Raw genomic sequence first — 72,089 nt, 5'->3', positions numbered from 1 at the left:
TTGGTAAAAGTGAAAGAGGAGCAGAAGGTTGAGTTTGCAAGTTATTATTTGAAGAATGAGGCCACCTATTGGTGGGAGATGGTGAAGACATTGGAAGGTACAAATGCTATTACTTGGGAGAGGTTTAAGGAATTGTTTCTAGAAAAGTATTTTCCTTAGTTTGTCCACGATCAGATGGAGCTAAAGTTTTTAGAGTTGAAGCAAGGAACTATGTCGGTGGCAGATTATGAAAGTAAGTTTGAAGAATTGTCAAGGTATGTGCCGTCGTATGTGGATACTGACAGGAAGAAAGCTAAGAGATTCCAGCAAGGCTTGAAGCCATGGATCAGAGGGAAGGTAGCTATTTTTGAATTGGAAACCTATGCAGGACTGGTACAGAAGGCCATGATCGCGGAGACAGAGAGTGAGATGTCACAGAAGGAGAAGGAAAGTAAGAAAAGGAAAGTTGAGGGAAGTGAGGGTCAGTTACAACCAGGGAAGTTTCCAAATTTTAAGAAGGGCAAGTTTCAGCCAGGGAGAAATTTTAATTTCAGGAGACAGAATGCAGGCGATGGAGGCCAAGGCAACCGTCCATTTAATGTGAATCAGCCAAATCAGTTGAGACTAACTTTTCCAGATTGTCAAGTTTGTGGAAAGAAGCAAGGAGGAGTTTGTAATAAGTTGAATGTGGTATGTTTCAAATGTAACCAGAAAGGGCACTATTCGAGGGAGTGCCGAAATCAGCCAGCAAGAGAGCCAACAAATAATGATCAGTCTATCCGGAATCCAGCAGTGAAGGTTCCAGCCATTGGATTTACGTGCTTCAAATGTGGAAAGCCAGGACATATGGCTAGGGATTGCAAGACACCAGCCCCAGTCAGTAATACATTGAGGATTATGGGATCTACCCCAACAGTGAATGAGACTCCAAGGGCTAGAGTTTTTGACATGTCTGTGAAGGATGCTATCCAGGATACGGATGTCATGGCAGGTACGCTTAATGTGAATTCTTTATGTGCCAAAGTGTTAATAGATTCGGGAGCAACTCGATCATTTGTTTCACAGGATTTTGTTAGTAAGTTAAATTGTCCAGTTGAGTATTTAATGAAATAATGAGTGTGGAATTAGCAAATCAAGAACGTATATCTGTTAATCAAGTTTGTGGGGATTGTGAGATTGAGATCTCTGGTAGTAAATTTTGTGTAGATTTGATACCATTTAAGTTAGGAGAATTTGACGATATATTAGGGATGGATTGGTTATCTAAGCATGATGCCCATATAGATTATCGAAATAAGAAGGTAATGGTGAAGACGCCAGATGAAAGGATAGTAACGTTCAAGGGACAGAAGCAAGTAAAGAAGTTCTTAACAATGATTCAAGCTAAGAAGTTATTACGGAAACGATGCGAGCATTTCGTAGCATATGTGATCGACATAAGTCAGGAACCAGCAAAACTTGAAGATATTCCAGTAGTAAATGAATTTCCAGACGTGTTTCCCGACGAATTACCAGGACTTCCTCCAGATAGAGAAATTGAATTTACGATCGACTTAGCACCTGGAACAGAACCAGTATCCAAGGTCCCGTATATAATGGCGCCCATTGAGATGAAAGAGTTAGCAAAGCAATTGCAACAGCTGTTAGAGAAAGGAGTAATCAGACCCAGTGTGTCCCCGTGGGGAGCACCGGTATTATTTGTCAAGAAGAAAGATGGAAGCATGAGACTGTGCATTGACTATAGGGAGCTCAATAAGCTTACAATTAAGAACAAGTATCCGTTACCTAGAATCGACGATTTGTTTGACCAATTGAAGGGAGCCAAGTATTTCTCCAAAATTGATTTAAGATCGGGATATCATCAACTGAAGATCAAGCCAGAAGATATACCAAAGACAGCTTTCCGAACAAGGTACGGACATTATGAATTTTTAGTAATGTCTTTTGGATTGACCAATGCCCCGACAGCATTTATGAACCTGATGAACATAATTTTCAAGGAATATTTGGACAAGTTCGTTATTGTATTTATAGATGATATTTTGATCTATTCAAAGACGGAAGAGGATCATGCGGAACATTTAAGAACAGCTTTAGAGATTTTAAGGAAAAAGAAGTTATATGCTAAATTCTCGAAGTGTGAGTTTTGGCTACAGGAAGTTCAGTTCTTAGGATACATAGTTAGTAATGAAGGGATCAAAGTGGACCTGGCAAATATCGAGGCAATTACGAATTGGGAGAGACTGAGAACACCCACCGAGGTAAGAAGTTTCTTAGGATTGGCAGGATATTATCGTCGATTCATTCAGAATTTCTCAAGGATTGCAACACCATTAACAAAGCTTACACAAAAGAACAAAAAGTTTATATGGAACGATAAGTGCGAGGGAAGTTTTCAGGAGTTGAATCAAAGATTAATCACGACACCTGTTTTGTCACTTCCAGACGATCAAGGGAATTTCGTAATTTATAGCGATGCTTCTCATAAAGGATTAGGATGTGTTCTTATGCAACATGACCAGGTGATTACGTATGTATCAAGGCAATTGAAACCACACGAACAAAAGTATCCTACTCATGATTTGGAGCTATCAGCTATAGTGTTTGCTTTGAAGATTTGGAGACATTACCTGTATGGAGAGAAGTGTGAGATTTATACGGATCACAAAAGTTTGAAGTATATATTCACCCAGAAGGAACTTAATATGAGGCAAAGGAGATGGTTAGAATTGATCAAAGATTATGATTGCTCGATTAATTATCATCCCGGTAAGTGAACGTTGTAGTGGACGTGTTAAGTCGGAAGGAAAGGTTAAATGAGTTATCAGTACCTGAAGAGATATATAAGGAATTTCAGAGATTGGAATTGGAGATTAGAGTTTGCAAGCCTCAAGAAGCGAAAGTGTACAGTATGACTTTCCAGCCGGAGTTGCTGTAGAAAATAAAGAAAGGTCAGGAAGATGTAATGGATCAAGATATAAATCATTTGGTAGGTGAAGAGTTATGCACGCAAAAGGATGATCAAGGTATTCTAACATTTTCATCTAGAATTTGGATTCCACCAGTGATGGAGCTAAAAATGAAATTTTACAAGAGGCACATAGTTCAAGATATTCCATCCATCCAGGGAGTACCGAAATGTACAGAGATTTAAAGAAGAATTACTGGTGGCCAGACATGAAGGGGGAAATTGCTGAATGGGTTAGCAAATGTTATACCTGTCAGAGAGTTAAAGTAGAGCATCAGAGACCAAGTGGATTGTTACAGCCATTGGAGATTCCAGAGTGGAAGTGGGAACATATTGCCATGGATTTTATAGTTGGATTACCAAGGACAAGGGCTAATCATGATGCCATTTGGGTTATAGTGGATAGACTTACCAAGTCAGCTCATTTTCTGCCTATAAATGAAAGATTTTCGCTCGACAAGTTAGTCCATATGTACTTGAAGGAAATCGTAGTTCGTCATGGAGTTCTTGTGTCTATCGTATCTGATCGAGATCCAAGATTTAATTCAAGATTTTGGAGGAGTTTTCAAGAATGTTTGGGAACAAGACTGAATATGAGTACGGCCTATCACCCTCAGATGGACGGCCAAAGTGAAAGAACGATCTAGACAATCGAGGACATGTTACGCGTTTGTGCTATTGATTTCAAAGGAAATTGGGACGAGCATTTACCCCTGGTAGAGTTTGCTTATAACAACAGTTATCACGCCAGTATTGGTATGCCACCCTATGAAGCCCTTTATGGACGCAAATGCAGATCTCCAGTATATTGGGATGAAGTAGGATAACGCAAGATACTTGGACCTGAACTAGTACAGCAGACAAAGGAAATTGTTGAAATTATCCAGAAGAGATTGATAGCCGCACAAGATCATCAGAGGAAATATGCAGACCAGTCAAGGAAATACATGGAATTTGAAGAAGGAAGCTTGGTATTACTGAAAGTATCACCATGGAAAAGACTAACGAGGTTTGGAAAGAAAGGGAAGCTAAGCCCAAGATATGTCGGACCTTTTGAGATCCTAAAGCACATTGGCAAAGTAGCTTACGAATTGGCATTACCACCGTACATGGAGCACATTCAAAATGTTTTTCACATATCAATGCTTAAGAAGTACAATCCAGACTCCAGGCATGTAATAGAATATGAGCCAATAGAGCTTCAGGCGGATTTGTTATATGTAGAAAATCCGATAGAGATTCTAGAGGAGAGAGAAAAAGTGTTAGGTCACACACACTGTAGAGGGGGTGAATACAGTGTAAAGTACAATCAAATAGAACTTTAATATCTCAAGTAACAGAAAACAAACTTTATTGAAACAATAAACTCTGTTACAGTATGGAACTGTTACCTCTCAGTGATGAACAAATATCACGAGAGCTGCTAGGGTTACAATGAATAATCTTCTCGAATATGATAACACTTATAGTGTAAACCCTATGTCTGTGTTTATATACTACATAGTTACAAGATAATCGCTAATTGATATGGAATATAATTCTGCTTCCTAAAATATATCAATCAGATATCTTTTCTTCCAAGTATTCTATTCTTCATAGAATTCCTTCTTCATGCATATCTCTTCTTATGTTTATCTCGATCTTCTTTCCTTTAAACAGCTACTGTCCTTATCTGAATGTACTCCAGCACTTAAGTTCTGATATCCATCTTCTGATGATTATCTCCTGATAATATAAGTACTGATATCCTTAAGTCCTGACTTCCAGTAAGTACTGATTTATCCTGTTTAAGTAAGATCTGAAAACTAAACATAAATCATATTAGTCATGACATTATTAAATATATCTAATAGAAAGTATTAAGAAATAATGTGGTAAAGTTAGTAAGAGTTTTATGGAGAAACCCAAAGGTTGAAGAGTCAACCTGGGAGTTAGAAAGTGATATGAGAGAAAAGTACCCTCATTCATTTTCTTAAGAGATTCTGAGGACAGAATCCTTTTAAGGAGGGAAGGATGTAATATCCGGGATATATCGTGTAATTATTTTTCTATTAAATAATTATTATATGTGTTCAGTATCTATTCTGTGAATTAATTGTTAAATGTTATCTGTATTTGGATATTCAAAAATAATATTAATTGAGTATTTTAATTTTTATATATCCAAAATAAAATATAGATAATTGTCATATCTTACTAATTATTTTTATGTTGATTTATGAATTTATAAGAATCATATGAAATTTATAAAATCTTTTTCCGGGTATTTAAAATCTATTTTATAAAAACGGGAACCAACCGACGTCACCCGTTGTTACGTTTTTGGAACCCGAAACTCTTCCGAGAACTCCTTCCTAACCTAATTATAATATTCCGAGCATTTTCCATGTTTCGACTTTTTCGATCCGGCGTACGGTTTATCATGCGCGGGTCCCGGCGCAACATTTTTGATACAATATTCGTTTCGGTAAATCAATAAAACTCGTATTTTCGATAAACGGGAGCTTTTTATTAAACTATCACAATTATCACTTCGTAATACGTGTAACCAGGCGCTGAGACCAAGACCGCAGTACAAATTGTACTGATTTGGATAATTATCCCGAAAACCGATACCGTTTGGATCAGTTTTTATAAATAAACGTACCGTTTTATATCCGGAATAATCCAACGGGATACTAATTTTCCGTAAATATAAATAGCCTTTACCCGTATCTTATTTCGTATCAAAATTATTTACTGACAGATAATTATATAATTTTCAGAGAAAAACCCTAATTTCTTAAACTGTTCTAAGAATCAAACAAGCTTTTGGAGGTGTTATTGAATTCGGTTTAGAAAGCTCGAGTAACCAATCTGAAGGTCTTGAAGAGCTCTACCAGATTCTGTAATCCATACACCTGCAGAAATCAAGGTTTTTTTTCTATAATTTTATTTATTTTCGAATTATTTTGATTAAAAATATGAATTTTTGTTCGGATGATTGTTTGTATGATTTAATGATTGCATGTTATAGAGCTTGTTTTCCTGATGATTTTGATATATTATACGTCTGATTTTGTAATAACCCCAATTTTTGAAACCCTTATGAATAGTGTTTTGCTGATTATGCTGAATAAGAAAACTTTTCATGCCACACTATGTAGGGGTTCTTTTATTGATCTTCTGGGATATTATTAGTACTCTATGTGGTATATAAGTGTATGTAAAGATCGTCAGAATCCAAATCCGAACACTTTGATTTTTCCCGAAAATCCACCAGATACCGAAGGAATTTAGTATAAGATAACAGTATAAAAAGGAATTAAATTCAAGGATTTTAAGAGGGGATCATAAAAGGAATATAATGCATTGAGAAAGGTTAAGGGAACCCAAGTAATAAGATCCCGGGTATGATCCCTCAAACGATGAACGAAAACGAAAGTTAAGCGAACCTTATAACAGATCAGCGGTCATTAGCCAAGTAATTAGAAGCTAATCAAAGAGGTTAGTGGGGATGATTTCATCAAACCAATAAGAAGAGGACAAAGGTGGGAGGGTGACATCACCTGGTGACATAAGCATGACCAAAGCAAAGTGTGTTGTTGGTTGATTTAGAACCACACAAAAGTACCATGGTAAAAGGTAACAAAACAAAACAAATCAAAAGCAACCAACCAATCCAAAACATTTCATTTTCACCAAAACACAAAGTTCATTTCATTTCTTCATCAAAGCTCTCGGCTTTTCTTCTTTTTCAAAGAGGAAAAATTCAAAATCCTAGTTCCAAGCATTGTTAAATCATGAGGTAATTATCCAAGGTTCCTTATACATAGATATAGCTATCCCATGAATCTAAGCTTCAATTTCCTTCACAATCTCTTCCTAAAAATCATGGAAGAAGAGGGTGAATAGTGATTTTCAAGAATTTAAATTTTTGTTTAGATTAAGCTTGGATAAGGACTTTCAAGGGTGATTCCAAGCTAATTAGTTACTCCCACTCACAAGGAAGGTATAATCTCTTAACCTAGCTTTTTTATTGAATGTTAAGAGCATAAAATAAGTATTATAGTTCATGAGAGGCTTGATTGTTGTGTATGTAGAGATTAGTTGGTTTTGTGGTGTTTTTGGAGTTGTAAATCTTGATAATTAGTTAAAGAACTTAAGTAAGCTTTTAGTTCATGATTGTGAAGTAGTATAAGTTGATAATATTGAGTTGTTGGGGCTGTTATGGTGCGGTATGGATGGAGTTTGGTTGTGATGTTGATTGTGGGTTGATTTGGGGTGGTATAAATTTGGGTAATCGCGTAAACATAGCCGTTGTAATGCCCGATTTACCGTAGACTGTTTTTGTTCTTAACATCAGAGCCCTTACTCACTTTAAGGTTTTGACCATTGCCATGTTTAGATAGTTCATGTTACGAGCTTCGTTTTGATATGTGGTACGCTTGAATCCGATGTACGGTTTAGTAGAAACGACCGTTTTAAGTAACAGCGTTTCACGACCGAACCATTACCCCTCGCCTTACTTTGAAACCTTGGTTAAGGACCTTAAATGACTAATTGGGGTATGAAACATTTATTTAAAGTGGATTAGGCAGTTGGTAAGGTACTCGCGAAAGAATCGCCTTAAAACCCTTAATGGTTAATTTATTAAAAATGGTGGAGCCGAGGGTACTCGAGCGACTTAAGTGAATCGTTAAGCGCGAAAGCGAACGTTAGGACTCTAAATGGTTAAAGTCTAGTTTCTTAAGCGACCGGGGTTTAATTCCGACTTATGTTGTTGTTCATAGGTTATCGGACCCAATCTAAGCTTAAGTCTATCCGGGAGCACTCAGGCAAGTTTTCTGCCCGTTATACTGTTGTTGTGATGTATACATTTGTATATGCATTATCTTGTGGTAGATGCATGATGGTTAATTAGCAAATTCTTGCGATATATTGTAGCATGTGATATGTTATATATGTATGCCTGTTTCGTATTCTTGATACATATATCTGTTGATTCAGTTGATAATACATTTGCTAAAGATAAGCGGTATTTGCGTATAGGGGACCCAAAGGTGAACACTTTTCTAAAACCGGGAGTCGATGTTCCCGAGTATAATATATATATTTATATATATATATATGAATAGTTTTCAAGACTATTATTCGAATAAGGTTTATTCGATAACTTTATTTTATTAATGAATATTATTTTGAATATTCATTCGAGGGCTTATGACCCCGTTTATTTTATTATTGAATATTATTTTGAATATTCATTCGAGGGCTTATGACTCCGTTGATTTTATTATTTGAATATTATTTTGAATATTCACTCGAGGGCTTATGACCCCGTTTATTTTATTAATGAATATTATTTTCAATATTCATTCGAGGACTTATGACTCCAATTATTTACTAATTATTATTCTTTATTTTATTAAGGAATAATGTGTCGATAATCAAACTCACTTTTGATTATTCAAATAAAGATAGTACTTTCGTATAAGTATATCTTTGGTTATTTAATATTCATTGCAAGTATAAGTTTTAAAACTTCTACTTTAATTATTTTTATATAGATTATTCTTTATGGGAATATTATTTAAATAATAATATTCAGATATTTCCTAATATATTGGGACTGATTTATTTTATTAAATCAGCATCACTCCAAACATTCTTAAAAATGTTTTGCGAGTCTCCAAAAGGATTTTAAAAGTTAGAGCGGATCCCAAAACTCATTTTTATATTTAAGATCTTCCTTTCAAAGGGGATTTAAATATCCGCTCAAAACCTGAGGGATTCGGCTCTGTGGTATGTTTTATATTCGCAACAAGGTTGCTATTGTGATAAAAGAGTTTTTGATTACTTACCCAACACTCGGGAAGTAAAATTCTTGGAACAAGTTAATCCATTAACAGGCATCGCCTGGGAAATATCGGTGAGTTTTCCTTTCCAACTAGATACGACTTCTTGGTGGAGCCGTATCAACAAGTTTCTACTTGGGGAAAGGGGGGACGAGCTTTACGTTTCAGAGTCATGGATTTCATCTGAACTAGGAGTGGCGTAAGTGGTCGAGTAGCGCCGGCCCAGCCTTATTATATTGGCCCAAATGGCCCGGAAGTTCCGCTAAGACGGTCCATTCCTTAGGAGTCCAGTGTTTGGTTGACAAGTAAATCCGACAGGTTCTCCTCTACATGTAGAAAATGGTGGGGTTGCACTACTACGACTGATCATCGTAAGTGGTCTTCCTGGCACGGCAAACTCCCGTAATGAGTTCATCATCCAATTGGATATGTCTGCAACATTACCCAGAGCACTTCGATAGAAAGGCTACGGTTGGGCGATTGTTGAGTGTTGGCAGGGTCAAGTTTTCAAAATGATGTTTGCATCAAATGAAGTATCTCATAACTTCATTTTATTTTGATGATATTTTAAAGATTGATTCTATAAAAGTTTTGTCTTGTAGCTTAATCTATGGGATGAACTATTTATACATTGAACGGTAGTAGTTCAAGTAGTATTCGGAAAAGATATAAGTATATTGGAGTATCTTGTAACTTCATCTTTTAAACTTATATCTAGTTAATGATTGTCTTATGAATGACAAAGGTTTCAGAAAAATGTTGAGACAAGGTTAGATATATGAGATCACCTTGCAACGATATTTTTATACAGTTATACACTGGAACTCTGTGTGTATTATGCATGGAAGAGGACTTCCAAGATTTTGAAAAGTATATATGTATATATACTGAATATTTTGCGACTTCATCGCATTAAGATATCAAACTTGGTTCATTTCTTTTGACCAAGACTTTCATGAGTACTATGAGAATGCTCATATATTGTTAATCATTATACATATTATTTTGGTGGGCTTGTTGCTCACCCTTGCCTTCTTCTTTCATCACACAACAATTGATAGAAAAGATGAACAAGACCAAGCTTCCAATTCACAAGCGGTTAGAAAACGTTCCGCAGTTTTCTGGAAGCGTTGATGCCGCCGTAGCTGAGGTAGGAGCTACCAATAGGCTAGGTTTTCAACTATTGATGAACCAGACTTATGTATAATGACAAAGAAATGTAAATTTATTCAGAACCTTCTTGAGGTGTAATGGCTTATTATGTGGAATAAAATGACTTGTGTTTTTTTTTGGTATTCATCTCAGAGACTATAACGTGTGGCGTGTGTGTGTATTGTGGGGTCATAGTATGGAGTAGTTGATTGTTTATTTAGATTGGGTGTTATTAAGGGAAATGGAACTCGTGACAACCCGAATCCCCGACCCCGGATTTGGGGGTGTTACAGATTTGGAGTCCAATAACGTGTTCAAATTTGAGTTTGATTTTCGAATTTTAAAATTAGGGTTTATTACCCGTATGAATGTTCTTAATTGAAATTTGAGGGTTTCTTATTCTGGAATAGATTGATGTTGTGATATAGTGGGTTGTGTTCCCTGTGAAATTTGCAATCCAGTCGCATAAGTTTCATGAATCAACGAGGTCTATAGAGAAGGGAGTTGTGTTTTGAATATTTCCGAAGTTCGCCGGAAACTGGCAAACTTCACGGCCAAATTCTGGCCAACTCAGGGACTGTTAGGTTGATTTGTTGGCATGGGTGTGTTCCTGGTGAAGTGTAGTTGTGATCTGGAGGTGGTGGTGGCCTGAGCACCCCTGGATCGTGTTCTCCGGCGAGACAAAGTATTTTCCGGCGACCCCCTGTAAAAATTGCAGTTTGGTCCCTGGACTTTTGGGGACGATACAGTTAGGTCCCTGAAGTTTCCAGACTTTGTAAATTTAGGATTCCTGTTTTAAAAATGTTTAAAAATCATATTTCCTATTTATTTTTATTAGAAAAATTCGTTTTCAATTTCTAAAAATTCTAAAAACTATTATTTTAATTCCGAAAATTATATTTAATTCAAAAATAAATCTAAATTATTTAGTTAATTAATTTCAGTTAATTTTTAATTGATTAATTGGTCAATTAATTCGAAAATTAATTGATTAATTGATTTAATTAATTATTAATTGATTTTAATTAATTATTTAATTAGATTTAATTATTTAAAAATGATTTAAAAATTTCGAAAAATAGTTTCGAGCTTTAAAATATTATTCTAAATTATTTCCAAGGCTCGATAATTATTATAAAATTGTTTCAAAGCCAGAATTGGCTAACCGAACCATGTTTATTAACCTGAAATTGATCCAACGACCCGTTTTAATTCCGAAAAATGTTTTAAAAATCATTTTAAATACCAGAAGGCCTATTTATGACCCGAAACTTCTTTATAAATGATATGTCATTGATTATGTGACGTATTATGTGTTATATGTGATTTGTTGGTTGACTGTCGGTCTCTATATTCGATGTGTACTTGTTTATTGCATAACTTCAATCCGTTAATCGGATTTGGGTGAAACGAAGGGTAGATAGAAGTATGTGTTGAATAGAATCGTATGAGTTGATTATTGATAGATGCTTATGATATGTGAGCAGAAGAGGCAAAACGTAGGAAAGGGAAACAGGTAGTTGAGGAGTAAGGCGGTTGAGATTGGAAGCGAGTACAGTGTAGTAAGCTAACACCAGGCAAGTGTTCTGAACTTTCTCGAGATATTGTAGTGATTGATAGTCCTGTTCTAAATTGCAAGTGCTTTGAAGCACTAAAACACAAACCCTGATTCCAGTTTTGATCTTGAGCTGTAAACCTTATTCTTTCTAAGCCATTGATTATTGCATACCCGAATATGAACCTCAAGCACACGATACTACTCTACAAATACATACAAACTAAATACCAAACACTGAATCGAATTACCTACACACTCAAACCATTGTATCCTATGCTTTGAAAGGCAAAATCCTTGAAACCTTGAAACACTGATTCCTTTATTATCCAATTCTTTCATTACACTACAGCTAAGCTTTGAAAATGCCATATTGATCCTCATGAACACTGAAACCATTTCATTATGAAACATTCAATGTTGTTAATGATCCTGTTTATTGTTTATTATTGCTTATTCTGTTATTATGTTAGAATTGGATTGTTTTTATAAAATTGTGGACCAGATTCGTGGTCAGACCATATAATGGTCAAGTTAGGCCAATGTGTGTCTTGGATCCAGTAGTTAGAGCAATGCTGTGTGCTTTGCTCGGGGTTAGTGCGTGACTGATCAGCACCCTAACCTTGGTTTTTAAAATGAAAGTATAATGTCCAATTCTAAATCATAATTCATTGTTCACTTGATATCGTAACCATTTTCACCTGATGATCATTATTCTCAGTTTTGTCATTGTGACTTGCTGAGCTAGTTAGCTCATTTGTGCAATGTTGTTTATATTCTTTCCAGTTAAAAAGGAACAAGTTGGTAGCGAGGATCCCCAGTCCAGCGCAAGAGCTAGGGGTTCAGGTTGATTGAGTTAAGCTAGCAGGCTTCTTTTGGAATAATATAAGTTTGTAAAAGTTTGTAATAATGTTTAATACTCAGTTCTGAGTTTGGATAGTTGGGATTTGAACGGTTTTTAATATAAGTGTGTGTTCGGCTTGTGTGCATACTTTAACCTGTTGCGGTCCGTGGTAGTTGGTAAGTAGGGTCACTGCATATTATTATTATCTTTATTATTGTTATAAGCAGGTTATAAATAAGGTGTGTGTGTGGACCCCAAACTTCTGACCCGGGTTTGGAGGGCGCCACAATGCATATCTCTTCTTATGTTTATCTTGATCTTCTTTCCTTTCAATCAGCCGCCTTCTTTATCTGAACATCTCCTTAAGTCTTGATATTATCTCCTGATAAATATCTTCTGATAACTTAAGTTCTGACAACTTAAGTTCTGATATCTTAAGTCCTGACTTCAGTATAAGTACTGATTTCCAGTTAAGTACTGATTTGTCATGTTAAGTAAGATCTAAAAACTAAACACAAATCATATTAGTCATGACATCAGAAATATATCTAACAATCTCGTCCAACTTATAAATTAGCATAATATACAAGTTTAACAGATATTTGATGATGTCAAAATCATTAAGTACAAATGCATGAGAATTTGACTAGATAACTACAACTTACAGTCCTTACAGCTTTACCATCCTTAAAGTCTGATATCAGCTTCAGTTTGTATACACTTCAGAATTTAAGCAGTTGTAGATCTTTGACTTGGCTTCAATTTCTGATCTCTTTGATATCAGGAGTTGTTATGAGATAGTTCTTCAACAGACATCACTCAGCATATTGAAGTTCATTGACCATCCTCCTTTTAGCATTTTTTAGTTCAACTGTATCTTTACCAGTTTGAAAGATAGCAGCCCTGAGATCATTTATTTTAGCTTTCCTTATATCCTGATCTAGTCTGATGATATAGGCTTTATCAGACTCTAGATTGAATTCAAGTCCCTTAATACCAGAAAATGTAGTGATTATTTTAGCAGTATTAGGCTTTATTTCAACAATTTCTCCACTATGAGATCTGTACTTAGGACAGTATGGGTTGTCAGACTTTACAGAGTAAAGCTTCTTCTGTCTTTGAATATTTGATTTTAAACACCCTGCAACACCATATGTTGATCTGTTTTTCACTTGAAGTAGAAATAAAACATGTTCCAGTTCTTCAAAATACTTCAATGAAATTGCATTCTTCCTGATCTGGAATACCCTCCCATCTGTCATAAAGTATAACATGATATCTTCTTTCAAAACAGAGTGGTAAACCATTTGTACAAATTCAAGTTGATTCAATCTCTCAGGAGTTGCTCCTACACCTGGTTCACTTAAGGAAGTTGGATAATTGGTAGTGTTGTGTATTCTCTTCTCTTTAGAACTACCCAATCCTGATTTGTCTCTTGCTTCCTTTCCTGTAACAACTCTTGCTTTAAAACCACTTGATGTAGTCCTCAAAGGTTGAGTCTGTTGAGCTTTGGTGAATCCTGGTAGTAGAATCTTTGAAGGTTTAACATGAGCAATGTCAGAGGTTTCCTTTTCCTTATCTTCTGATATCAAGCCAACTTGAGCTATGTCAGAGGTTGCTTGCTTCACTGTCATATCAGAACTTACTACATCTTGACTCTGAACAACTTGAGCCATGTCAGAGGTTGGTTGAGAAATCTTCTTTTTCATCAGAGTAAGACTAGAATCTTCTTCATCAATTATTTCTTCATCCATGATTGGCACATATATCTTTACAGGTTTCATTAATTTTTTCTTTGCCCTTGGATCTTGGAGCTACCTCCACTTGTGATTTGGCTTTGGTTGCCTCAAAATTTGTCATCTCCCTAATCACAATACCCTTAGGTTTTGGAAGTTTCTTTTCAATAACGGAAGCTTTAGACTTGGAGTTGACATTTTCTGCTTTAAGTCTAGCTTCTTCTTCCTTTAGACTTTCAAAGTCCATTCCTGGATTTTCTTTGAGAAATAATCTCTTTGAAATTTCTTCATCAAGCTCCAGATGTCCAGTAGAACTTATCCTTTTACCAGTATCAGAACTTATTCTTCTCCCAGCATCAGAACTTGTTCTTTGTGTACAAATTTCAGTTGTCCTTGATGAAGAACCTTTACCTTGATCATGACCTCTACCCTTATTAGAGTTTCCCTGGTCATCATTTACATCATCCTTACCCTTCAGTGGTTGAGTAGATTTGCATTTGGACTTAATCACTTTCTCCCCCTTTTTGGCATCAACAGGTAAACGAAAAGAGACAAGCAATTCCACTAAGGATTGGATCTTATTGAGTTGAGTTTGCTGAGAAGCTTGATTCTTTAGAATTTCAGAAATTTGATCTTGTTGCTTCTCCTGAGTCTTTTCAATATACCCAATTCGGTTAAAGGCTGGGTTGAAAAATCTGTTCTTTTCCAATTTTATATTCACATCTTGCTGGATCAGAGATTCTTGAATTTTGTTCACCTTGTCATGAGTTATTGAGTGTTGACCATGAAGGTGCCTTGTACTCAATGCAGTAACTCTAAGTTGTGCCTTGAAATCATCATTTATCAGCATTTCATCAGCTTTGGAAAGGTGCTCAGCAAGAATTTTTTCAGTAGGAACAAAACTAACTGTGTTCCATTCCTTAGTCCACTCCTTTCCTCTAGGAGTTTCACTCCAAGGTACTGGGGCATCCTCTCTAACAAACTTCTTGATCAAATCAACTTTGTTAACTGTTTGTTGAGATGCATATCCTGAAGGACCAGCTACATCAACATCTAGATTAGTAGCAACTTCACCAGTAATTTCAGCATTGTCAGCATCAGAACTTATAGAGTCTGCAGTATCAGCATCCTCTGATAAAATAACAGTATGTGAGGCTACAGAGGCTTCAACATCATCCTCTAAATTCTGATCTGCAACTAAGTTCTGATCAACATCCAAATTTTGATGCCCACCTAAAATCTGATCTTCATCATCTAGATTTAGAACTGGTGTTGATGGAATATCTGTATTGAAATTAGCATCCAAAAGTGGTGTTATTGCTGGAGTGAGTTGAGTTGGTGGAGCTTCCAAATACAGAACCTCAGGCACAACCAAGTTATGTATGTCTATTTCAGCACTTGTACCTGGGTCTTTAGCATGTAGTGGATCAATTATAGGAGACACAGGAGGTGTAGACACTTGCTCTGGAATATCCTCTTGCTCTTGAATATAAGACTTTGAAGCTTGAGTAAAGTCTGATTCAGCTGTGGGAAGTAATTCAATGACTATAGGTTCTGTTGGGATCAGAGATTCCTGACCCCCTTCCTTAGCTGCTGTTTCCAAAATTTCTTCAGAGTGTAATGATACACTTACAGCCCTCCTGGCTCTTTGCTTTTTAAGTCTCTTTGTAGAATTGGAGACTTTTGGAGCTTCATCATCAGAATTTAGCTTTCTAAGCCTTTTGAGGGGCCTAGAACTCCCAGTTTCAGTATCTTTCTGAGAAGAGATCTTCTCAGCTTCTTCAACAATAGGTTCTGATATTGGAACCTGTTCCTCATTATCTAGACTCATCTCTCAGAACAATTCTCCTTCTATTCTGTTGAGACTGAGGTACTATCTTAGTCCTCTTGGGTTTTAAAGATGAAGGCTTTACTGGTTGTGCTGAAGGTTGAGGTTGAGATGACTGTGTTGGTTTATAATATGTCCTGATGGAGGGTTGAGTTGTTTGAGGTTGAGAAGTTTGAGGTGTTTGTGTAGTTGTGGTATGTTCTGATGGCTGTTGTGTTGGTTGTGATGAGTTGGTGGGTTTAACATCAGGATAGACAGATGTACAAGTTTGTGGATCAGTATTTACCAAGATCTGTTTTACTAACTGAGAAATCTGTAAAGGTCTCAGCACTGGTTTCTTATTGTCAGCATTTAATAAATCATTAAAAGCCCTTTTTGCAAGCTTAAAGGGTAGAATTAAATCACTGGCAAGTGGGGTCTCATCAGCACAACAAAAAGTATATATAAGCTGACAGAATCTAGCAAAGTATACTACATTGCTATCCTCTGTCATCCTATCCCCTATGAAACATAGCACAGCACTTGCAAAATCAAAATGAGTTTGATGGAAAAGGGCATACCCGATTTGCGGACTCATGATGGGAATAGCATCAAAGTTGGAGCATTTATTGGCAAATGCCTTTGTGATACAATTAAAGAAAAAGCTCCATTCCTTTCTGATATTTGATCTTTTCAGTTGACCCAGCTTTCCCAAACTTTTCTCATAGACCAGACTGGCCATAAGCTGCTGTAAGACAAGATCCTCCACTGTTGAGAATGTGCAACCTTAGGTAAGTGGAGAGCTTTACGAACTGCTCCAGGAGTAACCACATGCTCGACATCTCCTGATGTGAAAACAATGCTTGAATTACCAGTAGCACCACCATCATCAAAAAACCCAGTTCGCCAAAATGTCAGCACTTATTTGCTTGAAATAGTTTGAGGTTGGGTCAAAGCATACCCAATCTCACTATTGGCTAACAAATCTTGCACAAAGTGCAGATCTGATGGAGCTTCAGCCTTATTCAAGATTGCAGCATAGTTATTTGGTACAAACTTGGCTCCATCAACAACTAAATCCTTGGGCGCCATCTGAAATAAGTGAGAAATTTGTTTGCCTGAAAGGTGTTTGAGAAAATGTCTGTAAAGAAAACCGTCAGAAAATGTGAGAGAGAATAAGAAAAGAGAGAGAGTGAGTAGAATAAAAATGAAAATAAAAGATTTGAAAATCTTTTATCTCTTTTACTTAGACACCCCACGTGACAGGAGTTAATGAGAAGTGGAACAGACCTTTACACCTGTCAGCCATGCAGCAGTTAAGGCAAAAGTTAATGGGTACGGTAAATAAGTAATGATTACATTGCACATTCAATTTTTTTTTAAAAAAACTGTTCCCACTAAACAAATGATTATTACTGCTTTATCTCACATAAACCAATATTCTGTAAAAATATTATTGTTCAAGTAATGACCAAAAATAAATCAAGTAAATAAATACTGCCACGTCAGCATCAGAACTTGATTATTATCAGAATTTAAAAGTCATCATAATATGGCTCCTTAACTCAAAAAGTGAATGTGTATTTCTGTAATTCTTCACACAAATACTGATATGATTTCATCAGAACTTAATCATCAGAACTTTCATCAGAACTTATCCTCAGAATTTATGCAACTGACACATAAACTATTCATCTAAAACAACATTTATCACCACAGTAATTTTCATCATTCATATGGAGTGTAAGTGTGTGCAATAAGCTAAATATCAGACAAAGAGTAAAGTCTAATTCACTTCAGTAATCTTAGAAATAAGGCATAACTAAGAACTTTGCTTAAAATCTGTCATTAGTCTGAAGCCTACTATAGAATGAGTTCATGCATGAGTCCACCTGTAACACCCCCAGATCCGGGGTCGGGGATCCGGGTCGTCACGGTCTTTCTTTCCACAATATCACTTAACTTAATTAATAATAAATAACCTCATGTTGTGACCCCACACTAACACACACCACAACCCGTTATAGTCTCAGAGATGAAATTGAAATAAGTACAAGTCCTTGAATCCACAATTTAAAAGTTATTACAACCCAAAATGATTACTTGATAAGTTTACAGTTAATTGCCATTATCTGCCACAAGTTATAATTATACAATATTTGGTTCCCAAAAGTAGAATGCCTGATCTACCAATAGATCTACCTCTGCAGCTATAACAGCTACAACATTAACGGGAAGACGCGGGACGCTTTCCAAGCGCTTGCGCTGGGTCTGCTTGAGTCTGGCCATCTTTCCTAACTGTTGTTGTGTGATGAAGAAATGAAGCAAGAGTGAGCATTACAGCTCGCAAGATAATATATAGTGTAAACAATAATGCAAGTATCTAAATGGATAAGCTTAAAGGAAGATGAATTTACCAATTACTTCACTATAGTTATACCATTTTTAGAAATCTACTTGAACTACCACTGTTCAAAGTATAATAAGTTCAAAAGTTCGTCCCATAGATGAGACCACAAGTTAAGACTTGAATAGATTCAATCTTTGAATTAATTTTTAAAGGAAATGAAGTTATGAGATACTTCATTCAATGGAAACACCATTATAACTGTTTGACCCTTGTCAATGCTTCGGCAATGACCCATTCGTAGCATTTCGATCGAAATGCTCCGGGTAGTGTTGCAGAAATATCCAACTGGATGATGAACTCATTACGGGAGTTTGTCGCGCCAGGAAGACCACTTACGATGATCAGTCGTAGTAGTGCAACCCCACCATTTTCTACATGTAGAGGAGAACCTTTCGGATTTACTTGTCAACCGAACACTGGACTCCTAAGGAATGGACCGTCTTAGCGGAACTTCCGGGCCATTTGGGCCAATATAATAAGGCTGGGCCGGCGCCACTCGACCACTTACGCCACTCCTAGTTCAGATGAAATCCATGACTCTGAAACGTAAGCTCGTCCCCACTTTCCCCAAGTAGAAACTTGTTGATACGGCTCCACCAAGAAGTCGTATCTAGTTGGAAAGGAAAACTCACCGATATTTCCCAGGCGATGCCTGTTAATGGATTAACTTGTTCCAAGAGTTTTACTTCCCGAGTGTTGGGTAAGTAATCAAAAACTCTTTTATCAGAATAGCAACCTTGTTGCGAATATAAAATACACCACAGAGCCGGATCCCTCAGGTTTTGAGCGAGTATTTAAATCCCCTTCGAAAGGAGGATCTGAAATATAAAAATGAGTTTTGGGATCCGCCCTAACCTTTAAAATCATTTTGAAGACTCGAAAATATTTTTAAGAATGCTTGGAGTGATGCTGATTTAATAAAATAAATCAGTCCCAATATATTAGAAAATATCTGAATATTATTATTTAAATAATATTCCCATAAAGAATAATCTTTATAAAAATAATTGAAGTAGAATTTTTAAAATTTATACTTGAAATGAATATTAAATAACCAAAGATATACTTATACGAAAGTACTATCTTTATTTGAATAATCAAAAGTGAGTTTGATTATCGACACATTATTCTTTAATAAAATAAAAAATATTAATTAGTAAATAATCGGAGTCATAAGTACTTGAATGAATATTCAAATAATAATATTCATTAAATAAAATAAAGGGAGTCATATGTCCTCGAATGAATATTCAAAATAATATTCATTAATAAAATAAACGGAGTCATAAGCCCTCGAATGAATATTCAAAATAATATTCATTAATAAAATAAAGTTATCGAATAAACCTTATTCGATTCATAGTTTTGAAAACTATATCTATATATATATATATAAATATATATAATATACTCGGGAACATCGACTCCCGGTTTTAGAAAATGTTCACCTTTGGGTCCCCTATACTAAGGGTATACGCAACTACTGCTTATCTCTAGCATATGTATTATGCAACTTATAAGCAATTGAATCAACAATATATATCAAGATTACGAAACAGACATGCATATATACCATATCACATACTCCAATATATCGCAAGATTTGCTAATTAACCACCATGCATCTATCACAAGATAATGCATATACATATGTATACATCACAACAACAGTATAACGGGTATAAAACTTGTCTGAGCGACTGGGGGTGATAAATGGCTTGGGACGAGTCTGGTAACCTATAAACAACATATAAGTTGGAATTAAACCAAAGTCGCTTATGAATCTATACTTTAACCAATTAGACACTAACGTTCGCTTTTGCTCTTAACGATTCACTTAAGTCGCTCGAGTAACCTCAGCTCCACCATTTTTAATAAATTAACCATTATGGTTTTTAAGGCGATTCTTTCGCGAGTGCCTTACCAACTGCGTAATACACTTCACATAAATGTTTCATACTCCAATTCGTCCTTTATGGTCTTTAACCTATGTTTCAAAGTAAGGCGAGTGGTAATGGTTCGTTCGCGAAATGCCGTTACTTAAAACGGTCGTTTCTCCTAAACCGTATACCAGATTCAAACGAACCACATATCAAAACGAAGCTCGTAACATGAACTATCTAATCATGGCAATGGTAAAAACCTAACAGTGAGTTCTCGGGTCCTGATGTTAAGAACAAAAACAGTCTAAAGTAAATCGGACATTACGACGGCTATATTTACGCGATTACCAATTTTTATTCTACTCCAAATTAACCACAAACCAACCACAATTCAACCATACAACCCAACTCCATCCATACATCACTACAACAGCCCCAACACCTCAAGTTTTCCAATTTATTTTAATCTCAAACATGAACTGAAACTATTCTTAAGTTCCTTAACTAATAACCAAGATTTACAACTCCAAAAACATCACAAAACCAACTAATCTCTACACATTCAAACACCATGCTTCTCATGAACTATACTATTCATAATAAGCTCTTAATATTCAATAACAAAGCTAGGTTAAGAGATTATACCTTTCTTGTGAGTAGGAGTAACTAATTAGCTTGGAATCAACCTTGAAAGTCCTTACCCAAGCTTAATCTAAACAAAAACTCAAGAACAAAAATTTAAGTTCTTGAAAAACACTATTCACCCTATTCTTCCATGAATTTTAGGAAGAGATTGTGAAGGAAATTGAAGCTTAAACTTATAGGATAGCTATATCTATGCATAAGGAGTCTTAGATAATTACCTCACTAATTAATGAAGCTTGGAACTTGGATTTTGTTTTTTTTTCTTCTTGAAATGGAAAAGAGGCCGAGAGCTTTTTTTGAAGAAAAGTGAAGTCAACTTGTGTTTTGGTGAAATGATTTGTTGGTTGGTTGTTTTTGGCTTTTATTTTAATTATTTACCTTTTAACCATGGTGATTTTTGTGTGGTTCTTAATCAACCAACAACACACTTCTCTTTGGTCATGCTTAGGTCATCAATCCTATGTCATCTTCCCATGCTTGTCCTCTTCTTATTGGTTTGATGACATTATCCTTACTAACCTCTTTTATTAGCTTCTAATTACTTGGCTAATGACCGCTGAACTGTTATACGGTTCGCTTAACTTTCGTTTTCGTTTATCATTTGAGGGATCATACCCGGAATCTTATTACTTGGGTTTCCTTAACCTTTCTCAATACATTATATTCCTTTTATGATCCTCTCTTATAATCCTTGAATTTAAATCCTTTTTATCTTGTTACCTTATACTCAATTCTTTCGGTATCTGGTGGATTTTCGGGAAAAATCAAAGTGTTTGAATTTGGATTCTGACGATCTTTACATACACTTATATATCATATATAGTACTAATAAGATCTCAGAATAACAATAAAAGAACCCCTACATAGTGTGGCATGAAAAGTTTTCTTATTCAGTAATATCAGCAAAAACACTATTCATAAGGGTTACAAAAAGTTCAAAATTTTGGGGTTATTACCGTCTCCCCTCCTTAAAAGGATTCCGTCCCGGAATCAAATAGAATACAAATGGGGGTACTTTTCTAGCATTGCGCTCTCTAGTTCCCAAGTCGATTCTTCCACATTGTGATTCTGCCATAGCACTCTGACTAGATTGATTACTGTGTTCCGAAGCACCTTCTCCTTCTTATCCATAATCTTTACTGGTCTTTCCACGTAAGTCAGATCTGGTTGCATATCCACCTGCTCGTACTCCACTATGTGCCTGGCATCCCGATGATACTTCCTTAGCATTGACACATGGAACACATTATGAACTTGTTGTAGGTTCGGGGGTAAGGCTAGCTCGTAAGCCAACTTCCCAATTCGTCTTAGTATCTCAAAAGGTCCAATGTATCTTGGGCTTAGTTTCCCTTTCTTTCCGAACCTCATTAACCCCTTCCAAGGGGATACTTTTAGTAGTACTAAGTCCCCTACTTCATACTCCTTGTCCTTTCGGGCTAGGTCTGTATATTTCTTCTGTCTGTCTTGGGCTGCTACCAGCCGTCCTTTGATAAGATCCACTATGTCTTTGGTCCTTTGGACCACTTCGGGTCCGAGCATCTTCCGCTCTCCTACTTCATCCCAGTATAAGGGAGATCGACACCTTCTTCCGTACAGGGCCTCATAAGGCGGCATTCCGATGCTAGCATGAAAGCTATTGTTATAAGAAAACTCGATCAACGGCAAGTGATCATCCCAACTTCCTTTAAAGTCTATTGTGCAGACTCTCAACATATCCTCTAGTGTCTGGATGGTCCTTTCACTCTGCCCATCCGTCTGGGGATGGTAAGCGGTACTCATATTTAACTTGGTCCCCGCACATTCTTGAAAGCTCCTCCAAAATCTGGAGTTGAACCTGGGGTCTCGGTCTGAGACAATGGACGCTAGGACTCCATGTCGCGCCACTATTTCCTTAAGGTAAATGTCCACCAGTCTATCGACTGTGTATCTCTCATTGATAGGAATGAAATGGGCTGACTTTGTCAGTCGGTCTATAATCACCCATATGGCATCATGGTTGGCTTTCGTCCTTGGTAAACCGACAACAAAATCCATGGCTATCTGTTCCCATTTCCATTCGGGAATCTCCAGGGGTCGTAAAAGTCCACTGGGTCTCTGGTGCTCTGCCTTTACTCTTTGGCAAGTCAAGCATTTGCTTACCCATTCTGCTACGTCCCTCTTTATGTTGGGCCACCAGTAATACTCCTTCAAATCCCTATACATCTTGGTGCTTCCCGGGTGAATGGAATACCTTGAACTATGGCTTTCATCCAAAATCTCGTCTTTAAGCTCTTGAACGTTCGGAACCCAAATCCGGTAGGAGTACCTCATTATCCCTTTATCATCTTTCTCAGTATGGATCTCTTCTCCAGTCATTGACTCTCTGCCTTCATTCATTACTTTCTCTTGGCACAATCTGATCTTTTCCGATAACTCTGGCTGCATCGAGATCTCAAATAGTTTTTCAGTTACGGTTTCGGTTACCTTTACTTCTATTTCCATTTTCTCGAAATCCTTTATTAATTCATCCGAAGTCATTATCATTTTGAGTCTTTCCTTTTTACTAAGGGCATCAGCCACCACATTGGCTTTCCCCGGATGATAGAGAATCTCACAATCATAGTCCTTGATTAGCTCTAACCATCTCCTCTAGCGCATGTTGAGCTCTTTCTGCGTAAATATGTACTTGAGGCTCTTATGGTCTATGAAAATCTCGCACTTCTCTCCATACAAGTAGTGCCTCCAAATTTTTAAGGCAAAAACTATTGCCGCGAGCTCAAGGTCATGAGTAGGATATCTAATCTCGTATTCCTTCAATTGTCTTGATGCATACGCCATCACCTTACCGTGCTGCATAAGCACACACCCTAATCCTTTGTGCGACGCGTCACTATATATCACAAAATCTCCTTTTCCGTCTGGCAATGCCAACACCGGGGCCGTTACCAACCTTTTCTTTAATTCCTGAAAACTGTTCACGCATTTTTCCGTCCATTCAAACTTCTCTGTCTTACGAGTAAGTCGTGTCAAAGGGGCTGCGATCTTCACAATGTCCTGTACAAATCTACGATAGTAGCTGGCCAATCCTATGAAACTTCTTACCTCTGTGGGTGTAGTTGGCCTTTCCCAATTTGAGACCGCCTCTATCTTGGAGGGGTTGACCAATACTCCTTCTTTATTGATCACATGTCCTAAAAACTGTACTTCATTCCGCCAGAATTCACACTTCGAGAATTTGGCAAATAACTGTTCCTCTCTGAGTATTCCTAGAGCTATCCTCAAATGCTCTGCATGTTCTGCCTCAGTCCTTGAGTAGATTAAAATATCATCGATAAAAACTATCACACACTTGTCCAAGTACTTCTTAAATACTCTGTTCATTAAATCCATGAAAGCCGCTGGGGCGTTGGTTAATCCAAAGGACATTACCAAGAACTCATAGTGCCCATACCTGGTACGGAACGCGGTCTTGGGAATATCTTCGGGTTTAATCTTTAGCTGGTGATATCCAGTTCTCAGGTCAATCTTGGAAAAATAAACAGCATCCTTTAGCTGGTCGAGCAGATCGTCTATTCTAGGTAATGGGTACCTGTTCTTTATGGTTAGCTTGTTCAACTCTCGGTAGTCGATGCACAGCCTCATGCTCCCATTTTTCTTCTTAACAAATAACACTAGTGCTCCCCAAGGAGACACACTGGGTCTTATCATACCCTTATCCAAAAGTTCCTGCAATTGGGTAGCTAATTCCTTCATTTCTAATGGGGCTAACCGGTAAGGTGCTTTTGAAACTGGCGCCGTCCCTGGGGCCAACTCAATAGCAAATTCAATCACTCTATCGGGTGGTAATCCCGGAAGGTCTTGTGGGAATACATCTTCAAATTCGTTGACTACCGGAATATCTTGTAAGTTGGCCACCTCCTTCTGCGTGTCCACCACATAGGCTAGGTAAGCCTCATTTCCTTTTCGTAGCATCCTTTTCGCCTGGGCCATAGTCAAAAATTTCTGCGTCTGCCTCTTTCCTCTAAATATGACTTCTTTCTTTCCTGGGATATTCAACTTAACTTTCTTCCCCTTACAGTCTATCTGAGCATCATTGCTAGATAGCCAGTCCATTCCTAAAATTACATCAAAATCCCCTAATTTAAAAGGAATCAGATCAACACTAAAAGATTGTTCCCCTATGCCTAACTCATAGGTGGGGTGAATCTGGTTAACAAGAATAACTTCATGAATGGCTATTTCTACTTGTAAGGGTTCTATCAAGGGTTCATCCTTAAGTCTTAATTTACGCGCAAAGTCCCTTGATATAAAAAATTTAGTTGCTCCCAAATCAAATAAAACGTTTGCACTGACTGAATTTAGAGAAAGGGTACCTGCTATCACATCTGAGTCTTTCATAGCATCCTGGACTGTCATGTTGAAAGTCCTCGCAGTCGGTGGCTTATTAGAAGCAGCTCTGCTTGCTCCTGAAGCTGCTGGTTTGTTCATTGGGCATTCCCTCTTCCAATGACCCGGGCGTCCACACTGATGACAAGTGGTGGTTGGAATGACGGTAGGGGCTGAGGAAGGGCATTTGTGGGAATAGTGGCCCACTTGTCTACACTTAAAGCAGGTTACTGGCTTTCCCTTACACTCCCCAGAATGCATCCTTCCACAAGTGTTACAGGCTATCAATGGGGGTCGAGACTGGTTGGAATAGGACATTCTTGACTTCTGGCCGCTCTGGCTCACATTCACACTCATTGGCCGCTTAAACCCAGTGTTCTTTCCCGGTAGGGACACTGCTCCTTCCTGCGGAACCTCCACCCATGCTTATACTTTTCCTCTTTATTCCCTTCTTCTCTCTTTCCTTCCGCATTTGTTCACTTCCGGCTTCTACAATTGTTGCCTTTTGCACCAGAGTGGCATAATCAGTAAGCTTAAGAATTGCCACCCTATTCTGAATCCACGGTTTCAGTCCCTGCTGAAACCTCCTAGCTTTCTTTTCCTCGGTGCTCACAAACTCCGGCACAAACCTTGATAACTCAATAAATTTCGCCTCGTACTCTGCTACAGATAAGTTATTCTGCTTTAGCTGTAACACCCCCAAATCCGGGGTCGGGGATTCGGGTTGTCATGGGTTCCATTTCCTTTATCAATACTTAATCTTAACAGTCAACCAACTACTGAGTACTGTGACCCCACAATACACACACACACACACCACAAGTTATAGTCTCAGAGATGAATATCAAAAATAACACAAGTCATTTTATTCCACAATTATAAACCGTTACACCTTAAAAGGGTTTCTGAATAAATTTACATTTCTTTGCCATTATTACAATTCATAAAGATACATAAGTCTGGTACATCAAAAGTTCAAATCCTAGCCTATTGGTAGTTCCTACCTCAGCTACAGCGACATCAACGCCTATAGGAAACTGCGGAACGTTTCCTATCCGCTCGCAAATTGGGAGCTTGGTCATGTTCATCTTGTTTGTCTGTTGTTCTGTGATGAAATAAGAAAGCAAGGGTAAGCAACAAGCCCACTGAAATAATATGTATAATAATTAACAATATATGAGCATTCTCATAGTACTCATAAAAGTCTTGGTCAAGAAGAAATAAACCAAGTTGATATCTTAACGCGACCAAGTCGCAAAATATTCAGTATATATATACCTATATACTTTTCACAATCTTTGACATCTTCTGACATGTATAATATACACAGAGTTCCAGTTTATAAATGTATAAAAATATCGTTGCAAGGTGATCTCATATATCTAACCTTGTCTCAACGTTTTTCTGAAAATCTTTGACATGCACAAGATAATCATTTACTAGATATAAGTTTAAAAGATGAAGTTACAAGATACTCCAATATACTTATATCTTTTCCGAATACTACTTGAACTACCACCATTGAATGTATAAATAGTTTATCCCATAGATTAAGCTACAAGACAAAACTTGTACATAATCAATCTTTGAAATATCATTAAAATGAAATGAAGTTACGAGATATTTCATTTGATGAAAATATCATTTTGAAAACTCGACCCTGCCAACACTCAACAATCGCCCAGCCGTAGCCTTTCTATCGAAGTGCTCCGGGTAGTGTTGTAGAAATATCCAATTGGATGATGAACTCATTACGGGAGTTTGCCGCGCCAGGAAGACCACTCACGATGATCAGTCGCAGTAGTGCAACCCCACCATTTTCTACATGTAGAGGAGAACCTGTCGGATTTACTTGTCAACCGAACACAGGACTCCTAAGGAATGGACCGTCTTAACGGAACTTCCAGGCCATTTGGGCCAATATAATAAGGCTGGGCCGGCGCCACTCGACCACTTACACCACTCCTAGTTTAGATGAAATCCATGACTCTGAAACGTAAAGCTTGTCCCCCCTTTCCCCAAGTAGAAACTTGTTGATACGGCTCCACCAAGAAGTCGTATCTAGTTGGAAAGGAAAACTCACCGATATTTCTGAGGCGGTGCCTGCTAATGGATTAACTTGTTCCAAGAATTTTACTTCCCGAGTGTTGGGTAAGTAATCAAAAACTCTTTTATCAAAACAACAACCTTGTTGCGAATATAAAATACACCACAGAACCGGATCCCTTAGGTTTTGAGCGAGTATTAAAATTCCCTTCGAAAGGAAGATCTTAAATATAAAAAAAAAGAGTTTTGGGAACCGCCCTAACCTTTAAAAATCATTTTGAAGACTCGAAAACATTTTTAAGAATGTTTGGAGTAATGCTGATTTAGTAAAATAAATCAGTCCCGATATATTAGAAAATATCTGAATATTATTATTTAAATAATATTCCCATAAGGGTGATCCTTATAAAAATAATCGAGGTACGAGTTTTAAAACTCATAATTGAAATGAATATTAAATAACCAAAGATATACTTATACGAAAGTAGGATCTTTATTTGAATAATCAAAAGTGAGTTTGATTATCGACACATTATTCTTTAATAAAATAAAGAATAATAATTAGTAAATAATCGGAGTCATAAGTCCTCGAATGAATATTCAAATAATAATATTCATTAAATAAAATAAACGGAGTCATATGTCCTCGAATGAATACTCAAAATAATATTCATTAATAAAATAGACGGAGTCATAAGCCCTCGAATGAATATTCAAAATAATATTCATTAATAAAATAAAGTTATCGAATAAACCTTATTCGATTCATAGTTTTGAAAACTATATCTATATATAAATATATAAATATATATATAATATACTCGGGAACATCGACTCCCGGTTTTAGAAAATGTTCACCTTTGGGTCCCCTATACTAAGGGTATACGCAACTATTGCTTATCTCTAGCATATGTATTATGCAACTTATAAGCAATTGAATCAACAATATATATCAAGATTACGAAACAGACATGCATATATACCTATCACATGCTCCAATATATCGCAAGATTTGCTAATTAACCACCATGCATCTATCACAAGATAATGCATATACACATGTATACATCACAACAACAGTATAACGGGTAGAAAACTTGCCCGAGTGTTCCCGGATAGACTTAAGCTTAGAGTGGGTCCGATAACCTATGAACAACAATATAAGTCGAAATTGAACCCTAACGTTCGCTTATGGTCACTCCTACGCTTAACGAATCACATAAGTCGTTCGAGTACCCTCGGCTCCACCATTTTTAATAAATTAACCATTAAGAATTTTAAGGCGATTATTTTGCGAGTACTCTACCAACTGCCTAATCCACTTTACATAATTGTTTCATACTCCAATTAGTCATTTAAGGGCCTTAACCAAGGTCTCAAAGTAAAGTGAGGGATAAAGGTTCGTTCGTGAAACGCCGTTACTTAAAACGGTCGTTTCTCCTAAACCGTAAATCGGATCTAAGCGAACCATATACCAAAACGAAGCTTACGACATGATCTAGCTAAACATGGAAAATTTAAAGATTGGTCAGTGAGTTATCTGGTCCGAGATTCATGTACAACAGTCTAAGAAAAATGGGCATTACGACGGCTATATTTATGAGTTTTCCAAGTTTCTCACTACACCAAAACCTCACCAAAAAACCCACAATTATTAACACATCAAAACCTCAACTACATAATACTATAACAGTCCTTATTCTCCAGATTCTTCATCTCAACCAACCACAATCAAGTTCTATTAACTAAAACAAGATTCATTCACCAAATCACTCCAATTTCAAATCAAACTACTAACAATCAAAGATCATGCTTCTCATTTTGAAAACCAACCATCAAACTCACTAATAGTAAAAGTAAAGGCTATGGTTTGAAGTTTATACCTTCCTTGGTAGGTGTTAAGTTTCTAGGAAGCCTTAGGATGCCTCCTACAAACTTGATCTTTCCAAAGAAATCAAGAACACAAAGTTAGGCTTTGAAATTTCTAAAAGTACGATTGAAAGAACTGTAAAAATGAGAGTCTTAACATGCTTATTTAGACGATACTTGTGAACAAGAGTTGTAGGCCATCTCAATACCTTTCCAACGAGCTATAGAACACAACATTTGAGTGAGTATTGAAGGAGATATGAGAATTTCAAGTTGCTGGGTTTGTTTTGACCGAGAGCTTCTCTTCATGGGAGCAAAGTCAAAATTTTAATTTTTGTGTTATGATATTTTGCTTGGTTGATTTTCTTTTTGGCTTGACAAATTTTGATCTTTTACCATGGTAACTTTTGCATGGCCAAGAATCAACCAACAACACACTTCTTTTTGTCATGCTTATGTCACCATGCTTGTGTCACCTTTTTAACACATGTCCTTTCCTTGTGGTTTGATGATGTCACAATCCTTGGCTTCTTGTACAAGCTTGTCTATTGGTCGCTTATTTGTTTTACGGTTCGCTTAACTTTCGTTCTCGTTCGTCGTTTGAGGGATCATATATAGGATCTTATTACTTGGGTCCCCTAAACCTTTCTCAATATTTTATATTCCTTTTATGATCCTCTCTTATAATCCTTGAATTTAAATCTTTTTAATCATGTTACCTTATACTCATTTCTTTCGGTATCTGGTGGATTTTTGGGAAAAATTAAAGTGTCTGGATTCGAATTCTAACGACCTTTACATACACTCATTTACTTTATGGAATACTAATACGATCTTAAAATTTCCATAAAAGTACTCCTATATAGCGTGGTCTGATAGTTTTCCTTAATCAGCATCATCAGCAAAAGTTACTATTTATCCGTGTTTCAAAAATTCCAAAAATTGGGGTTATTACAATCTCCCCTCCTTTAAAGGATTCCGTCCCAGAATCAGATAGAAAATAAGTAGGGATACTTTCTTAGCATTGCACTTTCTAACTCTCAAGTCAATTTTCCCACATTGTGGTTCTATCATCAAACTCTGACTAGTTTGATAACCCTTCTCCTAAGCACTAATTCCTTTTCAATCTATAACCTTTCCCGGTTGCTCCATATAGGTTACGTCTGGTTGCATGTCTATACGCTCATATGCCCCTATTTGTCTGGCATCCGGATTACACTTCCTTAACATTGATACGTTGAATACGTTATGAACTTGCTACAGGTTCGGGGGTAGGGCTAGCTCATATGCTAACTTTCCAATACGTCTTAATATCTCCAAGGGTCCAACAATTCGTGGGCTTAGCTTTCCTTTCTTTCCGAACCTCGTCCATCCTTTCCAAGGGAATACCTATAACAGCACTAGGTCCCTTACTTCCTATTCTTTGTCCTTTTGTGTCAAATCAACATACTTCTTATGTCCATCTTGGGCTACTACCAGCCATCCTCTGATTAGATCTATTATATCCTTGGTCCTTTGGACCACTGCGCATCTTGCACTCTGCAACTTCATCCTAACATAAGAGAGATCGACATTGTCTTCCCTCAAGGATCTCATAAGGCGACATCTCGATACTGACATATTATCTATGGTTGTAAGAAAACTCAATCCGTGTTAAGTGATCATTCCAAATTCCTTTCAAGTCTATCACACAGACTTCTCATTATAACATCTAGCTTTATAGTTTTCGCTTATCAATACCCACTCTTTCCTAGTTTGTAATCGTTACTATCCTCCGTACCTAATATTATACTGGTTATACTTTTGCTCATTAGTGTTCTATAACCTTTTAATAACCACGTCAACCTTAGTATCACGAACGTGTTAGAATCGGAATACCACCGTACTTGGTACCACTTCATCTCTAGCTGCCTCTATCTTCAAAAGCTTGGTCCTTCATATAGAAGTAAAAGAATTTATTGAGAGATCACTATGATCAGGAACACTTGTTACATTGCATAGTTAGTACAGAAGGTGGCCAGCCTTTAGTACTTGACAAGCAATTAAACAACACGTGGTATCCTACTAGGCTTCTATCACACAGATAGATAGTCATTCGGTAATACCTCCCCTTCTGGAAGGGTTGTTCTTCTCAGCTTATACAAAATGAAAAGGAGAGAAAAGAATGAATTGAAGAGAATTGTATATATATAAAATATACTGCCACCAAATATCTGGCTTAAAATCTACCTCTGAACTATAGAGGTTTGTCATAGGAGAACAAAACATATATGTATATATATCAACATCAAGTATTATAGCATCGTATTTCACATGCTTAAATATTTTTCTATTATGTCCATCATTCTATGGACCCATGCTCTTGCTTGAGCTTATACACAATCACCTTTGAAACTCCCTCGACATCGAAAATCGAATCTGGGATCTCATTCTAGACATCATCGTTATTAGTATTCTATGCTTGTATCGCAACCTTCCTCGTACAGTAATGCGACTCTCTATTGATAAGAAGGAATATGTATTCAATAGGTAGATAATCGACTTAATTAGCCTATCAATGATAACTTATACACCACCACGACCCGATTAGTGGTACTCACTCTCAACATCCATTCCAATACAACTCTCACGGTTGTAAGTAATCGGCTCATTACTCGCAGAATCATTCCTGCATTACTATGGCCCACCGTTGACCTACTGTAGTCATTCGTTTTCCATGAAGTCTTAATATCTAATCATACAGAGTCCATATCTGCCGTATAATAATCTTTTAATGAGTTAACATAATCATCATTCATGATTCCTGAAGAACACTCCAGATCCTGACGTACATATGACATGAAGCAGATAAAATTGCAGAAGAGTTTCAATGAAAACAATGATAGCAAGTTAACACCATTATTAACCATATGTCTTTATTAGGAGACATGCATCTCAAAGGTTCATTTAGTCATTTCGTAACATGGTCTTGGCTTATCTCAAGATAGTACCTTCTAAGATAGATATCCCGCTCATGGCGATTACACGAATTAAACCTTTACCAAACTACTATTAAGGTTGGGTATTGCACAGTCATCAGAAGGAATGTCAATCTTCCAAACCATAATACAACCTTCACGGCTTCAACCATCATCACTGTATTCCTCTGACACGAGCGCCTATAAGTATCCTCTTACATTTAAAGTGTCGACCACCTCTTTGGCCTTTCCTGATAGTAAAATTTCCTTACAATCAATGTCTTTTAAATGATCTTCAACTAAATTTTCTACCTCATTTCCAATCACTGCTTGTGTGAAAATGCTCTTCCTTACGCTTTGGTGAAAAAAAATACATCACCATTTTTCCATAAGTTATTGTCTTAGTCTTTAGATGTGAACATTGCCACAACTGACTCTCGATCATACTTAGGACGTCTCTTATCTTGGGTCCTACTTGTTTTCACCAATCTCTACCTTCATTGGGTCGATCTATACATTCTTATGGTTTAACACGTTCCCACCTGGCATTATTATAATCATGTCATATTTCCTTTATCAAAATTTATATTCTTGAGAACTTTGAATATTACCTTTCTCCTTATAAGACCTCTAAGGTTATCCTTGAATCGTTCCTCCTGTATTCCCTAGATACAGGGCATATCAAAATACCATTTACTAATATTAGAACCATTGTCTATATACTTCTGAAAAATTTCTCCACTGATCCTTAAAGGTTGTTGTTACCTTAATCCTTTGCAATTCAAACTGTCAAAACTCACACTGTCCCTAATAAGGGCGAAATGCCAACCTTTATGCATTCCCCTAGGGTTCATCTCAAGTTATCGAAGTTATATCCTTAATTCCACCTTTAAAAAGGTACATGCATCCTTTCATGGATAAATCAATTCATATATCCTTGATAGATTATCTTATTTAATCATTCCCATCTCGATAGTCTATACCAAATTTCACAATAGCATCCTTATTCAAAATGAGGTCAATCAATATGGCCTCCAAAAGATAACAATGGTTATCTGCTTTTCTTGCATGATTTGGTAATGATAGCAGGGATGTTCTGGAAGATATTGGGCGTGTTCAACGTGAACTTCTTAGTTTTAACTATTCATTTACCTTTGTTATTTATCTCAACAGTCATCTCAATGTTGGAATACCTATTATACCTAGAGTCTCCCTTTTAGGCATCAAGCCACAGGTGTTACATACACTTCACATTTTTGAAGGTCACTTTCTTCATCCCATTTTCCTAAATTCTTGTTATCCTGTCTCCCCAGTCCATCCGTGTTTCCTTGTTAATCCATCAATCTATCTCAAAGTTTCATCAAATACTCTCAACTTCAATGGAATTAACTATACGTATCGCTTACGCCTTCAAACCTTGAATTTATCTCATGATCAGTCACTATCGCGCTGATGATGACACACTCTCTATATTTATTGCAAGGGTTTCTTAGGGTTTCCCATACCTAACTCCCTTATCACTTCTCAACTCTATTTCCTTTATATCCCTTTATAATCCTTCCATTTTCAGTCTTTTATTTTCATTTATATTACAACCATTACATGAACCAACACAACATAAGCATTGATTCCAAACATCCCGTCATTCTGGATTCGTGTCCTCAGAACGAATCTTGACAACTTTTATAACTTAGATTCATAATTCATCATACTCGTCCGCTTTTGTTCTGGCTCTAAAGCTTTTACACTACCTCCATAACCTTGGGAAGTACTTTCCCGAAAACAATTGTCTGAACTTTAATCAGTTTATCATAACCTCTGGCTTCGTGCCTTTCTTGGTCTTTCACCAGCAGGTGGCCTCTCTCTTAGGAGGGTAAGTGACAAAAACTGTCTTTTGTGATTCGTCAATCATTTAGAATCTCAAATGATTCCTATATTTCCTTTAGCCAGGCTCTTGCCTCGACTGGGTCAACCTGTTCCTTGGAATTCTGAGAGTTTAGCGACTTAAAGGCCATGAAAGAATTTTCCACTGCATTGTTTCCTCAAGGTGGTGGTTGGGAATAAAAGTATAAGTTTTGTTTAGGCAGGTCCATGAATTGCCCCATAGGAGTACCGTCTCGGGTCTCCTTTCCTTACTCGACTTTCTGTTTCCTTAGTATGAAATGTTTCATCCTTCTCCCATACTTGGGGTTATCTTATACGTTAAAATCCTTATTTTCCACTTCATTATGTTATGGGCTCCTTCTTTCTTAATGGCAACCTCCCTGACTATCACATTCGGGGTTTGCCCTAAATCTTATTCCTCGAGCTATGGATTTCATCTAAGATCCAGTCCTTAAGCTCTTAAAAGTTTGGAACCCAAATTCTGTAGGAATACCTCGTTATTCCCTTATCATCTTTCTTGGTATTAATCTTTTATCTAATTGTTGGCTCTCTGCCTTCATTCATCACTTTTTCTGGCAAAATATGTTCTTTTTCGATAATTCAGACTGTATTGCAATCTCAAACATCTTTTCGGTACCGGCTCCGGTTACCTTCACTTTTATTTCCATTTTCTCAAAATCTCTTATAAACTCTCCCAAGGACATTATCATCTTGAGTCTCTCCTTTTTTTTTTTACTAAGGGCATCAACCACCACATTGGCTTTCCCCGAATGATAAAGAATCTCCCAATCATAATTCTTGATTAGCTCTAACCGCCTCCTTTGGCGTATGTTGAGCTCTTTCTACGGGAAAATGTACTAGAGCACTTATGGCTTAAGTAAATCTCGCACTTCTCTCCATACAAGTAGTGCCTCCAATCTTTAGGGCAAAACTATTGCCACGAGCCCAAGCTCATGGGTGAGGATATCGAATTTTTATATTCCCTTAATTATCTTGACGCGTACGCGATTACCTTGTTGTGTTGTATAAGAAGCACCCTAATTCCTTATACGAAGCGTCACTACACATCTCAAAATCTCCTTTTCCATCCGGCAATGCCATCATAGGGGCCACCACCAATCTTTGCTTCAGTTCTTAAAAGTTGTTCTCGCATTTCTCTGTCCATTAGAACTTCTCAGTCTTACGAGTAAGCCGCGTTAAAGGGGCTACTATCTTTACAAACTTGAACGAACCTTTGGTAGTGACCGGCCAATCCTACCTCTGGTAGTTGCCCTAACCATGGCCATCAATTCCTCAGTGGTCCTTTATTCATTCTTGTGAGGATCCTTCACAGGATCCTTCTCAGCAATAATCCCTTCTAGGACAACATCCTCAACCGCTACATCCTCAATATGAACATCATCCGGTCCCGTGTTAGGACGCTCTATCGGATCCACAATCTGATCTCTAATAACTAATAAAACATCATCGCGTTGTTGCTCCTCAACCTCAGGGTTCAGAGTCCCGCTACCATATACGATAACGAACTATACTTCTATCACGATATTTATAAGGGTTCCCATAAGGGTTTTAACTGTCAGTACTACGTTAGGTAGTCCGACTATGAACTTGGCAAGAGTTCTTATTATCTTAGTGAACTTATTATCTTAACGTCACATCATCTCTGAGGTTTATAACGCTTCGCTCTGATACCATTTCTGTAACACCCCCAAATCTGGGGTTGGGGATTCGGGTTGTCACGAGTTCCATTTCCTTTATCAATACTTAATCTTAACAGTCAACCAACTACTGAGTACTGTGACCCCACAATATACACACACACACACCACAGGTTATAGTCTCAGAGATGAATATCAAAAATAACACAAGTCATTTTATTCCACAATTATAAACCGTTACACCTTAAAAGGGTTTCTGAATAAATTTACATTTCTTTGCCATTATTACAATTCATAAAGATACATAAGTCTGGTACATCAAAAGTTGAAATCCTAGCCTATTGGTAGTTCCTACCTCAGCTACAGCGACATCAACGCCTATAGGAAACTGTGGAACGTTTCCTATCCGCTCGCAAATTGGGAGCTTGGTCATGTTCATCTTGTCTGTCTATTGTTATCAGAAAGAAGAAAGCAAGGGTGAGCAACAAGCCCACCGAAATAATATGTATAATAATTAACAATATATGAGCATTCTCATAGTACTCATGAAAGTCTTGGTCAAGAAGAAATGAACCAAGTTGATATCTTAACGCGACCAAGTCATAAAATATTCAGTATATATATACCTATATACTTTTCACAATCTTTAAAATCCTCTGACATGTATAATATACACAGAGTTCCAGTTTATAAATGTATAAAAATATCGTTGCAAGGTGATCTCATATATCTAACATTGTCTCAACGTTTTTCTGAAAATCTTTGACATGCACAAGATAATCATTTACTAGATATAAGTTTAAAAGATGAAGTTACAAGATACTCTAATATACTTATATCTATTCCGAATACTACTTGAACTACCACCTTTCAATGTATAAATAATTCATCCCATAGATTAAGCTACAAGACAAAACTTGTATAGAATCAATCTTTGAAATATCATCAAAATGAAATGAAGTTACGAGATACTTCATTTGATGAAAACATCATTTTGAAAACTCGACCCTGCCAACACTCAACAATCGCCCAGCCGTAGCCTTTCTATCGAAGTGCTCTGGGTAGTGTTGCAGAAATATCCAATTGGATGATGAACTCATTACGGGAGTTTGCCGCGCCAGGAAGACCACTCACGATGATCAGTCGCAGTAGTGCAACCCCACCATTTTCTACATGTAGAGGAGAACCTGTCGGATTTACTTGTCAACTGAACACTGGACTCCTAATGAATGGACCGTCTTAACGGAACTTCCAGGCCATTTGGGACAATATAATAAGGCTGGGCCGGCGCCACTCGACCACTTACACCACTCCTAGTTCAGATGAAATCCATGACTCTGAAATGTAAAGCTTGTCCCCCCTTTCCCCAAGTAGAAACTTGTTGATACGGCTCCACCAAGAAGTCGTATCTAGTTGGAAAGGAAAACTCACCGATATTTCTCAGGCGGTGCCTGTTAATGGATTAAGTTGTTCCAAGAATTTTACTTCCCGAGTGTTGGGTAAGTAATCAAAAACTCTTTTATCAAAACAACAACCTTGTTGCGAATATAAAATACATCACAGAGCCGGATCCCTAAGGTTTTGAGCGAGTATTTAAATCCCCTTCGAAAGGAAGATCTTAAATATAAAAAAATGAGTTTTAGGATCCGCCCTAACCTTTAAAAATAATTTTTAAGACTCGAAAACATTTTTAAGAATGTTCGGAGTAATGCTGATTTAGTAAAATAAATCAGTCCCGATATATTAGAAAATATCTGAATATTATTATTTAAATAATATTCCCATAAGGGTGATCCTTATAAAAATAATCGAGGTAGGAGTTTTAAAACTCATAATTGAAATGAATATTAAATAACCAAAGATATACTTATACGAAAGTAGGATCTTTATTTGAATAATCAAAAGTGAGTTTGATTATCGACACATTATTCTTTAATAAAATAAATAATAATATTTAGTAAATAATCGGAGTCATAAGTCCTCGAATGAATATTCAAATAATAATATTCATTAAATAAAATAAACGGAGTCATATGTCCTCGAATGAATACTCAACATAATATTCATTAATAAAATAGACAGAGACATAAGCCCTCGAATGAATATTCCAAATAATATTCATTAATAAAATACAGTTATCGAATAAACCTTATTCGATTCATAATTTTGAAAACTATATATATATATATATATATATATATAATATACTCGGGAACATCGACTCCCGGTTTTAGAAAATGTTCACCTTTGGGTCCCCTATACTAAGGGTATACGCAACTACTGCTTATCTCTAGCATAGGTATTATGCAACTTATAAGCAATTGAATCAACAATATATATCAAGATTACGAAACAGACATGCATATATACCATATCACATGCTCCAATATAACGCAAGATTTGCTAATTAACCACCATGCATCTATCACAAGATAATGCATATACATATGTATATATCACAACAACAGTATAACGGGTAGAAAACTTGCCTGAGTGTTCCCGGATAGACTTTAACTTAGAGTGGGTCCGATAACCTATGAACAACAACATAAGTCGGAATTAAACCCCGGTCGCTTAAGAAACTAGACTTTAACCAATTGAACCCTAACGTTCGTTTATGGTCACTCCTACGCTTAACGAATCACATAAGTTGTTCGAGTACCCTCGGCTCCACCATTTTTAATAAATTAATCATTAAGAATTTTAAGGCGATTCTTTCGTGAGTACTCTACCAACTGCCTAATCCACTTTACATAATTGTTTCATACTCCAATTAGTCATTTAAGGGCCTTAACCAAGGTCTCAAAGTAAAGTGAGGGATAAAGGTTCGTTCGTGAAACGCCGTTACTTAAAACGGTCGTTTCTCCTAAACCGTAAATCGGATCTAAGCGAACCACATACCAAAACGAAGCTTACGACATGATCAAGATAAACATGGAAAATTTAAAGATTGGTCAGTGAGTTATCTGGTCCGAGATTCATGTACAACAGTCTAAGGAAAACGGGCATTACGATAGCTATATTTATGAGTTTTCCAAGTTTCTCAGTACACCAAAACCTCACCAAACAACCCACAATTATTAACACATCAAAACCTCAACTATATAATACTATACCAGTCCTTATTCTCCAGATTCTTCAACTCAACCAACCACAATCAAGTTCTATTAACTATAACAAGATTCATTCACCAAATCACTCCAATTTCAAATCAAACTACTAATAATCAAAGATCATGCTTCTCATTTTGAAAACCAACCATCAAACTCACTAATAGTAAAAGTAAAGGCTATGGTTTGAAGTTTATACCTTCCTTGGTAGGTGTTAAGTTCCTAGGAAGCCTTAGGGAGCCTCCTACAAGCTTGATCTTTCCAAAGAAATCAAGAACACAAAGTTAGGCTTTGAAATTTCTAAAAGTACGATTGAAAGAACTGTAAAACTGAGGGTCTTACCATGCTTATTTGGACGATACTTGTGAACAAGAATTGTAGGCCATCTCAATACCTTTCCAACGAGCTATAGAACACAACATTTGAGTGAGTATTGAAGGAGATATGACAATTTCAAGTTGCTGGGTTTGTTTTGGCCGAGAGCTTCTCTTCATGGGAGCAAAGTCAAATTTTTAATTTTTGTGTTATGATATTTTGCTTGGTTGATTTCCTTTTTGGCTTGGCAAATTTTGATCTTTTACTATGGTAACTTTTGCATGGCCAAGAATCAACCAACAACACACTTCTTTTTGTCATGCTTATGTCACCATACTTGTGTCACCTTTTTAACACATGTCCTTTCCTTGTGGTTTGATGATGTTACAATCCTTGGCTTCTTGTACAAGCTTGTCTCTTGGTCGCTTATTTGTTTTACGGTTCGCTTAACTTTCGTTCTCGTTCATTGTTTGAGGGATCATATCTGGGATCTTATTACTTGGGTTCCCCTAAACCTTTCTCAATATTTTATATTCCTTTTATGATCCTCTCTTATAATCCTTGAATTTAAATCCTTTTAATCATGTTATCTTATACTCATTTCTTTCGGTATCTGGTGGATTTTCAGGAAAAATTAAAGTGTCTGGATTCGAATTCTAACGACCTTTACATACACTCATTTACTTTATGAAATACTAATACGATCTTAGAATTTCCATAAAAGTACTTCTATATAGCGTGGTCTGATAATTTTCCTTAATCAGCATCATCAGCAAAAGTTACTATTTATCCATGTTTCAAAAATTCCAAAAATTGGGGTTATTACATTAGATCCAAGAACTTGAGCTCCATCTGGTTTTCCATAAACCTCGGGAAATATTTTCCCAGAAACAACTGACTGAATCTCTCCCAGGTTATAATAACATCTGTCTCCATCTTTTTCTTGGCCTCCCACCAGTAGTTAGCCTCTCCTTTCAGAAGGTAGGTAGCAAATACAGTCTTCTGTGCCTCATCGGTACTCAGAATCTCAAAGGATTTCTCCATTTGCTTTAACCATGCCTTTGCCTCAACTGGGTCGGCTGATCCGTGGAACTCAGGGGGCTTAAGGGACTTGAAAGCCCTGAAGGAGTTTGCCACAACATTGTTATTTCCTTGAGGGGGTGGGTTGCGTTGACGTTCCAAGTTCAGCCTTAGTAGTTGCATGAACTGTCCCATGGGATCCATGCCTGGGTTTGGTACTGGTTGCTCTACCTCAGTTTCTCCTTCTTCAGCCTCTATCTCAAATCCCTCAACATCATATGTTTCCTCCTCCTCTTCATACAGGGAGTCATCCTGTTCAACATAATCCTCATCTTCCTCTTCACTGTGTTCTTGGTTCCTATCGTCCTGGTTATGGCTTCCCTGATCCTCAGATCCAGGGTTCGCCCTAGTTCCAATCTTTCTTGACGACATGATACTGATAATTTTTTTTTTGGGAAATTCAACGTTAGGTCACAATCATACACAAAATTGTGCCTTGCACAGTTCTATAATGGAGAGAATGTATCTCACAATTCTATTATTTTATGACAGTTCTAATAAGAAGTGCAGTAATAATAATAATAAAAACAGTGATCTCGTCACTAAGGAACTGAACTGAAAGGAAACAAATATATACATAATGCGAGAAATACATAGTTTGATATGGTCAAAAGTACAACAATGCTACAACCATCTGCCCAAAAGTGATACACAAGAGTCTATCTGTCTAGTCAGAAAAAGGGATGCTATATACAAGTCAACTATCCCGGAAAATTGGCTCTTACTATGGTCTCGACTAACTAGACTGTTACGACCGACATTTTATGTAATATTATTTGTGGATTTGGTATAATATTAAAGTCAAATGAAAATATATTCAATGATTATACGCTAGTGTTAGTGAAAATTTCTGCATTATAAATTTGCTTTGTGTAGTATATAATTTTTCAAAGCAAGAGTTCATTTAATTTCTTTATTTTTGATTTATAAGGAATATTCTAAGCTTTGGAAAAATTTTCTTTTAAAAGGTATTTTTTTCACAAATTTTGAAAATGATTTTATAAAGTCTCTAAAAATCCAAGTTATTTTATGGTATAAATTTTATAATTTTTGAACTTGTATTTTATTTTATAAAAATAAATCATTATAAATTTTAGTTGTCATATTTATCAAATTACATAAGAGACCATGCATGCAAATCACCCTTCTATTCTCTCAAAGGGAAAATAAGACTTTTCCAACCCCACTAACTCATTTGATTATTACCAAATTACTACATTAGCCTTGCATGCAAAATGACCTAACTTTAGCTAAAGGACATTTTTGTAAGTTCTCACTTCCACTCATTATTTGTCAACCAAAAAGCATAAAACAAAAAAATCAAAGTGGGAGAAATCATTCCACACTCCAACACACCATAAATTTTCTCTCTTTTCCCCCTCCCACCTTGCTCTCGGCCGAAGGCCAAATCCCCCACCCCCTTCCATTTTTCAATTCATTCTTCATCTTCCCAAGTGTAAATCTTTTACCTACATTCATCTTATATCCTTTCCAAGTGTTTTGAGACTTGGAAGTTGAAGTTCCATGGATGCATGTGTAGTACTTATGTGATCTCCAAAGAGAAACTCTTGATTCTTGTGAATTCAAGAGCTCTCTATGAGATATATTATGTATATGTGCTAACTAAGTGTTTTATGGAGATATCATGCTTTAAAATCCTTTGCATGCTACTGAAATTTCATTATATATTTATGTTTAGCCATGCATGCTAGTTTTAAGACATTAAAATGATGATCAACCATGTTTTGCATGCTATTCTTTTCGAAATCATGTTGTTATGTTTAAAAATCTATAAATGCAAAATAGGTGTGCTTAAAATAGATTGTTTCCATGATAAATTTCTTATTAATACTTAAAGGAAGTTATATTTCATGATTATTAAGGATGAGTATTAGGTGCAAGTCGATTTTGCAAGCATTTAAAACTTTATGCCTAGCCGAAATCTTGTTATGTGCTTTCCATGAGTTGCATGTTATATATTTAGTTGCATGTTGTTGTTTTTGGGCATGGATGATCTCACCCAAGGTTATTTTGAGAATAAGGGAGTTAGTTCAGTAGATTACCATGTATAAGTCTTGGTTTAAGTATTGAGTTGTTGTTAGTGAGTTTGTCAAGTCAAAACCTTGGAAATGAGAGTTAAAGTTTCTGCAGAAAATCAGTTTAGTACTCTGAGGTTTAGAGTGAGTTTTGACCATGTCATTGATGTGCACTTTGAGGCCCAAGCCACCAGAAGTTAGTATTGGGAGTATACAAAAGGTTTTAGGAGTTGGTTGGAGGTTTGCATGTCATTTGGTTAGGTGCACAAGTAGAATCACAAAATCTGTCCAGCAGGGGACAGTTTTGTTGCAACTTAGAAATAGGGAGATTTGACCATGTCATGGGTAGGCCCTCATTAGGCCCAATTGGGCCTTAGTTAGAGCGAGTGTCAGATAAGTTTTTCCAACCATAGTTCATAGGATATGAGTTAGAACCATGTGTCACAAGTTAATTCAAGTCAGGGCATTTTCTGCCCAGAAAAGCAGGGCAACCTTGGACTTTTAGCTTAGGCCCAAGAAGGCCCAAGCCAGGCCCTTGAGCCACATCAAGCTTTTGAGATGCCTTTAGGTCAGGAGAGTCTTGTGTAAAATTTTTGAAGGAAAACTTGTAGTTTAAGAGTGCCTAATGCACTCAAGAAATTATAGTTGTCATTCTGAAATTTGCACCAGTGAGCACTATCACTTATCACGTAGTTTTAGAACACTTAGAAGTGAGTATTAGGTAGACCACCATAGTTTTAAGATGGTATAAGGTCAGTAGAGCAAAAGGCACAAGTGAGGGTCAATAGGTTTTGGATAATTTAGGAAAGGCACATCGAGTTAGGGAGCCAAAATTTGAAGACTTTGTCCAGTTTAGCGACCAAGTGACTTAAGTGGTGAGTCGAGACCATCGAAGCCTAGTGTTGCATTATGGTATATATGGTGTTATTTGGTATTAATATATGATATGTGATTATGTGGCTATGTGTGTGCAATTGTAATTTAAAAGTGAATATAAATTAGGTGCGTATAGGCCTAAGTGTCATCCATGTTTAATTTCGGGTTGTAAATAGGTTAAGATGGTAAGAATATATTATAATGAGGATTATTATTATTTATGTAGGATCTCGAGACGAGGGAAAACTTGCCATAAAGGTCGAGTGAAGCTCCAGTTGTTGCTCCTACCAGTCAGACCAGACCAACCTATCTCAAGGCAAGTGATTCAACTTGACCTTCATATTTACTATAAACAGTTCATATATATCGATGCAATTATCCTAAGTCATTTTGATATGTTTAAATCAAGCGTATCTCTCGCTTATCTTTGAATTATATAGAAATGTCATGAACCCTCTAGTATGTATTGCAAGTAGTTCAAAAGTCTTTTCATGATAGTTAAATGCCAAGATAAAATAAAGAGTTGTTATATTACTTGATTGATCCTCTTGATTAACATGCTGATGATTCTTAAGTATTGATATCTCATCCTGATACTTGAACCCCTATAGAACCTTACCTTGAACTCTGATAGTCAGAAACTTACCAACATGATTCTTCATTGATTGATACCCTCTTTCCTATCCTAAAGCTTGACAATTCTGATATGTATATACATCCTGAGCTAGAGATCATTACCTTAACACCCATAGTATTCATGAAGCTTATCTTCTTAATGATCCAACACCTGTACCTTGACGAGAAACCATTGCTTTGAGCCCAGTTTGGCATTACCCCTTCATATTATCCATTAGTCTCACTATATTTTCCTGTCCAAGTTCTGACATATGAAAACCTTTTGGTTACCCTAATAGAGTAAAGTTTGTGAATCATGGCCCTGAGATTTAGTACCATATTTCCCATGTTTCGAGTTAATCTATAATCCCTTAATAAAAATATTTACTGTTAAAAGAGATTTTGTTACAATTCGGCATCAGCTTTTGAAATAAATAAAATGTGGGTTTTCAGTCCCAAAGGGGGATAAATATTTTCTTGAATAGTGGATCTGGACTGAGACGCGAGTCCTTTCCACACTTATATTAGGCTTAAAAGTTGCCTAGGGATTCCCGTTAATGTTTTAGAACCCAGCGAGGTTCGGGATTACTTCGCGGCTGATCACCGGCTGTAATCCGTAGCGTCATAAAATGATTTTGATTAAGACATGATTTTAAAATTGTTTTGATGTAAGCAACATGATGCCATCTCACATAGTTTTATCTCTCGTTATCATTAGTTATGTCTTTCCATTGTCATTCTTAAAAGTATATCTCAATTTATGTTTTGTGTCGTACTGTTAGCACTTGTTGAGCATTTGGCTCACTCCTTGCTTTACCTTGATATTACAGCTAGCAGCTATGGTTAGATTCAAGCAGACTGCCCGTAAGACCAGTGATGTTGATGCTTATGATCGAGCTCAGGTAGAATAAGTAATAATAGCTGTGTGAGGACTCGGTATTTGTAATCAGATGTAATAGTTGGTAGTGTTGGGCTGTTCCAAACCCTAACCTGTAAGATCTTGGATTTGGTTGTGTATTCTTCATTAAAATGATGTAATAGCTATATTTATTTTGCTGTTTAAGTTGGGGGTGTGACAGGTTTTGGTATCAGAGCTACGGTTTAGAGTCCCTGGACAGCCCAAATAGGTTATAGGAAATGTGTGTAGGTTATAGATATTATGCGAGAGAGTAGGTTAAGTAAATTATTATTAATACTCCTCTTATTGGTTGTCAGCAAAGGGCGCATTCCTCGTCATCCTCTGGGTCGGATGACACTATTGCTTTCTCCGTGTATGCTGAGTTGAGGCGCGAGTTCGACATGCTTCAGGGCAAGTACGACCGACTGATAGACCGACTGAAGAACGTGTATCCGGACAGCCGAAACTATGAAGGGAAGCCCAAGGAGTAGATGACTACGAGACTTGAGACCTTGGTTCAGTACGTCAACACTAAGCTTGAGGAGATGCCAGCACACTGGGACCGTACCAGCCAGTATGTCATTCAGATGGTGGCGGATGAGCTCCAGAGCATTGTGAAGACGCTTCGAGAGGAAAAGACTACCAAGCCCCGTTCAGATGGAGTGGAACCTTAGCTCTTTCCATTTACCTTTCATGTTGTTGTATTATCAGACTCTATGGAATCCCCAGTTGTTTCCGTTGTTTCCTTTAAATAAGCCTGTTATTCCTATAATCAGACTTTGTCCCAATCCTATGTACTGTGACCTTTAAAATTTCAATAATTATGTGCTATTGTTCCATTTGCTCTCAACTGTTATTTTATGTTTTTATCATCATATCTGCTTAATTTGGAAACTTGACCCCATATGTAAATGAGAATGCCATGCGATACCCTCGAATCATTTTATCATTCATATATGTTTTGACATAACTCTTATTTCAGGATCATGCCTCCCAAAAAGAAGAACCCAACCACCACCTCCACCACAGACCCAAATATTCTTCGACTACTGGAAACTTTACAACAGCAAACCTATGCTATAGCTCAACAACAACTAACTCTTCAACAACGAATTGAAAACCAAGATAACCGTGAGCCACACCAACCACCTGAACCACCAGTACCACCTAGACAAATTGTCACTTTCAAGGCTTTTCAGAATGTGAATCCACCTGTATTTCATGATACCACTGATCCAGTGATAGCTAACACATGGATCAAGGAGATGGAAAGGGCTTTTGAGTTGGTACAGTTAGGAGACGATCAGAAGACGCCGTATGCTACTTACTTCTTGAAGGGAGAAGTCATCTATTGGTGGGAATCAGTAAAGGCTATGGAAGTCACTCAGCAGGTTTCTTGGGAGAGATTTAAGAAGTTATTTCTAGACAAGTATTACCCTAAGTACATGCAGAATCAGATGGAGCTAAAATTTCTTGAGTTGAAGCAAGGGAACATGACTGTATTGGAGTATGAGAAGAAGTTCACTGAGTTGTCAAGGTTTTTGACAAAGTATACCAGCACTGAGGAGGAAAAAGCAAAGAAATTTCAGCAAGGATTGGAGCCTTAGATCAGAGATAGGGTGGTTATGTTTGAGCTTGAAACATATGCGGGAGTAGTACAGAAAGCTGCTCTGATTGAGAATAATGGGATGTAGTCAAGGAAAGAGAGGGATAACAAGAAGAGGAAGGTTCCATTTTATGGAGAAAAGTCTGAAGCCGGAAGTTCGCAAGATCAGAATATAAAGAGGATTGGTTTCCAGAAGGGCGGAAATTTTCAAAAGAAGGGAAATTTGGGCAAAAGGCAAGAATCAAAAGGGAACAACCAGGCAAGCCAAGGGCAAGTTGGAGAAAACAGGTTCCAGAGACCGGAATGCAAGCACTGTGGAAGAAGGCACCCTGGAGTATGCAATAAGCTGAGCATGACCTGTTATAGGTGCAATCAGAAGGGACATTTGGCAAATGAGTGCAAGATACCGAAGCCAGGAGTTACGTACTACAAGTGTGGGAAGACTGGACACATGGCTAGGGAGTGTAAGGCAACCAGACCAGTCAAAGCTCTGATGAACGTGGCAAGTACCAGTGCAAGCGTGCCAGCTGAGGTATTGGCATTACCTCCACCACCTACACCAACCCCACAAGTAACATCAAGGACATTTGATTTGAAGATGAAGGATGCTGTACAGAATTCGGAGGTGATAGCAGGTACACTTTTACTCAATAATGTCAAAGCTAAAGTATTGATTGATTCGGGAGCAACAAGATCTTTCATATCAGAATCTTTTATTGATAAGCTCCAATGTGATAAAATGGTTATGAGTGAGGTAGTAAATGTGGTAATTGCGAACCAAGAGAAGATTCCTGTGAATCAATTTTGTCCAAAGTGTGAGATTGATATTTCGGGGTATAAGTTCTTAGCTGACTTGATACTCTTCAAGTTGGGAGAGTTTGATATAATTTTAGGAATGGATTGGTTAGGAGAGAATAGCGCTCAGATAAATTGTAAGACCAAGAGAGTGTATTTAAAGACGAAGAGTGGAGAGAAGGTAGTATTTAAGGGGCAGAGGCAAGAGCAACTATTTCTTACAATTGTTCAGGCTAAGAAGTTACTTAGAAAAGGTTGTGAGTCGTTCCTGGCATATGTAGTGGATTCAGAGAGAGGCAGCCTCAGCATGGAAGATATTCCTGTAGTTAGCGAGTTCCCCGATGTGTTTCCCGATGAACTACCAGCACTACTAGAAAAAGTAGAATAGACATCGCCTCTTTTACATCGGTTGCTTATTTCACCGATGTAAAAAGTATTTTAGACATCGGTTTTGAGCAAGCGATGTCTTTTGTGCTTATAAACATCAGTTTATTAGAAGAACCGATGTTAAATGTTTGTTAAAAAAAATCAGCAGCGTGCCTTCCCCATTCCCCTAGCCAAAATTTCATTCCCTCTTAAATTTCCCCCGTTTTGCCTTAGATTATTTTCAACTCTTCCCCCTCTTTTAACTTTATCCTCAAATATACATTTAAAAAAAACACAAAATCAAAAATCAAAAATCAAAGCTATCACAACTCTCTCTCTGACGGAAGAACATCTCCCTCTCTCCCCATCACTCTTACTTCCCCTCTCCACCAATCTTTCTGAACTCTCAACGCAGAAGCCTAAATTCAAAACCTAACTTTCCAAATTGAAACCAAGAACTCACAATTAAGATCCCTAATTTGAATTATGTCTTTCAATTACATGAACCCTAACTCTTGTTTTCAATAAATCGTTCGATTTGTGTTAACTAGGTGCAGATGAAGTTCCAATCGGCATATCTATGTTGTTATTTATCCTTATGCCGCTCGAATTAGTAAGTGGTTTTTAAATTTCAATTTTAGCTTTTTAACAGATTTGTTGGTGTTTTCAGTTATATAAATAACTGATTGTATCTCTTTTTCTTTTATTTTTATTTTTACACATTTGTTTTAGTTTTTTTGTTGTGTTTTTATTTTTTATTGGATGTGAATTACAAAGAACTAGTAGTGCTCATGGTGATTACTGTGAAGAAAGCCTGTTGCCTGTTATCTGGGATGCGTTACCTTCAATTACGGTCGTCGGAGGACAGGGTACTCCTCTTTTCTCCTTGTTTTTAACTCTGTCCATAACATTATCGTTATATTCAAGACGAATATGTGAGCTATGATAAGTCAGGTTTTTTGATTAATGCTGAAGATGTTCCATATGATTACAAATCAGTTTGGTGACTGCTTGTCATATTTAACTGCAGAAAATCCATCTGCTATGGGGAGATGATGACAAGATTTTTAACTCCGAAATTGCTGAAAGCATCAAGCAGTAAGTTCTCATTACCTCTACCAACATATTTAAATAGTGTTTACTTTGGAGTTTGGACTCTCCTTTATTCTAGTTAATTTTCTTGGTAATCATATTTTTTAATATTTTTACAGCAGAGCCATGCTACTAATATTACTTTTTCGTAATAATTTAGTTATAATATCAGTAAAAGATTATAGTTAAAATAAATATGTTGGGATACAACTGCAGGCAGTTAGGCGACAAGGCTACTCTGGAATTTGTAAAAGAGGCAGGACACCTTGTTCAAAATGATCAGGGTGCAGAGAATAACAATCGCGTCAAGAAAATACTTTCTTCCTTGCACAAAGGTTAAGATATAGGAATGATCAATGACTCCACTTTCATTAAACATCTGTTAGTGATATTATTTTGATTTTATTTGTGCTTAAGTTGTTGTTGTATGATGTTATATTGTATAGACTCAACCTGCTTTCAGAAATTATATGCAGTTTATTTACATCTTATTTGTTGATAGGTAATTTTTTTTAATTTTTGATATTATTGTTAATTTTTTTGTTACTGTATTTATCTTGTACTTTGCTCAAGAAAAACTATTTATGTCTATATTTCTAGGCTATTTAGCGGAAGCATAAAGCTGATGATGTTTAGTTTTATTTACGGAAGAAGTTGATTCTTACCCTTTACCCCCTCTATTATTTGTAAACGTTTTTTTATTTTTTAATTCTAAATTTTGATCAAACATTGTAGTACTCTTTACCTCTCCTATGATATATATCATTTAAGTATGTTAATTGAGTTATTACAGGAGTGGAGGATATTGATCTATACAGAGTGTGTTAAGACCTGATCAGGCCTGATCATGGGGCTAAAGATATCGAAATAGAGGAGAAATCGAGGTTCTCCAGGTGTGTTTTCTCAGGGAATTTTAAAAGGTTTTCATCTGGCTACAAATATAATTCTCGATGAATATCATGAGCGCATTTATTCCACCAAGATAAGAATATATTCTGCCAAGTTTGTTAGGAATTGGGTTCTGAAAGTTGAACAGTTGATTATGCTGCTTGAAAACAAAAATGTGGTAGAAAATGAGTTGAGATCTTCTTTTGTAAACAATATTAAATTAAAAAAATAGTAAATTAAAAAATACCATAGTTTAGAGAAATTGCAGAAGTTGCTTCCTGCAGCTATCATGATTCCCGAAAGCAGGCTCGAGCATTTAGTCGAACAAGCTCTTGATGTGCAAAGAGATGCTTGTGTGTTTCACAATACTTTGAACAGTGAACTGTCATTGTATACAGACCATCAGTGTGGAAGAGATCAGATTCCTTCAAAGACATTATAGGTTAGAAATGTGATTTTAATATTCCTGTGTATTTATTTTGCTTCAGAGTAGCTATCTTTTGTTATGCAAAAGTTGATACAAGTTAGATTTCTGCAAGTTATGCTTACATCTCAAATGGGATGCACTATCATTACAATACTTTTGATTTTATCAACTAAAAGGGCTCTCTATTACTTAAAATATATCTTCCAAGTTTTATGTGCTGTAGTTAATTTCCTTAGTTGAAGTTTATCATTACCATCTATATACCCTGCGCAGTATTACAGAACCCTCTAAATACACTACCTTGTTTTTGTAATGATTAAGTTTCCAGTTTGAGTTGTTTAATTTGTTAGATCAGACATTACAAGAACACAAGGATGAAGTTTGGTTTCTGCAATTTTCTCATAATGGCAAACATTTGGCATCTTCCTCCAAAGACCAGACTGCTCTTCTGTGGGAGGTATTTACAACTTCCTACTTTTTAACATTTTTTTGTGTTTTTGTTAGGGATATTTCATACTATCTGTTTATGCATATCTATAGTGTTGGTCGGTACTTAATATAGACATATATTCTGTGGAAAATATTTGCACTAGTGAAGACCCTTCAGAAACTATTCTAAAGCAACAAGGTTTGCAGGTATGGTTTTTTCTCTACTACTCGAATAGTCCTGTGATATTGACCTGTATGGTTTTTTCATCACCTTTGATTGTAATGACACAAGAATGGTTGTTTTGATTGCAATGGCACAAGAATGTCCTATATGTTCTTTTTTGGTTCTGATAGGACTTGCCTCTACTAATCCATGTTATGAGATTGATAACTCTGAAGTGGACATGAATGAAGCAGTTTTTATTGGTGAGGTAAATAATCTTGCTGCAAGCACTAGAAATAATCCCTTACTGATTTAGCGGACAAAAATTCTGACGTAAGTTAATACATCACATCAAAAATATGGATGCAGGGTGCTTACGGTGGTCAAGTTTATGTAGTCAAGTGGCGTGGTACAGAAGTTGCTGCGAAAACCATTAGATCCTCGATTGCATCCAATCAAATGGTGAGGTAAGTACTGATACAATACGAAAAGGTTTGTCGATTATTGTGAATTGTTATGTACATAAGCGCACCGAACCTGCTAGAATTCGTCATTTATTTACATTTCTTGGTCTGTCGATTTGTACCACTAATCTCCTGTGTTCTCTTGATTAATAAAAAGAATAAAACAAAAAAAAGAGTATACTCTGTTTGAAACAACATTACCTACAAAGGGTATTGGCCTAGAGTCTTTAGCAATCCCTCACAGTAATGTTTACAAATATCATCCCAAAACTTCACTTTTTCCAGAAAAGTACATTTTTATCGGATAAAAATAAAATATGACTATTGAAAGGCACTTTCAAATGTCCTACTGAATCATAGCCTCAATTTAGAAGAGTACTTCTCCAGAGGTTAAATGTGGACTTGCTAAACATTCTAATTAACTCCAAATATGCTATATGTTAGGACATTTTTTAATGCTTGCAGATGCTGCTGGATCTCATGGATGAAGCATATACTGGATCTGTAGGCGATAGAGGTACTAATTATGAGTCCGAGGATAGCAATACGATGGCTTTCGGGGATCAACTATTTATTATGATTTTAAAGGATGAGAACGACGGTCTTGCAGTAAGTGCTACTTGATAATGGTTCCATTTTACTATGTCAGAGTAGGTTTTTTAAACCTCTTTCCTACATATGCTTGGAATAAACTATAATATGATTATTGACTGCTTTGTTTAATTGGCTGCTTTGTTTGATATTTCCAGGCGATATTAACATTAGATGAATAGATTTTTGACCTTGACATGCCTAGAAAAATAACACTCTAGGGAAGACAGATGCTCATATTTTTAGGACTCAACGACCCAACTCAGCTGCATTGATAGTTGAAGAACCAGTGACCAGAATATATTCGTTTGAGCAATGTATGGATAATATTTCGTTTGAGCAATGTATGAATGATATTATAGGGGTAGCTATGAGAATTATAAGTTTTTAGTTTTTTCATTGTTGTAAGACTTGATTGGTTTGATTTGGTAATGATAATTGGAGCTTGATTTTAATAGTTTCTTCTTTTGATAATTTTTTTGGTATCTATATTTTTAAAATGGGCAACATGATTTATTTCAATGAAAAATGATGTTAATTTAACATAATAACATCAGTTCTAGTTGACCATTGACATCGATAAAAACTGATGTTAAATACTACAGCAAAAGAAATCTTAAAACAAAAAAACTGATGTTATTAAGCATCATAGACATCAGTTTGCTACCAATAGACATCGGTTACCAATGAAGAACCGATGTCAAAGGTATCGTCAACATCGGTTTTTGATGAAAATTATTGTTACTGGTACTAGTAACATCAGTTTATTATTTAAATTGAAAGATTTTGCTTAACTCGCATATATTTAAATTGATAAAAATATCATATTATGATGATATATGAAGATTAGATATGCATGGGAAATTTAATATCAAGATACAGAAATCGGTTTTAAATATGGAACTGATGTTATATGCTCTATTTAACATCAGTTTAAAACCGATGTTAAATGGGGGGTCTTTAACATCACCCACGAAGACATCGGATTTTTACATACATAGACACCGGTTTTTAACCGATATCTATTGACGTTTTTCTAGTAGTGCAGGCTTACCACCAGATCGACAAATTGAGTTCGAGATCAACCTTGCTCCAGGCACGGAACCAGTTTCAAAGGCCCCGTATAGGATGGCATCAGCAGAAATGAAAGAGTTGGCGAGCCAGCTACAAGAATTATTGGATAAAGGAGTGATACGACCAAGTACGTCGTCATGGAGAGCACCTGTTCTGTTTGTAAAGAAGAAAGATGGGAGTATGCGTCTATGCATAGATTACCGGGAGTTGAATAAGGTGACGATCAAGAACCGCTACCCGCTACCAAGGATAGATGACCTTTTTGATCAGTTGAAGGGAGCAAAATGCTTTTCGAAAATTGATTTGAGATCGGGATACCATCAATTAAAGATCAAAGAAGAAGATATTCCTAAGACCGCATTCAGGACCAGATATGGGCATTATGAATTCCTAGTAATGCCGTTTGGATTGACTAACGCTCCGGCCGCATTTATGGATCTGATGAATTGAGTATTTAAGAAGTATTTGGACAAATTTGTTGTGATATTCATTGATGACATCCTTATTTATTCTAAGTCGGAAGAAGAACATAAGCAGCACCTCTGGATAGCATTGGAGATACTCCGACAAGAGAAGTTGTATGCCAAGTTTACCAAATGTGAGTTTTGGTTAAAGGAAGTTCAATTTTTGGGGCATGTTATTGGAAATGAGGGAGTTAAAGTGGATCCGGCAAAGATTGAGGCAGTTATGAGTTGGGAGAGGCCAAAGACTCCTACGGAAGTGCAAAGTTTTCTAGGATTGGCCGGATACTATAGAAGATTCGTCAAGGATTTCTCGAAGATCACCACGCCATTGACCAAGTTAACCAGAAAGAATCAAAAGTTTGAATGGAGTGCAGAATGTGAAGATAGCTTTCAAGAGTTAAAGCAGAAGTTGGTAACAGCTCCGGTGTTGGTACTTCCAGATGATCAAGGGAATTTTGTAATATTCAGCGACGCTTCACATAAGGGTTTGGGTTGTGTGTTGATGCAACACAGTAAAGTGATCGCATATGCGTCAAGACAGTTGAAGCCGCATGAGTTAAAGTACCCGACGCATGACTTGGAACTAGCCGCCATAGTGTTCGCACTTAAGATTTGGAGACACTACCTCTATGGAGAGAAGTGTGAAATCTACACGAATCACAAGAGTTTAAAGTACATTTTTACTCAGAAAGAGCTCAATATGAGGCAGAGGAGATGGCTGGAATTTATCAAGGACTATGACTGCTTGATAAATTACCATCCTGGAAAGGCAAACGTAGTGGCCGATGCTCTGAGTAGGAAGGAGAGATTGAATATGATGATAACATCAAAAGAGTTATCTGAAGAAATCGAAAAATTGGAATTAGAACTTTGTGCTTATGGAAAAGTCGAGGAAGTTTGTCGTTCAATGACCTTTCAGCCAACACTAGTGGAAAGGATAAAGAAGTGTCAAGAAGAAGTAATGGAGAAAGAGAAGAATCAGTTATCTGGAGAGGAGATTAATACTCAAAGGGATGAGCAAGGGATACTAAGGTTTTCATCCAGAATATGGATTCCCCATGTACCTGAATTAAAGAATGAGATCCTCCATGAAGCCCACAATTCAAAATTTTCAATCCACCCGGGAAACACCAAGATGTATCGAGACTTAAAGAAGAACTTTTGGTGGCCAAATATGAAGCAAGACGTGGCAGAATGGGTTGCGAAGTGCTATACTTGTCAGAAAGTAAAGGCAGAACATCAACGACCAAGCGGATTAATTCAGCCCCTGAAGATTCCAGAATGGAAATGAAAAAATATCGCTATGGACTTTATAGTAGGACTACCGCGAACGAAATCCAGACATGACGCAATATGGGTTATAGTTGATCGTCTTACGAAGTCGGCGCATTTCCTTCCAATAAATGAGAAGTCGTCATTGGACAAGTTGGTTCATCTGTATGTGCGCGAAATCGTACTAAGGCATGGAGTACCCGTATCAATAGTTTCAGACAGAGATCCCCGATTTAACTCGAGATTCTGGAAGCAATTTCAGGAATGTCTTGGCACGAAGTTGAATATGAGCACGGCATACCACCCGCAGACTGATGGTCAGAGCGAAAGGACAATTCAAACAATTAAAGACATGTTGCGCAGTTGTGCAATCGATTTTGCAGGAAGTTGGGACGATCACTTGTCGTTGATTGAATTCTCTTACAACAACAGCTATCATTCCAGTATCGGCATGCCACCATACGAAGCTTTGTACGGGCGAAAATGTACATCACCAACAAGTTGGGATGAAGTAGGAGAAGGAAGAATTCTCGGCTCGGATTTGGTACAACAGTTGCATGACTCGGTCAAGTTAATTCAGAAAAGGTTGCTTGCTGCTCAAGATAGACAGAGGAAGTATGCGGATCCAGCACGTAAGGACGTTCAATTCCAAATTGGCGAAGCTGTGTTGCTGAAGGTATCACCTAGAAAAGGATTGATGAGATTTGGCAAGAAAGGGAAGTTAGCACCTAGATACATAGGTCCTTTTGAGATTTTGAGTCAAGTAGGAAAGGTGGCCTACGAGTTGGCCTTACCACCTTAGTATCGTCATGTGCATAATTTGTTCCATGTGTCGTTGCTTAAGAAGTACAATCCTGACACTAGCCATGTGATAGAATATGAACCTGTAGAAATTCAGGCAGACCTGTCATTTGTGGAGCAACCGGTTAAAATACTCGACTGGCAAGTAAAGAGTCTTAGGAATAAGTCGGTAAAGTTAGTAAAAGTGCTTTGGAGGAACCCTAAGGTCGAAGAATCGACTTGGGAGTTAGAGTCTGATATGCGTTCCCGACATCCTCATCTTTTCTCTTAGATTCTGGGGACAGAATCCCTTAAGGGGGAGAGGATGTTACGACCGGCATTTTATGTAATATTATTTGTGGATTTGGTATAATATTAAAGTCAAATGAAAATATATTCAATGATTGTACGCTAGTGTGAGTGAAACTTTCTGCATTATAAATTTGGTTTGTGTAGTATATGATTTTTCAAAGCAAGAGTTTATTTAATTTCTTTATTTTTGATTTATAAGGAATATTCTAAGCTTTGGAAAAATTTTCTTTTAAAAGGTATTTTGTTCACAAATTTTGAAAATGATTTTATAAAGTCTCTAAAAATCCAAGTTATTTTATGGTATAAATTTTATAATTTTTGAACTTGTATTTTATTTTATAAAAATAAATCATTATAAATTTTAGTTGTCATATTTATCATATTACATAAGAGATCATGCATGCAAATCACCCTTCTATTCTCTCAAAGGGCAAATAAGACTTTTCCAACCCCACTAACTCATTTGATTATTACCAAATTACTACATTAGCCTTGCATGCAAAATGGCCTAACTTTAGCTAAAGGACATTTTTGTAAGTTCTCACTTCCACTCATTATTTGTCAACTAAAAAGCATAAAACAAAAAAATCAAAGTGGGAGAAATCATTCCACTCATTCCACACTCCAACACACCACAAATTTTCTCTCTTTTCCCCCTCCCACCTTGCTCTCGGCCGAAGGCCAAATCCCCCACCCCCCTTCCATTTTTCAATTCATTCTTCATCTTCCCAAGTGTAAATCTTTTACCTACATTCATCTTATATCCTTTCCAAGTATTTTGAGACTTGGAAGTTGAAGTTCCATGGATGCATGTGTAGTTCTTATGTGATCTCCAAAGAGAAACTCTTGATTCTTGTGAATTCAAGAGCTCTCTATGAGATATATTATGTATATGTGCTAACTAAGTATTTTATGGAGATATCATGCTTTAAAATCCTTTGCATGCTACTGAAATTTCATTATATATTTATGTTTAGCCATGCATGCTAGTTTTAAGACATTAAAATGATGATCAACCATGTTTTGCATGCTATTTGTTTCAAAATCATGTTGTTATGTTTAAAAATCTATAAATGCGAAATAGGTGTGCTTAAAATAGATTGTTTCCATGATAAATTTCTTATTAATACTTAAAAGAAGTTATATTTCATGATTATTAAGGATGAGTATTAGGTGCAAGTCGATTTTGCAAGCATTTAAAACTTTATGCCTAGCCGAAATCTTGTTATGTGCTTTCCATGAGTTGCATGTTATATATTTAGTTGCATGTTGTTGTTTTTGGGCATGGATGATCTCACCCAAGGTTATTTTGAGAATAAGGGTGTTAGTTCAGTAGATTACCATGTATAAGTCTTGGTTTAAGTATTGAGTTGTTGTTAGTGAGTTCGTCAAGTCAAGACCTTGGAAAATGAGAGTTATAGTTTCTGCAAAAAATCAGTTTAGTACCCTGAGGTTTAGAGTGAGTTTTGACCATGTCATTGATGTGCACTTTGAGGCCCAAGCCACCAGAAGTTAGTATTGGGAGTATACAAAAGGTTTTAGGAGTTGGTTGGAGGTTTGCATGTCATTTGGTTAGGTGCACAAGTAGAATCACAAAATCTGTCCAGCAGGGAACAGTTTTGTTGCAACTTAGAAATAGGGAGATTTGACCATGTCATGGGTAGGCCCTCATTAGGCCCAATTGGGCCTTAGTTAGAGGGAGTGTCAGAGAAGTTTTTCCAACCATAGTTCATAGGATATGAGTTAGAAACATGTGTCACAAGTTAATTCAAGTCAGGGCGTTCTCTGCCCAGAAAAGCAGGGGAACCTTGGACTTTTAGCTTAGACCCAAGAAGGCCCAAGCCAGACCCTTGAGCCACATCAAGCTTGTGAGATGTCCTTAGGTCAGGAGTCTTGTGTAAAAGTTTTGAAGGAAAACTTGTAGTTTAAGAGTGCCTAATGCACTCAAGAAATTATAGTTGTCATTCTGAAATTTGCACCAGTGAGCACTATCACTTATCACGTAGTTTTAGAACACTTAAAAGTGAGTATTAGGTCGACCACCATAGTTGTAAGATGGTATAAGGTCAGTAGAGAAAAAGGCACAAGTGAGGGTCAATAGGTTTTGGATAATTTAGGAAAGGCACATCAAGTTAGGGAGCCAAAATTTGAAGACTTTGTCCAGTTTAGCGACCAAGTGACTTAAGTGGTGAGTCGAGACCATCCAAGCCTAGTATTGCATTATGGTATATATGGTGTTATTTGGTATTAATATATGATATGTGATTATGTGGCTATGTGTGTGCAATTGTTATTTAAAAGTGAATATAAATTAGGTGCGTATAGGCCTAAGTGCCATCCATGTTTAATTTCGGGTTGTAAATAGGTTAAGATGGTAAGAATATATTATAATGAGGATTATTATTATTTATGTAGGATCTCGAGATGAGGGAAAACTTGTCATAAAGGTCGAGTGAAGCTCCAGTTGTTGCTCCTACCAGTCAGACCAGACCATCCTATCTCAAGGCAAGTGATTCAACTTGACCTTCATATTTACTATAAACAGTTCATATATATCGATGCAATTATCCTGAGTTATTTTGATATGTTTAAATCAAGCGTATCTCTCGCTTATCTTTGAATTATATAGAAATGCCATGAACCCTCGAGTATGTATTGCAAGTAGTTCAAAAGTCTTTTCATGATAGTTAAATGCCATGATAAAATAAAGAGTTGTTATATTACTTGATTGATCCTCTTGATTAACATGCTGATGATTCCTAAGTATTGATATATCATCCTGATACTTGAACCCCTATAGAACCTTACCTTGAACTCTGATAGTCAGAAACTTACCAACATGATTCTTCATTGATTGATACCCTCTTTCCTATCCTAAAGCTTGACAATTCTGATATATATACATCCTGAGCTAGAGATCATTACCTTAACACCCATAGTATTCATGAAGTTTATCTTCTTAATAATCCAACTCCTGTACCTTGACGAGAAACCATTGCTTTGAGCCCAGTTTGGCATTACCCCTTCATATTATCCATTAGTCTCACCATATTTTCCTGTCCAAGTTCTGACATATGAAAACCTTTTGGTTACCCTAATAGAGTAAAGTTTTGTGAATCATGGCCCTGAGATTTAGTACCATATTTCCCATGTTTCGAGTTAATCTATAATCCCTTAATAAAAATATTTACTGTTAAAAGAGATTTTGTTACAATTCGGCATCAACTTTTGAAATAAATAAAATGTGGGTTTTCAGTCCCAAAGGGGGATAAATGTTTTCTTGAATAGTGGATCTGGACTGAGACGCGAGTCATTTCCACACTTATATTAGGCTTAAAAGTTTCCTAGGGATTCCCGTTAATGTTTTAGAACCCAGCGAGGTTCGGGATTACTTCGTGGCTGATCACCGGCTGTAATCCGTAGCGTCATAAAATGATTTTGATTAAGACATGATTTTAAAATTGTTTTGATGCAAGCAAAATGATGCCATCTCACATAATTTTATCTCTCGTTATCATTAGTTATGTCTTTCCATTGTCATTCTTAAAAGTATATCTCAATTTATGTTTTGTGTCGTACTGTTAGCACTTGTTGAGCATTTGGCTCACTCCTTGCTTTACCCTGATATTATAGCTAGCAGCTATGGTTAGATTCAAGCTGACTGCCTGTAAGACCTGTGATGCTGATGCTTATGATCGAGCTCAGATAGAATAAGTAATAATAGATGTGTGAGGACTCGGTATTTGTAATCAGATGTAATAGTTGGTAGTGTTGGGCTGTTCCAAACCCTAAATTGTAAGATCTTGGATTTGGTTGTGTATTCTTCATTAAAATGATATAATAGCTATATTTATTTTGTTGTTTAAGTTAGGGGTGTGATAAAGAAAACTAGACTATCCCATCGTCGGTCCTGAATCACACACCGGAGCGGGTCAGCTCCCATACCCTTTCCATCACACGACGGAAGATATAGTCGGCCTTCCGCCTGGAGATCCTACCATGCCTGTCCCCCTGGAGCGATCGGAGTCTCACTCGAGATGTGAGCTGTATCCCCGTCAGCTCCCTCCTCAAGGATCGGGGTATAGTAGCCCTAGTCTCATAAGCTCGGGCATGCCTACCCGCCCTCTCCGCATCCAACTCCCTCCTAACCTCAGCAACAGCCACTCGGGTCCTCAGTACATCCTGAACATAGCCGTGAGCTAACAAAGACTACCTATGGGCAGGGTTGAGAGGTGGTGAATCCGGAGCCGCTGGGGGTGCCTCCTCGGTCTGCCTAGGCTCGGGAGTATGGGTCTCTGAGCTGTCATCATAGGGGCTCCAAGATAGTGGTGGAGGGGTAGGAGCTCTGACCACCGGGAGTGAGGGTAAAGGGGTACCAGTATACTCCACTATAGCTCCGACATGCTCCTCAGCTACTGGGACCTCATCCGGGTCCTCCTCATCTGAAATAGCAATAACCTCTGTCTCTGACTCCTCTGAGGGGTCCTCCTCATCTTCCTCCATCTCAGGCTCCTCCTGATCCTCGGCATCTAGCAGTGCCTCATCATGCTCACGCTCGAACATCTCAGGATCCTCTATCTCATGTGCCTACACATTAAACGAGCTAAGTTACTATCATGATACTTATAAGGGTTCCCGTAAGGGTTTTAACTGTTAGTGCTACTTTAAGTAGTCCGACTATGAACTTGGCAAAAGTTCTTATTATCTTTATGAGTTGATTATTATATCGTCGCATCATCTCTGAGGTTTATAACGCTTGGCTCTGATACCATTTCTGTAACACCCCCAGATCCGGGGTCGGGGATCCGGGTCGTCCCGGTCTTTCTTTCCACAATATCACTTAACTTAATTAATAATAAATAACCTCATGCTGTGACCCCACACTAACACACACCACAACTCGTTATAGTCTCAGAGATGAAATTGAAATAAGTACAAGTCCTTGAATCCACAATTTAAAAGTTATTACAACCCAAAATGATTACTTGATAAGTTTACAGTTAATTGCCATTATCTGCCACAAGTTATAATTATACAATATTTGGTTCCCAAAAGTAGAATGCCTGTTCTACCAATAGATCTACCTCTACAGCTATAGCAGCTACAACATCAACGGGAAGACGCGGGACGCTTCCCACGCGCTTGCGCTGGGTCTGCTTGAGTCTGGCCATCTTTCCTAACTGTTGTTGTGTGATGAAGAAATGGAGCAAGAGTGAGCATTACAGCTCGCAAGATAATATATAGTGTAAACAATAATGCAAGTATCTAAATGGATAACTTACAAGAATCCTTTATCAAGTGTAAGGTAATTACTTACTGGATATAAGCTTAAAGGAAGATGAATTTACCAATTACTTCACTATACTTATACCATTTTTAGAAATCTACTTGAACTACCACTGTTCAAAGTATAATAAGTTTCAAAAGTTCGTCCCATAGATGAGACCACAAGTTAAGACTTGAATAAATTCAATCTTTGAATTAATATTTAGAGGAAATGAAGTTATGAGATACTTCATTCAATGGAAACACCATTATAATTGTTTGACCCTTGTCAATGCTTCGGCAATGACCCATTCGTAGCCTTTCGATCGAAATGCTCCGGGTAGTGTTGCAGAAATATCCAACTGGATGATGAACTCATTACGGGAGTTTTTCGCGCCAGGAAGACCACTTATGATGATCAGTCGCAGTAGTGCAACCCCACCATTTTCTACATGTAGAGGAGAACCTGTCGGATTTACTTGTAAACCGAACACTGGACTCCTAAGGAATGGACCGTCTTAGCGGAACTTCCGGGCCATTTGGGCCAATATAATTAGGCTGGGCCGGCGCCACTCGACCACTTACGCCACTCCTTGTTCAGATGAAATCCATGACTCTGAAACGTAAGCTCGTCCCCACTTTCCCCAAGTAGAAACTTGTTGATACGGCTCCACCAAGAAGTCGTATCTAGTTGGAAAGGAAAACTCACCGATATTTCCCAGGCGATGCCTGTTAATGGATTAACTTGTTCCAAGAATTTTACTTCCCGAGTGTTGGGTAAGTAATCAAAAACTCTTTTATCAGAATAGCAACCTTGTTGCGAATATAAAATACACCACAGAGCCGGATCCCTCAGGTTTTGAGCGGATATTTAAATCCCCTTGGAAAGGAAGATCTAAAATATAAAAATGAGTTTTGGGATCCGCCCTAACCTTTAAAATCCTTTTGGAGACTCGCAAAACATTTTTAAGAATGGTTGGAGTGATGCTGATTTAATAAAATAAATCAGTCCCAATATATTAGGAATTATCTGAATATTATTATTTAAATAATATTCCCATAAAGAATAATCTATATAAAAATAATTGAAGTAGAAGTTTTAAAACTTATACTTGCAATGAATATTAAATAACCAAAGATATACTTATACGAAAGTACTATCTTTATATGAATAATCAAAAGTGAGTTTGATTATCGACACATTATTCTTTAATAAAATAAAGAATATTAATTAGTAAATAATCGGAGTCATAAGTACTCGAATGAATATTCAAATAATAATATTCATTAAATAAAATAAACGGAGTCATATGTCCTCGAATGAATATTCAAAATAATATTCATTAATAAAATAAACGGAGTCATAAGCCCTCGAATGAATATTCAAAATAATATTCATTAATAAAATAAAGTTATCGAATAAACCTTATTTGATTCATAGTTTTGAAAACTATATCTATATATATATATAAATATATATAATATACTCGGGAACATCGACTCCCGGTTTTAGAAAATGTTCACCTTTGGGTCCCCTATACTAAGGGTATATGCAACTACTGCTTATCTCTAGCATAGGTATTATGCAACTTATAAGCAATTGAATCAACAATATATATCTAGATTACGAAACAGACATGCATATATACCATATCACATGCTCCAATATATCGCAAGATTTGTTAATTAACCACCATGCATCTATCACAAGATAATGCATATACATATGTATACATCACAACAACAGTATAACGGGTAGAAAACTTGCCTGAGCGACTGGGGGTGATAAATGGCTTGGGACGAGTCTGGTAACCTATAAACAACATATAAGTTGGAATTAAACCAAAGTCGCTTATGAATCTATAGTTTAACCAATTAGACCCTAACGTTCGCTTTTGCGCTTAACGATTCACTTAAGTCGCTCGAGTACCCTCGGCTCCACCATTTTTAATAAATTAACCATTAAGGGTTTTAAGGCGATTCTTTCGCGAGTGCCTTACCAACTGCATAATACACTTCACATAAATGTTTCATACTCCAATTAGTCTTTTAAGGTCTTTAACCTATGTTTCAAAGTAAGGCGAGTGGTAATGGTTCGTTCGCGAAATGCCGTTACTTAAAATGGTCGTTTCTCCTAAACCGTATACCGGATTCAAACGAACCACATATCAAAATGAAGCTCGTAACATGAACTATCTAATCATAGCAATGGTCAAAACCTAACAGTGAGCTCTCGGGTCCTGATGTTAAGAACAAAAACAGTCTAAAGTAAATCGGACATTACGGCGGCTATATTAACGCGATTACCAATTTTTATTCTACTCCAAATCAACCACAAACCAACCACAATTCAACCATACAACCAAACTCCATCCATACACCACTACAACAGCCCCAACACCTCAAGTTTTCCAATTTATTTTAATCTCAAACATGAACTAAAACTATTCTTAAGTTCCTTAACTAATAACCAAGATTTACAACTCCAAAAACATCACAAAACCAACTAATCTCTACACATTCAAACACCATGCTTCTCATGAACTATAATACTCATAATAAGCTCTTAATATTCAATAACAAAGCTAGGTTAAGAGATTATACCTTCCTTGTGAGTAGGAGTAACTAATTAGCTTGGAATCACCTTTGAAAGTCCTTACCCAAGCTTAATCTAAACAAAAACTCAAGAACAAAATTCTTGAAAAACACTATTCACCCTCTTCTTCCATGAATTTTAGGAAGAGATTGTGAAGGAAATTGAAGCTTAAACTTATAGGATAGCTATATTTATGCATAAGGAGTCTTAGATAATTACCTCACTAATTAATGAAGCTTGGAACTTGGATTTTGGTTTTTTTCTTCTTGAAATGGAAAAGAGGCCGAGAGCTTTTCTTGAAGAAAAGTGAAGTCAACTTGTGTTTTGGTGAAATGATTTGTTGGTTGGTTGTTTTTGGCTTTTGTTTTAATTATTTACCTTTTAACCATGGTGATTTTTGTGTGGTTCTTAATCAACCAACAACACACTTCTCTTTGGTCATGCTTAGGTCATCAATCCTATGTCATCTTCCTTGTCCTCTTCTTATTGGTTTGATGACATCATCCTTACTAACCTCTTTGATTAGCTTCTAATTACTTGGCTAATGACCGCTGATCTGTTATACAGTTCGCTTAATTTTCATATTCATTTATCGTTTGAGGGATCATACCCGAGATCCTATTACTTGGGTTTCCTTAACCTTTCTCAATACATTATATTCCTTTTATGATCCTCTCTTATAATTCTTGAATTTAAATCCTTTTTATCCTGTTACCTTATACTCAATTCTTTCGGTATCTGGTGGATTTTCGGGAAAAATCAAAGTGTTTGAATTTGGATTCTGACGATCTTTACATACACTTATATATCATATAGAGTACTAATAAGATCTCAGAATAACAATAAAAGAACCCCTACATAGTGTGACATGAAAATTTTTCTTATTCAGCAATATCAGCAAAAACACTATTCATAAGGGTTACAAAAAGTTCAAAATTTTGGGGTTATTACAGCACCTCAACTGTTTTGTGCTTATTTTATGCATCTTTTGAAATTCCTTTTTACAGTGGCTTCTCAGTGTAAGTGAGTCACGACTGCTTATCATAATTTATGCTATTATCAGAGTATTTCTCCAGTAATTAGAGAATGTGAAAAGTCACCACAAAAAATTTATTTTGCTTTTCTAATGCATATTACTTAATACCAGAAATATACTTGGGTCTTCCCTTCCACATATATTTTTCTCTAGATCTCAAAGGAGTACCTGATATTTATTTCTTTTCTTTTCTTTTTCTTTTGATAAGTGAGGCTTATCAGCACTTAGTACATCCATCATATTTACTAACATCAGAACTTAACAGATAAGAAGCACTATTCTAGTTTTTGACTTAGTAATAAGATACACAAAGTAAACTTTAACCAAGCTCAATATCAGAATTTGCTTGTGTTAAAAGATTTCCGCATAAACAATTACTTCAAACATGGGATTATTAGTATATTAAAGACTACTAGGTCAGCATCTAGCACAGTTATCCTCATTGAATTGAATAGTCACAGAAACATTCATATCACTATCAGAGTTTAAAAATTCACATCAGACAGCAATCAGCACTTAAAAATTTTCAATTTTAAGCAAAGAATACACAAAGATAGTAATATCTATAAATACTTATCATAAAGTTTGATGTATTAGAACATAAATTAAGCAAATTTAGAGGAAGAACCTGAAACCATTCCAAGTTCATTTACCAATCTTGTAAAAGTAGCTTCACACAGTGGTTTTGTGAAGATATCTGCTAGTTGTTGATCTGTTGGAACAAAATGCAATTCCATTGTACCTTCATCCACATGTTCCCTTATGAAGTTGTACCTAATGCTGACGTGCTTTGTCATTAAGTGTTGAACTGGATTACCTGTCATAGCAATAGCACTTTGATTATCACAGTAAATAGGGATTTTAGAATATGTTAACCCATAATCCAGTAACTGATTCTTCATCCAAAGAATCTGTGCACAATAGCTTCCTGCAGCAATGTATTTTGCTTCTGCAGTTGATATGGAAATTGAATTCTGTTTCTTGCTAAACCAAGAAACCAATCTGCCTCCAAGAAATTGGCAGCTTCCACTTGTGCTTTTCCTGTCAATTTTACATCCTGCAAAATCTGCATCTGAGTAACCTATTAGCTTAAAGTCTGATTCTCTAGGATACCACAATCCTAGATCAGTTGTACCCTTTAAGTACTTGAAAATTCTTTTCACAGCTGTTAAGTGAGGTTCTCTTGGATCTGCTTGAAATCTTGCACAAAGACAGGTAGCATATATGATATCAGGTCTACTTGCAGTTAGATAGAGTAGTGAGCCAATCATACCTCTGTAATCAGTAATTTCTACTAATGTACCAGTATCCTTATCCAATTTTATTGCAGTGGCCATAGGGGTGGATGCACTTGAACAATCTTGCATTCCAAACTTCTTCAACAAATTTCTGGTGTACTTAGATTGACAAATAAAAGTTCCTTCTTCATTCTGCTTGACTTGAAGGCCCAGAAAATAGCTAAGTTCTCCCATCATACTCATTTGATATCTTGACTGCATTAGCTTGGCAAACCTTTTACAAAGTCTGTCATTTGTAGAACCAAAAATGATATCATCAACATATATCTGCACCAAAAGTAAGTCCTTTCCATGGTTGAGATAAAATAATGTTTTGTCAATAGTCCCTCTGTTAAATCCACTTTCCAGAAGAAACTGAGCTAATGTCTCATACCATGCTCTTGGAGCTTGCTTAAGGTCATAAAGTGTTTTATCAAGTCTGTAGACAAGATGAGGAAATTTTGAATCTACAAAACCTAGAGATTGTTCAACATATACTTTTTCTTCTAATTCTCCATTAAGAAAAGCACTTTTTACATCCATTTGAAAGACTGTAAACTTTTTTTGAGCAGCATAAGCCAAAAATATCCTTATGGCTTCCAATCTGGAAACTGGTGCAAATATTTCATCATAATCAATTCCCTCCTGTTGAGAGTATCCTTTTGCAACCAGCCTTGCTTTATTCCTTGTAATTATGCCATCACTATCAGTTTTGTTTCTGAATTCCCATTTTATACCAACAACAGATCTGTTCTTTGGTCTTGGCACCAGGGTCCAGACTTTATTTCTTTCAAATTCATTTAACTCTTCCTGCATTGCTTGCACCCAATCAGCATCTTGAAGAGCTTCTTCCACTTTCTTTAGTTCAGTCTAAGAAGGAAAAGAGTGAGAGAGACATTCATTTGATGTTGCTGTTCTAGTTCTTATACCTGCTTAAGGATCTCCAATAATCAAGTCAGGTGTATGTGCTTTAGTCCACTTCCTTGCAGATGGAAGATTATCTCTAGAACTGGATGCTCCCCTATAATCCATGTTGTCTCCATCAACATTTTCTGATGCTCCCCCTGAAATTATGCTCTCTGAGTTGGATCCTTCAGAATTTGAGTTTCCAGAATTATCAGAATTTGCCCCATCGGAACTTGATGAATCAGAACTTGACGAGCCTGTTCTTGGTTCTGATGCTTTTTGAGATGTGGTTGGATCTTCAATATGCTCCCCCTGCATAGGTGCATTTTCCTTTGCTATAGTCACCATAGTTTCAATAATATCAGAGTTAAACCCATCAGAGTTTGCAGTATCAGGATTTAGACTGTCAGGATTTAGACTATCAGGATTTACATAATCAGAATTTAAAACTTCATTCTCAAATTTCAGTTGATCATGATCATTGAAATCTTCAAGTCCTGTAATCTTCTTATCATCAAAAGAGACATTGATAGATTCCATGACAACCCTTGTTCTTAAATTGTAGACTCTGAAGGCTTTTGTGGAAAGTGGATATCCAACAAAAATTCCTTCATCAGCTAGATCAAATTTGGATAGCTGTTCAGGATGAGTCTTAAGAACAAAACACTTGCATCCAAATACATGAAAGTGCTTCAGATTTGGCTTCTTTTTCTTCACCATCTCATATGGTGTCTTTCCATGCTTGTTGATAAGTGTTGCATTCTGAGTAAAACAAGCAGTCCACACAGCTTCAGCCCAAAAGTAGGTTGGTAACTTTGCTTCATCAAGCATAGTTCGTGCATCTTCAATAAGAGTTCTATTCTTTCTTTCACAACAACTCCATTTTGCTGTGGAGTTCCAGGAGCGGAAAATTCCTGCTTGATTCCATGGTCTTTGCAGAACTCTTCCATAATCAAATTCTTGAACTCAGTGCCATTATCACTTCTTATGATTTTCACAGAGTCTTTAACTAATTTATCCAGTAGTTTGACATGATCAATCAAGATAGATGCAGTTTCACTTTTTGTGTGCAAGAAATACACCTATGTGTATCTGGTAAACTCATCTACTATGACCATAGCATATTTCTTCTTTACAATAGACATGACATTCATTGGACCGAATAGATCAACATGTAGTAGGTGATAAGGCTCAAGAATTGAAGATCCAGTCTTGCTCTTAAATGAAGATTTTCTTTATTTTACCTTTTGACATGAGTCACAAAGACCATCAGGAGCAAATAATGATTTTGGAAGTCCTCTCACAAGATCTTTCTTGACTAGTTCATTTATATTGCTGAAATTTAAATGAGAGAGTTTCTTGTGCCAATCCCAGCTTTCTTCAATTGATTCTCTACTTAACAGACAGATTGTAGAACCATCAGAACTTGTTGAAAGCTTGGCTTCATAAATGTTACCATGCCTGTATCCTTTCAGAACAACTTTGCCTGTTGATTTGCTTACAACTTCACAGTGTTCTTCAAAGAAATCCACATGATAACCTCTGTCATAGATTTGACCAACACTCAGCAAATTGTGTTTAAATCCTGAGACTAGAGCTACTTTTTCAATGATGACATTACCAAGATTGATATTGCCATATCCCAGAGTTTTTCCCATGTTTCCATCTCCATTAGAAACACCTGGGCCAGCTTTCTCCACAAAGTCTGATAGCAGGGCTTTATTTCCAGTCATATGTCCTGAACATCCACTTTCCAGAACTAGGATGTTAATCCTGTTGCCCTGCAATCACAAAGACCACTAATGATTAGTTTTAAGGACCCAGACTTGCTTGGATCCTTTGGCCTTATTAAGTTTGTTAACATTTGCAACGGATTTAGCATCAGAGTTTATGTTAACAGTTTTCTTATCAGAATTTACAGTATCAGACTTTGCATCAGAACTTACACTAGAAGGAATAATGCTAACTTTCTTTAAAGAAGGTTTTATTTGATAATTATCATAGTATAAACTATGATATTCCTTACAAGTATAAATGGAATGCCATAAACTACCACAATGAAACCAAGGATTTTGTGGCCTATATCTAACAGACTAACTCTTAACTCCTGATTTTGAAGGTAAGGAGTTTATGTTTTTATTCTTCCTGCAAAAAGAAGCCAGATGGTTAGAATTTCCACAGTTATAACATTTCTTTCTAGGAGCATTAGGAACAGGCTTATAATCATTGCTTTTATTCACACCTTCCTTTCCATTCCTAGTTTTCCTAGGTGGCTTTACCTTGTTTACATTCTTAACATCTTTCAGCTTATGCTTAAGCTGCTTCTTTGTCGGTAAGCCTATGTTAACTTCAGTTGGCTTATCCTGTTTTGGTTTGTCAGAAGTTAATTTCTCTTTAACTTCTGATTTATCAATATTAGAGTTTACAGCTACAAACTTAACATGATTTACCTTTGGCTTCTATTTAACAACTATAGGCTCAATTTCTACAGTTCCTTTATTATTCTTATCATCTCCATAACCTAAGCCCTCTTTTTCCAGTTTCCACTACTTAACAAATTCTGAGTTATTCTGCCAAAGTTTTCCTTTTCTAACTCAGTTTTTAGAGATTCATTCATTTTAAGCACTTCATCTCTAACATAGAAAGTATCATCTCTATCTTTCTGAGTTTGATGAAACATAACTAACTCTTTTTCTAAATAATCATTCCTCTTTTTATAAGCAAGATTTTCAGAAGTTAATCGTTCACATGTTAAAGTTTGATCTCTATAACTAATGAACATGGTTTTAAGATATCTTTTCAACTCAATAATATCATCAGTATGAAAAGCATAAATGGTTTGAGGTACCTTTAACTCAGCAGCTTCAGATTTTCTATCAGCATTTTCCATCAAGGCATAGTTCACCTCACTTTCAGAATCTGAAGTGTCTGTCCAACTTTTCTTCTTTGTGACAAGAGTCTTGCCTTTATCACTTTTTCCTTTCTTGCAATCAGGAGATATGTGGCCTTTCTCACCACAGTTGTAGCATTTGACATTTGAGTAATCTCCTCTGCCAGACTTTCCTCCTTTGCATTCAGATTTTCTGAAACCTTTCTTATCATAACTTGCACCTTTCCTGGAAAACTTCTTTCCCCTTCTGAATTTCCTGCATGCAATCTTTGTGATTCCTTTCACCATAAGAGCACACAGCTTCATCATCTCTTCATCAGGGACCATCTCAGATAGACTTTCAGTTTCTGAATCCTCATCACTATCAGGACTTGATGACTCAGTATCAGACTTTGTGATGAGAGCCTTTCCTTTTCCTTTCTTTGAGACAACCACTTTAGGGAATTCCTCCTCAGCCTTAAGAGCAACTGTCCTTGACTTTCTCCCATGCCTCTTGCTTCTTTGATCCATCTCAAGTTCATGAGTCTTGAGCATACCATAAATTTCATCAAGAGTACTTTCATCAAGAGCATAGTTGTCTCTTATAGTTGTGGCCTTCAAATCCCAACTTTCAGGAAGAGCTAAAAGGAATTTGAGATTAGTATCTTCAAGATCATATTCCTTATCCACCAGTGACAGATCATTCAAGAGTTTGACAAATCTATCATATAAACCAGTTAATGACTCATCAGGTTTTGAGTCAAAGTGCTCATACTCTTGAGTGAGTATAGTCCTCATGTTCTTTTTAATTGAATCAGTTCCCTGGCATCTTATCTCCAAGGCATCCCATATCTCCTTTGCAGTTTTGCAGTTAATTACCCTGTTTGACATGACATTATCAATGGCACTGTGCAGCAAATGTCTTACCTTTGCATCCTTTGCAATAAATGAGATATCTTCAGCTGTATATTCACTTTTCTCCTTTGGTACAGTCTGTGCTGGCTGATCTGCAACTATAACAGAGAGCTTTGTTGGCTTATGTGGTCCTTCATTAATTCTATCAAGGTATTCTAGATCTGTAGCTTCCAGAAACATAGACATCCTCACCTTCCATATGGGATACTCAAAAGGTTTCAGTATGGGAACCCTAATAGTCTCATATCAATTATGGATTTGAGTCTTTGGAGTTTCTTTAGTTTGGTGGGCTTGGTTGGAGTTTGTGCTTCTTCAGACATGATTGTTTTTGGATCTTTACTGTATGTATGTTAACAGATTGTTATGATACCACTTGTTAGGTCACACACACTTAGAAGGGTGTTGAATACAATGTTTACTACAATCAAATTGAGTATAAGAACTCAAGTAACAAAACACAGATTTTATTCAACACAATAAACTCTGTTACAAAGAACTGTTCTCTCTTAGTGATGAACAAATTATCACGAGAGCTGCTAGGATTACAATGAATAATAATCTCGATTAAGATAACACATATAGTGTAAACCCTATGCTGTATTTATATAGACACACAGTTACAAGATAATCTTCTAATTGATATCGAATATAATTCTGCTTCCTAATATATATCAACTTGTTATCTTTTCTTCCAAGTATTCTATTCTTCATAGAATTCTTCTCCATGCATATCTCTTCTTATGTTTGTCTTGATCTTCTTTCCTTTTAATCAGCCGCCTTCCTTATCTGAACGTCTCCTTAAGTCATGATATTATCTCCTGATAAATATCTTCTGATAACTTAAGTTCTGACAACTTAAGTTTTGATATCTTAAGTCATGACTTCAGTATAAGTACTGATTTCCAGTTAAGTACTGATTTGTCCGGTTAAGTAAGATCTGAAAACTAAACACAAATCATATTAGTCATGACATCACAAATATATCTAACACAAGATTTGGAAAGAAAGGAAAGCTGAGTCCTAGATACGTTGGACCTTTTGAAATTTTGAAACTGTTGTGAATATGTTGTGTACTTGATGATTACCTAAACAAAACATCTAAGTAGATTTTACTTAGTGAAATAATGTAGCACTCGACGGATAAGAATTATAGTCCCGATGGATAACTCATTATAGTCCCGACGGATGATTAACTTATTATCCATTAAGTGAGTAGCTTATGTAATAATAAGTTTGTAGCACAGTGTTGTATGCACCTTTGTATAGAATCTGAAGTAGCATATAAGTCATGTTGACTTTAACTAGATATGCAGAATAGGTTGATTAACTGTACATAAGCAATGTCTTGTAATTCTATATAAGTGAAATGAAGTCAAGTGCCAAAATAGCTACCAACGGATGCTTAACAAAGCTTCGACGGATGATCAAATGACTATCAACGGATGTTTAACATAGCAGTCGACGGATGATCAATTAAGTCATCGACGGACGATCTGAAGTCGACTGATGATCATATCAAGATTCAAACATCAGTTGAATAGTGAAAGCTGACACACAGCCGTTAAGTTGGATACAAGTACACTGTGGAAGCCCATTAACTGGGTAATAGAGGACGAAAAGTAGCAAAGATCAAGACTGTTAGATTTTATATTTGTTCAGTTCTTTTGACTTTGTAATATTGGTAATATATAAACCAGGAGAGTAGCAAATAGAAAAATAACTGAGATAGCTAAGAAACAACAACAGAGAAATCTTTGTAAGCACTATCTTTAGCATTTCCTGTGTTTTTAGCAGTTCTATTTTGTAAGCAGCTGTGAGCATTTCTGCACACAGAGTCCTCTCGATATATTAAATATATCTCTGGTGGAATTGTTTAAATCCACCAGAAAGTTTTTAAAGCCTCTTATTTTTAATTACTTATGTTTTGATTCATTCAAGTTTACATTCCGCATTGTGCTAATCAAAACAAATATATCT

At 36.6% G+C, this 72,089-nt stretch overlaps 2 long non-coding RNA genes across 2 annotated transcripts; both read left to right on the top strand.

Moving 5' to 3' along the window:
* Positions 1-48,127: 48,127 nt before the first annotated feature.
* On the top strand, positions 48,128-48,870 carry LOC141683250 (uncharacterized). The gene is made up of 3 exons (XR_012560204.1): positions 48,128-48,161; positions 48,323-48,390; positions 48,601-48,870. It is a non-coding gene; the product is annotated as an uncharacterized LOC141683250 (long non-coding RNA).
* Positions 48,871-49,529: 659 nt separating this feature from the next.
* Positions 49,530-51,623, top strand: LOC141687431 (uncharacterized). Its single transcript, XR_012561017.1, has 6 exons — positions 49,530-49,714; positions 50,050-50,156; positions 50,483-50,554; positions 50,661-50,758; positions 51,221-51,364; positions 51,505-51,623. It is a non-coding gene; the product is annotated as an uncharacterized LOC141687431 (long non-coding RNA).
* Positions 51,624-72,089: the final 20,466 nt, after the last annotated feature.

The sequence above is a fragment of the Apium graveolens genome, chromosome 9, assembly GCF_009905375.1.
Source record: "Apium graveolens cultivar Ventura chromosome 9, ASM990537v1, whole genome shotgun sequence".
In the NCBI taxonomy this organism is placed as follows: Eukaryota; Viridiplantae; Streptophyta; class Magnoliopsida; order Apiales; family Apiaceae; genus Apium; species Apium graveolens.
The sequence above is the reverse complement of the archived record's forward strand: the minus strand, read 5'-3'. Positions and strand labels throughout refer to the sequence as shown.